The sequence below is a fragment of the Myotis lucifugus genome, unplaced genomic scaffold (genome assembly GCF_000147115.1).
Source record: "Myotis lucifugus unplaced genomic scaffold, Myoluc2.0 scaffold_387, whole genome shotgun sequence".
Taxonomy (NCBI): domain Eukaryota; kingdom Metazoa; phylum Chordata; class Mammalia; order Chiroptera; family Vespertilionidae; genus Myotis; species Myotis lucifugus.
Genome location: NW_005871435.1, coordinates 310,813 through 382,269, shown reverse-complemented (window position 1 = coordinate 382,269; position 71,457 = coordinate 310,813). Strand labels below are relative to the sequence as shown.

At 42.4% G+C, this 71,457-nt stretch overlaps 2 protein-coding genes and 1 pseudogene across 3 annotated transcripts; 1 reads left to right on the top strand and 2 right to left on the bottom strand.

Annotated features, from left to right (window-relative positions):
- Positions 1-20,012: 20,012 nt before the first annotated feature.
- On the top strand, positions 20,013-55,566 carry TAF15 (TATA-box binding protein associated factor 15). 2 transcript variants are annotated; one of them, XM_006101912.3, is made up of 16 exons: positions 20,013-20,135; positions 29,126-29,165; positions 30,594-30,645; positions 30,732-30,816; positions 30,901-31,003; positions 34,775-34,968; positions 36,395-36,515; positions 43,745-43,779; positions 44,377-44,409; positions 45,808-45,917; positions 48,113-48,242; positions 52,168-52,260; positions 53,171-53,252; positions 53,369-53,457; positions 53,576-54,116; positions 55,237-55,566. In XM_006101912.3, the coding sequence occupies exons 1-16, from the start codon at positions 20,129-20,131 to the stop codon at positions 55,274-55,276; spliced, it is 1,755 nt and encodes a 584-aa protein (XP_006101974.1). In that variant the 5' UTR covers positions 20,013-20,128; the 3' UTR covers positions 55,277-55,566. The 2 variants fall into 2 exon arrangements, with proteins under 2 accessions (XP_006101974.1, XP_023599156.1); XM_023743388.1 differs by lacking the exons at positions 30,732-30,816; positions 30,901-31,003 and having other exon boundaries at positions 20,035-20,135.
- LOC106699395 lies at positions 50,539-51,176 on the bottom strand (annotated as a pseudogene).
- Positions 55,567-59,776: 4,210 nt separating the features above from the next.
- HEATR9 (HEAT repeat containing 9) lies at positions 59,777-70,239 on the bottom strand. Its single transcript, XM_023743407.1, has 14 exons — positions 70,152-70,239; positions 68,533-68,582; positions 67,385-67,568; positions 66,750-66,811; positions 66,521-66,577; positions 65,819-65,876; positions 65,322-65,452; positions 63,859-64,041; positions 63,436-63,528; positions 63,210-63,329; positions 62,072-62,145; positions 61,558-61,609; positions 60,401-60,487; positions 59,777-60,160 (listed from the first exon to the last, which is right to left on the bottom strand). Exons 1-14 carry the CDS (start codon positions 70,237-70,239, stop codon positions 59,777-59,779), a joined length of 1,623 nt encoding a protein of 540 aa, XP_023599175.1.
- Positions 70,240-71,457: the final 1,218 nt, after the last annotated feature.

Sequence of the window (71,457 nt, the reverse complement as noted above, 5' to 3'; positions counted from 1 at the left end):
GTGGACGGAGACAGACAATAAAAAGCACAGATAACAAATAAAGGAGAAAGTTTGATGCTATAAAGAAAAGAAACCGGGTGATGTGATTGAGAACAACTTAGAAACTTTATATGAGGAGGTCAGGGAAGCCCGCTCTGAAGAGCTGATATTTCATGTGAGAGTCCTAAAGAATGAGACATGCCTGGCTGGTGTGGCTCAGCAGTTGAGAGTTGACCCAGGAACCAGGCATGTGCCCTGACCGGGAATCGAACCGTGGCCTCCTTGTTCATAGGTCATTGCTCAACCACTGAGCCACACCAGCCGGGCTATTTATTGATTTTGAGAAAGAGAGGGAGAGAGAGAGGGAGATGTGAGAGAGAAACATCAATCATTGCCTTCCGTATGTGCCCTGACAGGGATCAAACCTGCACCCCAGTAATGTGCCCTGACCCGGAATCAAACCCTCAACCTCTTGGTGTACGGGACGACGGCCAGGGCCTTTGCTGCATTTCTTAACTCAGATCAACTCCCATCATAGCTGCCTCAAGAAAAAGGCACATAATGGGAATGAAACTAGACACTGAGCCAGGGCCCCAAGCCCCTAAACCTTTGCAAGTATCCAGCCTCCTCTTTGTGGATTTCATTACACCCATCGTTAGCAACCTCCATGTCCTCTTCTCATTAAAGCCACTTTCCACAAGGAACCCTTATTCTAGACAACTGAACACTACCCAAGTCTGTTTTATTATTCTGCACTAATTTGTTAGGATTTCAGCCCTATTGTTTTTTATTCTCCCTTTGCACACGTGCACTATTTTGGGATGCATAATGGATTAAAGGAGTTCTTGTGGCTTAATCTGGAAGACTATTTACTGCTCAAAATAGTGTGGCATCATGGAATAGCCCCTGGGCTTTGAATCCAGACTCTGTTCCCAACCCTGACCCTGCTGGATGGCCAGGGACAAATTACGTCACCTCTCTGGGCCTCCATTTCCTCAGCCACAATGTGAGAACAAGAGTAACCCCCACAGGATTCTGAGAAGGATTAAATAAAGCAGTGGGCATCCAACATCGTGCCCAGTATAGTTCATGCTCAATAAACAGTTTATCTAGCTGATTTGACTTACAGGGAAAATTAACAACAGGCTTTTACTAGTAGAATGCAACCCATCTGTGAGATGGGAACTGCCCTGAAGAAGGCAGTTACACCTCTGCTCTCAGTTCAGGTGCTCCATCCCAGAATCGCCTCACCCAGCCAGGTGCCTGGCTCTCTTCCTTGCCTCTTCCCGTTCCCCTGGTGAGGATGGAGAGAGCGGCTTTTTAAGGGAAGCCAGGGAATGAATGTCTCCGCAGAAGCAGTTTTGCTGAGTGAGTGATTTGGAAGAGACTGGGTCACAGGCCAACAGGCTGGCACTCCCTGTGCCTCTTCCCCCAAACCCACCCAGCCCTTATCAGGGAGTTGGCTCCAGTTCTGGAACTATGAAACCTTGGACAGAGCGGGAGAAGGGAGGGGAAATTGACTAGCGGCGTCTCCTGTTTCCTGGCTGGGCCTGTGCCTGGTACTTTGGCAGGCAAGGTGGGGTGGAGGGCAGGATGGGGGTGGAGGTATTTTCCAAGGGTCCACAGGAGGGGAAGTCCTGAGAAGTCCTTTCTCCTGACTGTCTCTGGGACCCTGTGGGTTGCCAGGCATAGCTGAATTCCCGGGAAGCAGTGAGCCTGTGTTCACACCAGCCAAATGACACCAAAAGAATGAGAGAGAAATCTTAAGAATTTGACATTTTATATTTCCATAAAAGCCCTGAAGTATTATTATGGAGATTATCAGGACTTTAAAACTCCCTTATAGCCCTAGATGGTTTGGCTCAGTAGATAGAGCATGGGCCTGCAGACCGAAGGGTTTCGGGTTCGATTCCAGTCAAGGGTACTGTACCTCCGATGCGGCCTCAATCCTGGTCCCAGTTGGGGTACATGCAGGAGGCAACCAATTGTCTCTCTCACATCGATGTTTCTCTGTCTCTACTGCTCCCTTCTTCTCTCTCTTAAAAAAAAAAATCAATGGGAAAATATCCTTGAGTGAAGATTAACAACAACAACAACAAAGGACTCTCTTATACTTACTTCATGTTTAATATACCTCTAATTAAAATGTTTTTAATTACAAGAAAGGGTCTCCTGAATGCTGTCAGAGCTGGGTGCTCTGTAGTTCTGTCGAGGGGGGCAGACCTATGTCCCTGGTGAGGAGGAGGCAGGGTGGAGGCACCTCTGCTCCTGGAGCTGCCCCTAACCCATCTGCTGTGCCTCAGTTTCCCCCTGCGAAGGTGAGAGACACGTCCCTGTCTGCATCCGAGCAGGGTGTGGGGCAGAGGACACTGTGGCACAGGGACCCTGGGGAAGGGGGCAGGACTGGGAGGTGGAGCGCTCGTTTTCATCTCGGCTCAACACTAACCGCCTTGGAGGAGTCATTTCCCTTCCAGGCTGCAGTGTTCTTGGGGCCTGTGTCCTCTCGGGGACGCTCTGCGCTCCGCCCGTGGTCTCCTGCCCCGCTTCGTGGAGGTAGCACCTGGCCCGCTCCTCTCTGCCTGGCAATTCAAACACCAGGTTTTCTCTCTTCCCTGTTCTCCACCCATCCCGTCCGAGGAGCCCACGGTTGGAGCTGAGTGGAGAGAAAGCCACAGGGCTGTGCCCCTTGGTGATTCACCTGCTTGGGTTTAAAAGCTGGTGCCAACCTGCCTCACCCTCTTGGTGGTGGCTGGGGCCACTTTCCTGGGAGTCACCTCTGGAAAGCCCTGGGAGTGGCTGGGATGTTTGGGTAAAACAAAAATGCTTCCCCCTGGAACCCAGAGAGCACAGTGGAATCAGAGCTCTGGGGGTTCTAGTTCTGCATCCGTCCTGACTTGTCATGACAGGGTGTGTGGCTCCCAGCCCACTTGATGCCTGAGGGAAGGGGCGATTCTGGCCAGGGCAAGACTTGCACTAAGGTTTAGCAAAATGAATCCAGGGCTGAGTCAGGAACTCTGAGTCACTGGCCTGGCAGGACAAGAGTCCTGGGCTGAGTCTCATTTAAAAAAAATATATATATTTGTATTGATTTAAAAGAGGAAGAGGGAGAGAGAGATAGAAACATCAATGATGAGAGAGAATCATTGATCAGCTGCCTCCTGCATGCCCCACTCTGGGGATCTAGTCCACAACCCGGGCACATGCCTAACAGGGAATTGAACCATGACCTCCAGGTTCACAGGTCGAGGCTCACCCACTGAGCCACGTTGGTTGGGCTGAGTGTCTTGAGTTTTATTCCTGGGGCTGCTGCTAGCTATGTGTCCGCGGGTGGGCCCTGCACCTTTCTGGGCCTTAGTTTCCTCTTCTGTAAAATGAAAGAGTTGGATTAGAGCTAAAATATACTCCAGGTCTGTCTATTATTGTAGCTTTACTTCTGTGTGAACTATGACACGACTACTTAACCTCTCTGTGCCCCAAAGTCTAAAATGGGGGTAAGAATACTGCTTCTGCTTCTCATAGGAGCATCATGAAAATCCAGTAAGAAGATGCTTTGGGATAATTGTCCCATTAAAAACATTATTTTCCCCGCCTTAGCCAGTTTGGCTCAGTGGATAGACCGTCAGCCTGTGGACTTAAGGGTCCCGGGTTCGATTTTGATCAAGGGCACATGCCTGGGCTGCGGGCTCGATCCCCAGTAGGGGGCGTGCAAGAGGCAGCCGATCAGTGTTTCTCATCATTGATGTTTCTCTCTCTCTCCCTCTCCCTTCCTTTCTGAAATCAATAAAAATATATATTAAAAACAAAACATTATTTTTCCTTCTATAGTCACAGAGCTTTATTGCTGGAAGTCTAGGAGGGCTCAGCTCCCAGTCTCAAGTCCACATAGTGGCTGTGACACCCTCCATATCAAAGAATTGCAGCAGCAAAAATGAAACCATTTAAAAATTTAAAAATTGCAAAATGGCAAGTTCATACAGAAACCATGTTGCTTTACCATGTTGATTTATTCCAGCTCATTTCATGTTTCATTATGATTTTAGGCTTTTCAAAGTGACTCTACGTGACTGTGTTTTATCATTTAATATATCTTTTGCATGATTAGCCAAGTCAAGATTCGAGGGATGATTGTTGGTGTTCTGCCTTGTATGTCCTATAAATAAAACTGTTTTCTGGTAATCAAGAGCACCGTGAGTGCTTGACTATTTTAGGGCTTTTAAGGGGATTACACCTTTGAGCTTCACAATCACCTTGTAAGAACAGAGGCCAAGGGTTATTATTCCCATTTTATTTTATACTTATTTATTTAATTAATTTTATTGATTTCAGAGAGAAAGGGAGAGGGAGAGAGAGATAAACATCAATGATAAGAGAGAACCATCAATTAGCTGCCTCCTGCAAGCCCTCTTCTGGGGATCGAGCCCACAACCAACGCATGTGCCTTGACTGGGAATCGAACCATGACCTCCTGGTTCCTGGGTCGATGCTCCACTGCTGAGCCACACCTGCCGGGCTTACTCTTATTTTATTTTATTTCAGTTTATTTTAGTTAATCCTCACCCAAGGATTTTTTAAATTTCCATTCCTTTTAGAGAGTGGAAGAGAGGTGGAAGGGGGTGAGAGAGAGAGAGGGAGACATCAATGTGGGAGAGACACATCCATTGGTCACCTCCCACACACATCCTGACTGGGGCCAAAACCTGCACCCTTTGATGCACAGGCCAATGCTCTAACCACTGAGCACACTGACCAAGGCTGTTATTCCCATTTTGAAGATAAAGAAAGTAAGTCTCAGAGGAGTGCAGTACCTTGGTAAAAGGTCTTAGTGAGGGACAGAACCAGTGTGTGAGTCTGAACCCTCTGACACCTACCCAGGATGTTTTATTTCACATTTTAACAGGTGACTCAGAGGCTTTAAAAGTGAAGGAGCCGAAACCGGTTTGGCTCAGTGGATAGAGCATCGGCCTGCGGACTGAAAGGTCCCGGGTTCAATTCCGGTCAAGGGCATGTACCTGGGTTGCGGGCACATCCCCAGTGGGAGATGTGCAGGAGGCAGCTGATCGATGTTTCTCTCTCATCGATGTTTCTAACTCTCTATCTCTCTCCCTTCCTCTCTGTAAAAAATCAATAAAATATATTAAAAAAATAAAAAAAAAAATAAAAGTGAAGGAGCAAGAGCCAAGCTGTCGTCCCCACTGGGGAGACAGCCCTCAAAGAAGAAAAAGGCAAAACTGGGCCCTTTCTCACTGGCTCCCTTCTGTCTCCTCTGCAAGCAGGTCCAGCGGCAGAGCAGAGGGGAGAAGCTGCTCAGGCTGTGGACTTGGCTATCAATAGAGGCCGGGATCACATCTTCCGTCGCACCCCAAACCAGGCACTGACCAGCCAGAGGTATTGAACAGGACCGAAGCATGTTCCTTCACAGAGACAAACATCGGACTCCAGGGTGCATGCGCCCTGACCAGGGCCTGGGATGGGGAGGAGCCTGCAACTGAGGTACGTGCCCTTGACCGGAATCGAACCTGGGACCCTTTGGTCCGCAGGTCGACACTCTATCCACTGAGCCGAATCGGCTAGGGCCACCATGCAGTTTTTACTAAATTTCTTGGTTTTCAAGCTGGCTTGACAACTGCTTTCCCACCAACTCCTGCTCCCTGGGGACCCTCCAGAGCGTCTCCTGCACTTCTATTCACCCTGTCCCCATGAGTCACCGAGCTGAGCCCTTGGGAAAGGCTTCCACACCCGGGCTTCTGAGTTTCTGACTCACACAAAGTCAAATAAATGGCTCTGGGGTATGAGAAGCAGACACTGCATCTGGGGGTGGATACTTCACAGAAACTCCAATGTTTCCCTGGAGGAACAAACTCGCCAGCTCCTGAAGAACGGCACACCGGGAGTGGCTGTGCCGATCTGCATAGACCACCGAGTGCAAGGCAGGTCCTGCACATACTTGCCTTGTGGTTCCAAGGAAGGTCTGAGCAAAACATGGTAGATAGATCCCTTGGGATGATCTGTGTCACCCAAGAACAGAGTAGGGCCCAGCTGAGAATGAGAGTGGGGCCAGGATGATGATGTCATTCACTAACCCTCAGCCTTGCAACTGGGCAGTGGAGGCCCTTCCTACTCACTAGTGTTTGAGCAGCCCGAGTTTTGCTAAGTGGGCGACAATGACCTTGTTCATAATGCAGCTTTGTAAGCAGTGAGTCTCCTCCCAGGCAAAGCCCATTCCAGAAAGCCCTCAATTTTATTACTTTGTGTGCACACAGGAGGCACATGCATACAGGGTGCAGGGATGCACACAGAGACATGGGAACACAGACATGGAGACACAGGCAGATGAAATGTACACCCATGCACACGCACATGCGCACACACACATACACACACCAGAGCCAAAGAATGTTAGCACTAGAGAGAATCTTAAAAGTCACGTAAGCCATTTAAATGAAATTCACTCCCTTATTTTCCAGTGGAGGAAACTGCAGCCTGGAGAAGTGAAGGAAATGACTTAACACATGGCGGACCAGTAGTTTTATTGCTAGCTTTGCCCAGTGGCCAGGTAAGTGTCTATTGAACGAGTACAAAAAACGTTTTACATAAATGTTAAAGGCATGCTTTAAAATTAAATACCCATTGCATTTTGAAGTTATTTATTACATGTTCTTACAAGCTAATATCTTTTTAAAGTATGATACTTTGTAAAACATGATCCGTCCGCAATGTGTTAAGATCACACAGTCTTTCCGTCTATGTTCCGAAATCTGACCTCTGTCCATGAGCTCAGTAGGACGGCTATGCTCTCCTGGGGTCTAGCTGCCTGCACTGTGGTCAGGGAATTGTACTTGAGCAGAGAGCTGGAGTGACCATGGGGCTTACTTTGTGCGTTCCCTTCTGCAATGGTTGTATTTCCCTAAGTGACCATGACATTTCCCATTTCCATGCTCTTCTTACAATGTGACTTCAGCACTCCTCCCACCGATTGTGGGGACCATGTTCTCTCCCCTTGACCTGGGGTTTGTGACTGATCCAGCAGATGTGATGATACCTAACTTCCAAGTCTAGGTCATAAGGAGGGCACAGCTTCTTTTGCTTGGCGCTCTCTCTCTCTCTCTCTCTCTCTCTCTCTCTCTCTCTCTCTCTCTCTCTCTCCCTCTCTACTTCTCAGAACACTTATCTTGGAGACCCAGTCACCAGGTTTTGAGGCAGCCCAAACTAGCCCACATGGAGAGACACCGTGGATAGGCCAGATGGGGAAGAACGAGTCCCCCCGCTGACAGCCAGCATCAACTACCAGGTAGGTGAGTAAACAGCCTTCAGATGATTCCACCTCCAGATGCTGTACAGCAGACAAGCTGCCCTGATGTGCTCTGTGTGAAATTCTGAACCATGGTATCAATGGACTTAATAAATGGTTGTCTTACTTTACTAAGTTTTGGGGTAATGTGTCATGTAGCCATAGTAAAAGCAACACCATCTGAGAATTACAGCTCTGTGCTGTCTGTTGTCCAATGCTGAAAATAGTTTCCTTATATATTTGTCATTGTTTTAGGAGAGCTAATCACCAAGCCAGGGCTTTAATCTGAAGCTCTGTTCTCTAAAATAATGATAAAGATACTAACAACAACATTGAGAGCAACTTCCTTTTATAAACTACTTTCTAGGAACTAGGGATCTCAATAAAACCACACAATAATCTTGTGAAATAGGCATTATTAACCCCATTGCACAGAGAAGAAAACTGAGGTTCATAGAGGTTAAACCTATGGTTTGCACACAGGTCTGTCTGACACCAAAGACCATGCAATTGACCATACACAGAAACACATATAGACATACTGACACACACACATACACATCCCAATTTACATATATGCACATACATATGTACATGCATAGGCATATGGAGACACTATGCACCCATTACACATTTCCAGAGTTTTTATGCTTTAAAAATATTTCTCGTTTTCAGAGTTAAAGACCCCCTTTGCCCTAATTGTGTTAAATAGACTGAAAAAGACTCAATCTGTTAGATATTACATTCCCCAAGCATACCCCAAGATGAAATTCCCTCCATCTGAGGCCACCACAGGCATGAGCGGCCGAGCTATTGTCTCTATTCTCCTGCCAAGGATTGCCTGGGACCTGGACATGGGGGGAGTTGGGGTGGGACTCTTAACAGGACTTGGCTTGGTAGACAGAAGCTTTCTCCTGGGGCCACAAGGACTTTGCACTTGATGTTGTAAGAGTCTAAATTCAGAGAACAAAATGATTCTTAAATGTCCATAAGCAGAGAGCACAGAGCAAGAGACCAGTACTTGGAAGGGGGCAGGGAAGGGAGTTTGAGAAAGGACCTTCTTGTCGAAGCAGGGTCATTCCCAGATAATCCCGAGCAGTGATAGAAGCTGGCTGTGGGCCCTCCTCCAGTTTCCCAAATTCAGCCTGCCTCTTCCAGGAAAGGGTGTGAGGATACTGAGAAGCTCTAAACTGGCAGTTTTAGAGCAGGAATGATGCTCTTAGGTGAGCAAGTCTTAGAAGTTATTTGCATCTCTTTGCCTTAAAATAGTGGAGACCCCAGACATATTTCTGTGAAGAGCTAAGAACACAGATAGAGTCCTGGTGGGGTGCTCAGTGGTTAGAGCGTTGGCTCACGGACTGAAGGGTCTCGGGTTCGATTCCAGTCCAGGGCACATACCTGGGTTGCAGGTTCCATCCCTGGTCCCGGTTAGGGTACGTGCAGGAGGCAACCAATCGATGTGTGTCTCTTTCACATCGATGTTTCTCTCTCTCTCTGCCTTCCCTTTCCCTTTGATTCTGATAATCAATGGAAAATATCCTTGGGTGATGATTAAAAAAAAAAAAAGAACACAGAAGTGCTTCTTTGGGAAAGAAAGAAAAGACACTGGTGTGTTACTACAATCACCTTAATCTAGAAAATAGATGTCCCAAGTCCACCCCCACTCTCACCTCACAAAAAGTTCTCGCTTATGCAAAGTACAGCAAGCAGCTGAGTCCAAAGGAGGAAACTGAAAATGGAAATGTTTAAGGTTCATCGCCACCTTCCTGGCCCCTCTTCTTAAGTTCAGTCCAGTAGCACTGCTTACAGCTCCTCAGAGCAGCTCTCGATAGGAGTCTAACACTCGCATCCAGCTTACAAGCTGCTTAGCGGCAGCACGCGCCCAGGAAAGCCAGTTCTGTCACTGGTGTCCCAGCCCAGTGAGCAGTATCCTCTCCACCGCACCGATCTGGGGGCCTCCACAGTGTTTGGCACTCGGGGCATCGGATGAATGAACTGCCGTGTCTCCCTGGCTTCGGTGGTGAGGGGCGGGGGCTGCCTCTCTCTGAGCTCTGGCCTGTCTGTCCCATCTGGTCTCTCCCTCCTTCCCTCGTCCGGGAACATCCTGCAGATCCGCGTGCCTTTGTGGTCCCAGCCCCAACCGGGGAGAATGCTGCCCCGAGGTTCTTTGTGTGCAAGGGTGACGGGTGCGGAGGACAGGGAGGGGATAAAGCAGATTGTCAGCTCGGCGGGGACAGCTGGGTGGCCTGAATGCGGAGTTCCGGCGGCTCTCCCGCACGCGGACCCACTCCGCCCCGCACACACCCCTTACCTCTGCCTCCCCTGCGCAGCTCCCGGCCTGCGCGCTCCGGGGAGCCGGGCGTCCAGGCGGCCCCACAGCAGCAAGGGCAGGGCGCGCAGCAGGAGGCCCACCCCGCGCAGCCATCTGGCCGCGGAGCGCGAGGAATGCGGGGCTGCGGGGCGCTGGGAAGCCCGCCGGCCGTCAGCAGGGCTCGGGGCTCTTCGGATGCTGCGGATGTGCGCCGCCCCGCACCGAGGGGGAAGGTGCCCGGGGCTGGCCAGCGCCCCGGCTCCGCGCGCTGGGCCGCTCCTCGGGGACGCTTCGCCCAGAGACGGAGGCAGTCCAGCTCCGGCGGTGTCTGCTCAGCGGGTTGCGGGCCCCGAGACCTAAAAGGCAAGGGAGGGAGGGAGGGAGGGAGGAGGGGCGGGAGCCCGGCACTCCGGCCACACCCACCCCACTCCGCTGCTGGAACGCGGCGGTTCTGAAGTTTCCTCCGCAGGCTGTAGGGCCTCTCCCGGTGCCCGCTGTCGCCCCGCGGACCCATTCTCTCGCCCGCCCCCTCGAGTTGAGCCAGATCGCTCTGGGGAGGGCGGGGTGAGAGGGTCTTCTCCGGGCCGGTATAGCTACCTGACTTGTAGATGAGGCTCATTGATTGGTTCAGCCAGGCTGGCAGGGAGCAAGGACCCGGAGAGTGCAGGAAGGAGCCTTGGGCCGGGGTCAGAAGAATTTGAGTTCCAGATCTGCTTTTTTGCTAGCAGTGTGAACCCTGCCTCAGCCTACCTGCTGGCTGTGTGGTCTTGGGCAAGCCTTCTCTGAACCGATTTTTCTCATCACTAACCAGGGATAATAATACCAGGCAGAACCATGCCATTGTAGGGAGCAGTTAATGAGAGAATAACGCCTGCAAGTAACCCAGCACCGTGCTGGCAGTAAGTACGCATTTGATAAACGGTCGCTTGCAAGCACTGTGACTTTTCGCAAAGGATTTAACTACTTGGAGCGTCAGTTTCCTCACCAGTGAAATGAGAGCAAATGATATTTAGTTTCTGGAGTTGCAGGGAGGTTAAAAGAGAGAATGAGTGGAGAGTGCCTGGCTTTATGGATCCCACACAATGGTAGTAGAGGTGGAATGAAATGATTCACGTGGAAGCCTTAGCTAAACTCATGCTGAGCAACAGTAAACTGTCTTCATTATCTGCCTTAGTAACTGCAAGCAGGTTACTGTCTCCTAGTCTCAGTCTGTAAAATGCAAAGGACACAGTGATGCCCACCTCTCGGAACTGTGTGGATTAGATGAGTTGATAGATGTAAAAGTAATCTGGAATCTATAAAGTGCCAAACAAACGTAATGAAGTGTTCTTATCCTCAGGCTTAGGGCCTCAGAAAGTTTATTAATACATAGAATGGTTTTGTTATTTAGAAAAAGGTGCCACTCTGGTGGAGGAATTTTTAAAAGGCTCCTCTTTGATTGGATAACCTTCCTCGAAACTGGCGTTCCTGTGGGTGGAGTAATTAAAATAGGCCCCACCCACTTCCCAACCAACCAATGAAAAGGGGGCACGCCTCCTGGATGAACCAATTAGAAACAGATGCTCCTCTGGCAGACCAATGAGAAAAAGGCGCCTTTCACTGGCACATCTCCGTGCCAGGTCTCCGCCGGGCGTAGAGTTGAGAATGGATTTCTTTGCCCATCCCCTCTCCACAGATGCCCTGTGTGCATCTATATTTAATAGATAGATATAAGGACTCTCCTTATAGATTCTATAAGGAGAGTCCTTCCCTGGAAGGGAGCGCCAGAGGTTGTGGACAAGGCCGGGCCTTATCTTCCGAGAGCTTTCGGTGTAGCCGGTTAGACTAACGAAGATTCTCAGCTAAAGCCAACACAAGCCACAGGTTCCAGTGAAGTCCTGTGGTGAGCCTGGAGGAGGCAGATTCTGAAGGTGAGTTGGGTAAGGTTGCTAGATTTAGCAAATAAAAATACAGTTAAACTTGAGTATCGGATTAACGACGCATAATTTTTTTAGAATAAGCATGTGCCAATGCACTATTTGGGACATAAACTAGAAATTTAATCTGAAATTCAAGTTTAACTTGGTGTACTCTATTTTATCTGGCGACGTGTGTGTGTGTGTGTGTGTGTGTGTGTGTGTGTGTGTGTTGGGGAGGATGTCAGAAGGTTGCAGGTATGACATAATATATGGTGCCCTTGACCAATAAGGTGGATTTTAATAGGCCAGATCCAATTCTGCTTTGGGCCAGGGAGTTCTGGGGAGTACCAGTTGGTAAGGACATTGTGGGCCAAGCTGGAGCCAAACCCAGATTTGCCATTTTTTTCTTCAGGAAGAATGTCTCCATCCCTTCCTCTAGCACAGCGGTTCTCAACCTGTGGGTCGCGACCCCTTTGGGGGTCGAACAACCCTTTCACAGGGGTCACCTAAGACCATCGGAAAACACATATATAATTACATATTGTTTTTGTGATTAAGCACTATGCTTTAATTATGTTCAATTTGTAACAATGACATTGGGGGTCACCACAACATGAGGAACTGTATTAAAGGGTCTCGGCATTAGGAAGGTTGAGAACCACTGCTCTAGCACATCCCAGGAGTTCTCTATTTCAGCTGCACTCGGGAGAGTGGGAGGCAGGAAACCGTGGTCTCAGGAGGACTGAGTGACTGGGAGGAGACACTTCGGATAGCTGACCCTGCTTTTCTCTGCATCCCAGGTGAGACTTGGTCTCTGAACTTCAAAAACGAGCACAACTACTGTGTTTGAAGGTTGACTTCCTCTGCTTTCCCTTTGTGTCCTTGGTTGAATTATTTCATGCCATCTTTCCTTCCCCCATTCCCTTCCTGCTAATGGTCACTTGGAGATGCCATGCAGAGTTGGAAGTGCTTGCAAGAATTTGTACCGAACAGAGCTTCCTTTGCCCACACACTCCCCATGGCCTTCAACCATGCCTTTGCACAGGATGTCTGTTTCCCAGCATGTTTCCATGGTTAGAACCTGGGTAGCAGAAGCTTCTGTTCCCTTCTGCCTCTGAGGCTTACTCATAAGTCCCAGAGCAACAGATTCTGTGATCTTCTTCAGGAATCTAGAGGTCTCTGTGGCCCCTCAACTGACTTGCTGTTTGGTGTTACCTTAGGACACATGCTGAGCCAAATAACTTTCGAAGGGGCGGAGAAGGAAGGTGGCTTGCCATATGAGAGAAGGATCAAGGAGGACAGGAAGATAAAGTCAGGATAGGTTTACCGAAGAAGCTCAGTCCACAGCCAGGGTATCAGAAGAGTGATAGGAGGAGAATGGCTTTGGAGTAGGAATTCTCAAAGCACATTCCAAAGATCACCCACATCCCAAACAATACTGTGGTGACAAGTCGCTGTATCAACCCAATACTATTATTTCTTCCTCTGGTCGGGGAGGGGTGGGGATGGGAATGAGGAATTGGAGCAAATAATAATGGCAAATACTTGTTGAGAAATTAACATGAGCCATGTATGTGCTGTGCTGTGTGCTTGACACAGATTTTGTCATCGAATCTTTACAGCTACTAGTGTCAGCATCCTTATCTTAAAGATGTGGAAACTGAGGCACACAGAGATAACACCTGTCCAAGGTCACAAATCTAGAAATGGACTCAGGGTTCAAAACTGGAGAATAAGTCTAGATCTCACACCCTTAGACACTATACTATCTTTCCTCAAGTCAAATTTATAAAATGTGATTCTTGGATCACCTGCAGTGAATCACCTAGAGGCACACATTAAAAATTCAGATTCTAGAGCCCTACTCCAGACCTACTTAATCACTAAATACTAGATAGCAATGTTCTAGAGGAAGCTAGTACTAGGTTTTCCAAGGATCTGGCTCTCACCTTCCTTCTCACTCTAACTTGGCTGGGCAGGTTCCTGGCCCAGCAGGGCTGGCAGTCCTCTCATACTTCTCTTCAAAGAGAGCTGTTTCCCCTCCCTCCCTCGCCCTGCACTGGGCTTAGTTCAAATCCACAGTGCCTCCCAGCTTTCCCAGAGAGGACCAGACTTCTGTGGAACTCAAGCCAGGGCGTGGGCATGTTGCCTGCCCAGGCTGGCAGCTGCCTGGACCATTCCTTCTTCTGTGACAGAAGGCAACAGCTGGCCAATGAGTCGTCTTCCTGACCAGGACCTCTTGAATCAGGCAGGATGTGCGGACCTGGACAAGGCCCCTCTGGGCCTCAGTTTCTCTCTTCATAACATGAGAAACAATCCGCTTTGTCTCTGCCCCTTCCTCCTCCCCAGGAAGTGTGCAGAACACAAAGCAGATTTTATCAGAAGGAATTCTGGACTCCAGAGAAAGGCACTAACAGCATGATCAACCTCCCGAAACTACAATAATAGGAATAAGAAGAGGAATCGTGAGGACATGAGATTAGCTTGGGAGAGCTGAAAGGAGGCTTTTCCCGGAGTTTTGAGCATTTTAGCTGTGATGAATTGGATTCATTATTGACCATAACCTCTGTGCATTTTTAGCTGTGATTCAGTTCTTAAAGCCCTGATTTTCTAGCAATCACTTCTGCCTCTGAAACAGAAATTTCCTCTCTAGCACATGTGGGTGTGGTGTCATCAGTCTTGATCACATTCACAAGTATACCTTCCTCCCTCCCTCCTTCCCTGTACAGACACACACACACACACACACACACACACACACACGCACACGCTCATATGCGACTAGAAAAAGCAAGAAATGTAGAACAAGACAGAACTGGGTTTGAATTTTTGCCTTCTTAAAATGGGACAACAATAATTTCTGCCTTTTCTAGTACCCCGGTTTTCTGTGGGGAACAAGCTAGACAGTTAATAAATGTTAAATCCTATCACGTGCTGGGTATTGGGTGCCTAGAAACACACACACACGTATTCTTTTTTTATTGATTGATTTTAGAGAGAGAGAAGCATTGATTTGTTGTTCCACTTATTTATGCATTCATTGGTTGACTCTTGTATGTGCCCCGACTGGGGATCAAACCTGCAACCTTGGTGTATCAGGAGCGTGCTCTAACCAACTGAGCCACCTGCCAGGGCTCACACATATATTCTTTACACAGGTTCACACTCGAGTATTCACATGGACTATGTACACAAGCCTGCCCCAGGAGTCACATGAGCACCTCCTCACCAGGTGGTGAATAAAACTAAAAAAAAAAAAAAAAAAAAGACCATACCCTTTTATGTAATGATGTTTACTTTGAATTTATATTAGTTCACACAAACACTCCATCCATGCTTTTGTTCCAGCCCTCCGGTCCAGTTTAAGAACCCATTGTGGCCCTAACCAGTTTGGCTCAGTGGATAGAGCGTCGGCTTGCGGACTGAAGGGTCCCAGGTTCGATTCCGGTCAAGGGCATGTACCTTGGTTGCGGGCACATCCCCAGTAGGGAGTGTGCTGGAGGCAGCTGATCAATCTTTGGCTAACACCAGTCCCATCTCCCCTAACCCTCATCATAGTTTGCAGGGTATCAGCCTCCTCTGGTTTGTTTTTTACTCCCACCAGGACCCAGGGGACTTGCTAGGAGCATAATAAAAGCCTGGCCAAGCTGGCACTGTGCCCCACTTCCCTTCCACATAGAGGCTATCTATCCGCCAGGCATCTGGCCTGAAAGGCTGGGCCAGGCCCTGCTCAGACTCCCCTGCTTTGCTCAAAAGACCTGCTAACAGGAAATCGTCTGCTTCCTTTCCACCCCAAACAGGAAGTGCCTGCCACTGTCCAGAGGAGGAGTAGCCCAGTCATTTACAAGGAGCCTTCCCCTGCCAAAGTGGAGCCTCAGGGTAATGTTCGCGGGAGGCTTGCTCTCTAGGAAGGCTGGGGGAGCCGTGAGAGGCACCACGTGGAGGGTGGTGATGGCTACTACTGCCCGTGGCACCTGGCACAGAACAGCTGTCGGCTTTTCAACAGACACTCACCAAGCACTTGGGAGACTAGGAAAGTCCTAGATAAGGCCTTTGAGCTTGAGGAGTTTACAGACAAGTGAGAGAGACAAGTCATGCCATTTCCCCCCATTTATTTATTCATTAATTAAATACAAAGTTCTCCCCCCCCCTTCTTTTTGGTGCCTCCTGTTTCAGGCACTGTGTGAGGCACTGAGAGGTTCAAAGATGAATTAGGCGACCGGACTAGAGAACAAATTGGCCTCTAGTCAGGTAGGCAAGCCTGGGATTATGTGGTACAACTGTGAATTCCACAGGCTTTCCACAAGAGAGGCAAAAATCATTGCGTCTCTTTTTCACTCTGGTAAGAGCAATTACCGCTGCCTGCTTCCTCTCCTGTCCCCTACAGTCTATTCTCAAGACGGCAGCCAGAGTAATCCTGGTAACACAGGCCAGTTCCTGAAAGGCCTCTGCTAAATGGCTCCCTCTAATGGCTTCCCTTCTCGCGCTAAGTCAATTCACAGTTCTCAGAGGTCCTACAAGGCTCTACTGCAATGGTGGAAGGATTGGAAAGCCAACTAGGGAATGAAGGCAACGCAAAAATTATCAACAGTGTTAAAGAACAAAATTAAACAGTATATTTGAAGATCTAATTGGCTTTATTAAGCAATTGATGAATCGCCAGATGGGTGCTCAGATGAGTTATACAAAATAGTGGGTTTTTATAGGAAGAAAGAAGAGGGGACTAAATTAAGAGTGGATTATTTCAGACAAAGATGCCATACCCTAGAGCAGGGCTTTTCAACTTTTCCATCTCATGGCACACATAAACTAATTACTAAAATTCTGGGCACAATAAAAAATAAATATTTTTTTCTGATCTGACAAAAAGGTAAAATTTTGATTCATTCACATCAGATGGCTATTGTTGTGTTGGCTGTTGTTATTTTTTTATTTGACAATCTAAGGAAAAAGAGGTTAGTGTGCTGACTAAATAGTCAGGTATTGCATGTTTAAGAAATTCTTGTGGCACACCAGTTAAAAATCTTAAAAACTGCTGCCCTAGAGGAAGGCAGATTGCCTCACTAGTGTGGATCAGGAAATTCCAGACTGATTGGTTTAAAATTCCACCCCTGGGAGAGGCTGAAATTGCAATTAAGTTTGTTATAAAGCTTTGGTTTGGTGCTGTGGTTTAGCAAAAGTGACTCTATTTTGCCCTGTTGTTTGTTTGTTTCTTTTTAAAACAATAGCTAGAGGCCTCTACCAGCCATAGGCTGGGGGAATGAAGGGAGGAGTAAAGTTCCTGGAGTCCAGTAGCCAGAGTCTAAGATGGAAACTGGAGCCCTGGACAAGACAGCTGCTGCCTGAGACCCTATACCACACTCCTTCCCCCATGGCAGAGAGGGGTAGGGAGAAATAACCCTGGTTCCTCATTTTCTTCTACCAACTTCTTGCCCAATAGGACACCCATTGACTGATTCTAGTGGGAAGGTACTGCCTGAAGGAATCTCTGAAACTGAAATGGAGCTGCAGGGTCAGCTCTCCATGTGAGGACTTGAGGGCTAGACCAGGGGCAAACAGGCCCAGTACCGAAACCTTCACAAATACATTCTCCTAACGCTGATGTGTAAAATGTACCTGCTGTCTTCCCTAAATATGCAGACTAAGGCCAGCATGGTAGAGGGAGCAGGATCTTGTAGTGTGAAGAATGACTGGGTGGCCCGGCTGCATGGCTCTACCAAGAGGTCACGGTCTGATTCCTGGTCAGGGCACATGCCCAGGTTGCAGGTTTGATCCCCAATGGGGGAGGGAGGGTTGTAGCAGGCAGCTGATCGATGATTCTCTCTCATCATTGATGTTTCTATCTCTCTCTCCCTCTTCCTTCATCTCTGAAATTAATAAAAATATATTTTTTTAAAAAAGAGTGACTGGGTGAATTATGTTGCAGATAATCATCCCTAGGCAAAAGCTTGAAAGGCAGGAGGGCACGGGATTCAATCTGTGAGTCCCTTTGTGGTAGAGCAGGACCCTTGGAAAGAAGCGCCAAAGCAGTGCAGACCTGGGAGGAGTTCCCTGTTTCAAGTTTGGGAGACCAGGGATATTGTAAAAAGAACACTGCCCCTGGTTCAAAGGCCTAGATTCGAGCTCTGCTTCTGTCCTTAATTGGCTGTGTGAACTAAAGAATTCCACCGTCAGTGTTCTCGTCTACAGAATGCGGATAACAGCAATACTTACATTTCATGGGGCATCCAAATGATTAAAAGAGAGAATGGATATAGAAAACTAAATGCCACTCATTTGATTAGATTCCTCAGAGGTTCCCCCATTGTTTGAAATTTAATATCCGAAATCCTTCACAAGGCACATAAGGCTCTTCAAGCTGTGGCTTCTGCCTACTTCTTTCACTTCATTTATAATCACTCGCCATCCCTGCAACTCTGCAGAACAGCCAGACTAATCCACTTGCAATTCCCAGAACCTTGCTCCCTCTTAGTCTGTGCAAATACAGCCTTTTGCATGTGGAGCAAGCTGTTCCTGATATACACCCCCTGGTGAATTCCTGCTCTTTCTTCAAAGCTCAGTTTGGGAGGTATCTCCTGCAGGAAGTCTCCCTTAATACCGCCTGGACCCTTCCATCCTCCACCCTTCCGTCTCCTAGATGCCCTTCCTTTGTGTTTTCAGAGCACCCTTTGCATCCTCCAATTCGAGTATGTTTAGTAGTGGATTGAATAACAAGTTTATACTGTCCCTGTTAGGAGATTGCAATTCCTGAAGGGCAGGGGCTGCGGTGCTTCCTATTTTTCTATCTCCAGGGCCTTCCAGGACCTAACACCTAGCAGTCATCATGAGATGGCAATTGAATGAAGAATGCATGCATGAATAAATACATTGATGAATGGTGGCACAGACTTAAAGAATTGATGATGAGCAATACTTTCTATATTCTTATCCTTTAAAAAAGTACCAAGTCTCACCCTGGCTGGTTTGACTCAGTAGTTAGAGCATCGGACCTGCAGACCGAAGGGTCGTAGGTTCGATTCCCAGTCAAAGGCATGTACCTGGGCCCTAACTGGTTTGGCTCAGTGGCTAGAGCGTCGGCCTGTGGACTGAAGAGTCCCAGGTTCGATTCCGGTCAAGGGCATGTACCTTGGTTGCGGGCACATCCCCAGTAGGGGGTGTGCAGGAGGCAGCTGATGGATGTTTCTCTCTCATCGATGTTTCTAACTCTCTATCCCTCTCCCTTCCTCTCTGTAAAAAATCAATAAAATATTTTAAAAAAAAGGCATGTACCTGGGTTGCAGCCCTGGTAGGGGCACGTGTAGGAGGCAATTAATCCACCTGTCTCTCTCACCTTTATGTTTGTTTTTCTCTTTCTCTCCCCCTCCTCCCTCCCTTCCACTCCCTCTGGAAATCCCCAGGTGAGGGTTCCCACTGCCTTCAAGGTAAAGCACAGACTCTCATGTACTTTACAAGGTCTCAGATACTTTTCTGGCCTCATCTCCTACCATTCTACCCTCGTGGGCCAACTCTGAACATACTGACTTACTTGTTTTGCAACTATGCAGTCCAAAGCACTTTCCCCCATGTGGTCAACCTCTGCTCACCACCTATGGTTTGCCTCAGAAGTCACCTTGCCCTCGGGGAAAACATCCTTGCGTGTCCACTGGGCGTTCACAGTTTTGTCTCACACCCTGGAGTTCTAGTTCCCTTTAGGCAGCACAGCCTCAGGGCTGAACCCACAGACCGTGGTATCTGGTGACGAGGATTCAGATTTCACGTTGGCCATTTCCTTGCTGTGTGACCTAGAGCAAGTGAATTCTGCTCCATCTTCTGTTTCATGGAGATAACATTTCATCAGCCTGTTGCGAGAATTAAATGAGATAATGTAAGGTGCCTGACCATGAGAGTTAGGTATTACAATAGCACTGAAGACTAACGCTCTGCACCCCATCCCGCCTCATCCTCAGAGTCCAGTCTGTTCCTTTTTTTTTTTTCAGAGTCCAGTCTGTGTGTGATTTTTCGTTTTAATGCACACGCTTGTTTCAGTATTACCTTGTAGTCTGTTTTCACTTGACAAGCTAGCTAGGACAAACGGGGAGGCGATTAGGTACCTGAACTGGTCACGACTTTCCGTCTCCGAGCTCGTAGACTCCGAACGCCCCCAGGCGGCTCGAGCAGTCTGCAGCCCCAGCGGTGCGACTTAGGGCATACCATTCGAAAATTTAGGGGAAGAAAGTCCATTTCTAACCAAACAACCTGTGTTTAGGTCTCTCCTCTTTCGCTTCCTAACCTCAAATTCTATCAGACCCAATAGAGTAGGAAACAGGACTGTACTTATGACCGAGAGAGCAGGTTCAGCTTCCTTCCCCCCGCCTGATTGCGGCATTGGTACGTTCTCCTCAATTCCCTCTCAATAATGGTATGGTCCGAGGAGGGGAGAACAGATAGGGATTCCGAAGTCCTCAGGGTTTGGAGGCTAGTCCTAGTACAGAATCCCCCCTCCGGCCGCGACGCGGTGGTACCGCCCACCGTCTTCTGATTGGCTGCCGAGGCCCCGCAGTCGGGCTCACCCCGCCGCTCTGCCCTCAGTACCGCTTCGGCCGCTGTGCCGCCTGGCTTTCGTATTCCTTGTTCTCGGCGGGCTGTGGGGGCTCGGCGCCGCGGCCGTTAGTCATGTCGGGTAGGTGATTCTTTCAGCGAGCAGCGGCAGCGGCGAGAAGGGGTTTTGCAGGGTTGGGCCATCTTCCCGCCCACCGGAGGGCCCCGAGGAAAAGCCTCCGGCCCTGAGGGAGGCTGGGGGGTGGGGGCGCGGACGCGGCCGCCGCCGCCGCCATGTTGGACTGGAGGGACGCACGCTCCCAACGCTCCCGGTCTGCAGATCCCGGCGGGAGCGCTGCGGGCCCCTGTCTTTTGGCTCTGTCCTTGGAACCTGAGGCGACGTGCCGTTCCCGGGGGAGGGTGTGTGAGTCGGGGGGGCGGAGGCCGCTACGCCATCACAGGGGCGGGGGGAGCCCGTGAGTCAAGCATCAGCGTGAGAATCGGTGCTTCTGGTTCTCCGCGCCGCCTCGGATCTTTCTGCGAGGCCTCGGGCCAGCCGCCTCCCCGCCCCGTACCTCAGTTTACCCAATCACCAAGTGGAGCTGGGCCTCCTGACTCACCCATTCATCAGGTGGGGGCCTTGGCGCCCGGGGAGCCCTTTCAAAAGGACGTTGCATTCCACGAAATCCTATTTGTCGTCATTCCCTCTGTCGTCACGAGTCGAATTCCAGCTGAGGGTGTTTGTAAGAAATTCAGCTTCCTTTTCACCCTTGTCTTTCTTCTCCCCTGTTCATTTTTATTTTTTTAAAGTCTTTTGCAAGACTCGAAAGTGAGCCTTTCCTATTCTCGACAGGCAAACATAGATCGAAGAAAGACAGCCTTCCACGAAGCACTTAAATTGATAGCAGCCCCCCCTGTTGTGTAGAAGAGAAAAAAGAGGCCGTGGTCCCTTCAGGACAGCCAATCTAGGGCCTCCTAACCCAGAATATGAAGTCTGGAACATGGGTGTTCTCTTGAGGTAGCGGTCCCAGCTGACCCCGCAAGGCCTTCCTCCCTCGGTCATTGGGTGCCTCACAGGCTGCAGAGACCCAGCTACCCCCTTGCTAGAAACCATCGTGAGAGTAAGGTACCACCTTTCAGGTGCAGAAGCAGAACATTTTCTTAAAAGTCGAATAGCTGGGATGAAAATGACTGGTGACAGTCTTTTCCATTTTTTTTGTAAGGGAGAACCTGTTGGTATTCAAACCCGAAAACCACACCCCCAGTCATCCAGTGTTGCAGGAGGCTGGCAGTGTGGTAAAAAGGAAGCAGTAGGCTAAGAAGAAATGGTTGGAGAGGAAGATGACAAACATTCCTTAGGTTAACATTGATGTCAGGAAGCCGTACTATTTATCTTCTGGGGAAGGGGGCTTCTTTTTATCTCCTTTCAGTTTCCATGTAATCCTTGCTCAAACAAGAAATAAGTCCTTACCCTAAAGTGGACGCTGGTACGTCTTACCAGGTGCATAATTTGGGATGAAGTCTGGTAAAGCTCCACCGAAGTACATAGAAGCATACCCTCAGGAGGGTATGTGACCCATCCATCCACGGTTAAAAAGAAATAGTCTCCAGTCCTCATGGAGAAATTCACCAGCTTTCAATGGAAACAGTGCTCATTAAAAACTTGGCCTGTCTTGATTTTTAACATAATTGTTGGTATAAAATGACGGCTTAATTTTATAGCAGTAGATAGCTTTTATGGAAAATCAAATTTTAGAGGTTTACCATTTGTAAAATCCAGGATTTTCAGTGTGTCAAGTGTGTGAGCTGGTTTACATTAGTACTAATCTTCAAATTACCAAGACACCAGATTTTTGTCACTTTGTATTTTCAGTTTTTTTTTAACATCAAGATTGGTTTTCACATGTGAAAATGATTTTAAGATTGCTCACATCTAAATCAGTTAAGCTAGAATCTTTAAGTTCTACTTAGCATCACATAATTATAATGTGTATAAAATAATACTTTTGACTTTGTAAGAAATAGGGCTAATGCTTTTGACTTGTTCTTTGATGAATATTGTTAATAAACTTAATAGTAAACTCCCCTAAACAACTAATGGCATTAGGTTTAGTTAAGTCCTTTAAACATTCCAAACTACACGTATAAGTTTAATCTATCAAGTTGACTCAACCACACAGGATGCCTGACAGTGTAAACTTATAAAGCCTAACAAAATATAAACACTTGTGTAACCAGTAAATCAAAATTATAAATATTGTCAGGCTCTCAGACATTCAAATACTGTTTACAAATGTGAATTACCTAACATCTTTCAAGTTAAAATTACAAATCTAATATCAGTTATACATATATTAAAAATTAAAGGTCAAGTTCTCATTTTGGCAATATAGCAGACCAAAATAACTTGAAAATCCTCTATCTATAAACACCTAAAAGTGTAAGAACTGACAAAAAAGGGGCACAGTTCCCCCAGCTACCGGAAGCGAAGTAAAAACTATTATGCTAACTTGGTGGTTGCCCTGGAGAGGAGTGTATGGATCTCATCATTTAGAAATGATTTCATTGCCCAAGTAACTAAAACAATAGGAGATGAAGCCTTGAGACCATTAGAGCTAGGTAATGGGAACTAAGACCCTTACATAAGACTTGGCTGTTTGAAGGACCGTACCTTTGGTGAAAGAATGAACTGGAAAAAACTTGTACCTACCAGCATAAGAGATAACAAGAATGCCTGGACCCGAGTGAAAAAGTTCTGAGAATTCGTAAACTGGAACCTGTGCTGCATACAATTTGGATGTATATTTAGGCTAGTTATGGGGCCCAAGAACCATAAACAAGGAAATCAAGATAAAAAGTGGTTCTGGGTTGGTAATAACCTTGGGGCTCCTGGTACAGTGGAACCTCAGTTCTCAAACTTAATTCATTCTGGAAGGCTGTTCGAGAAGCGATTTGTTCGAGAACCAAATCATTTTTTTCCCTTTAGAAATATGTAATGCAAATTGAATTAATTAGTTCCAGGTGCTGAAATGATTCCCTGTTTTAACCTTTCTTATATATTAGTACATGTCTATTGTACTGTTACTATAAACAGTTTAAAAACAAAAAGGACATCAAATGTAAATGAAAATTTAACAAAAAGGAAAGAAATGTACAGTAAAATAATGAAAAATTGCCCGACCAGTGTGGCTCAGTTGTTGAGCATCAGTCGACCTATGAATCAGGAGGTCATGGTTTGATTCTGGGTCGGGGCACATGCCAGGGTTGTGGGCTCAATCCCCAGTGTGGGGTGTGCAGGAGGCAGCTGATCAAGGATTCTCTCTCATCATTGATGTTTCTTTCTCTCCCTCTCCCCTCCTCTCTGAAATCAATAAAGACATAAAAAATAAAAAGCTTATTATAAGCAGCAATAAAAGCAAAAAAACATGAAAATATTCACAGCAAGCCCTAACCGGTTTGGCTCAGTGGATAGAGCGTTGGCCTGTGGACTGAAAGGTCCCAGGTTCGATTCCGGCCAAGGGCATGTACCTTGGTTGCAGACATCCCAGGTGGAGGGTGTGCAGGAGGCAGCTGATTGATGTTTCTAGCTCTATCCTTCTCCCTTCCTCTCTGTGAAAAATCAATAAAATATTTAAAAAAATATTCACAGCAAAATATTCTGAGATTTCAGCAGTGGTAAACTGACTCATATTTCCGCATTCTCTCCTTTATCAGCTGAGAGATGCATGACTGACTGTACAGGTATCAGCATGAAAGAGTTGTCAGCTGAGGAGTGAATTGTTCAAGATGGGAGACATTTAAGAAACGAGGTTCCACTCTAATGTAAATTGAATTAATTCGTTTCAGACTCCCAAATGACTCCCTGTTTAGCTTTATATACTGTACATGTCTAATGAATGTACTGTTTAATCTATACATACTTTATTTTTTAATCCTCATCTGAGGATTTTTTCCATTGCTTTTTAGGGAGAGTAGAAGGAGAAAGGGAGGGGGTTGGGAGAGAAACATCCATGTGCCTTCTGGGAGCGGGGTGTGAACCTGCAGCCGAGGTATGCTCTAACAACTGAGCACAGTGGCCAAGCAACTCTTTTTTTTTTCCCCTTTTTTTTATTGATTTCAGAGAGGAAGGGATAGGGAGAGAGATAGAAACATCAGTGATGAGAGAGAATCCTTGATTGGCTGCCTCTCGCGTGCCCCACACTGGGGATCCAGCCTATAACCCGCCCTGGCTGGGAATCGAATGGTGACCTCTTGGTCCATAGGTAGATGCTCAACTATTGAACCACACTGGCTGGGCCTTTTTTCTTAAATTTACCGAATCACCCCCTACCAGCCTTAAAGGAATCACTTTTAATACTCATTCTAGGGGTGTCTCTCAGGTCAGCATGCAGCATCGTTGCTGTTCCACATATTGCTGCCTCTGAAATGCTGTCACTGGCTGGCTAACTGCTTTTCTTTTATCCAAGGCAACACAATAGTTTTTCTACCTTTTCAATTGCCTGTGGTCATTGTTTCTTTCACACCCTTAGTAACATTGGCACTCTTTTTTTAAAAAAAATAAATTTTTATTGATTTCAGAGAGGAAGAGAGAGAGAGAGAGAGAGAGAGAGATAGAAACATCAATGATGAGAATCACTGATAGTCTGCCTTCAGCATGTCCCCTACTGGGGACTGAGCCCTCAACCCTGGGCATATGCCTTAACTGGGAAATGAATTGTGAACTCCTGGTTTATAGATTGATGCTTAAGCACTGAGCCACACCAGCTGGGCAGCATTAGCGCTCTTGATGACTTCTTTGTTTTATGATTTTCCCAGCAACAAAAGCATTATCTCCTTTGTTGTCTGAGAGCTGCTTTTTGTCATGCTGAGGTATCAGTATGAAAGGGTTGACTAGTCGAGAAAACAAAATTTGGTTCCACATTTTTTCTGTGAACAATTTGGTTGAGAACTGAATTGTTTGAGATGGGAGATGTCCCAGAAATGAGGTTTGACTGTAGAAAAAATGAAAAACCTTTCCTGGAGGAAATTTCACACCCTAGGTCACAAGACATCTTATAGAAAAAACATGCCTTAGAAAAGATAAGTTCACAGTAAGAAAATTGCAGAACTCTAGGATAAACAATTCACCAAAATGAGTGTTAGTGACAAATGGGATTAGAACCCCTAATAGGTAATCTGAAAGTGAATATTATATGTTTAAAATTATTAAAAACCTAAAAGAAGGAATCAACCCTAAGACCGAGATACTATGAAAAACCAAATATAGATTTGAAAAAGAACCAAGTACAACTTCTAGAAATGGGAAAAAAGAATAAATTGAATTGTAGATAGACCTAGTAGAAGAAATAGTGAAGGGGAAGATGTGATATAATTTACCTAGAATTCAATTCAGGAAGGATATAGAGATGAAAAATGAAAGATTAAGAAACATGTCAAGTAGATTGAAGAGTCCTGTCATACATTGAATAGAAATTTGAGGAGAAAATGGAAGAATTAAAAGATGGTTGATAATTTTACAAAACTGATGATTTTTTAAAAATTAGGTAATGGTTTCAAACAAAAGTCATAGCTAGATACACATGTAAAACTGCAGATTGAAATACCAATAACAAACCTACTAGAGGGAATAGGAAACTGGTAAGATTGAGAGACTTAAAAGTTTAAGCTGGAAAATATTGAAATCCTTGGAATTTATAGGAAAAATAACCATTGATTTTGAAATTTTTACCAAAATAAGACTAAGACTGCCACTTTCATATCTTGGCTTAGAACTAATAAAATGTGTTAAGTCTGGAATGGAGGAGTAGAATGCAAAATAAGTAATGTGGTGGAAGCAAACAGTAAACAAAAAGCAAATTATTGAAGATGAAAATGATTACATTTAGAGATTTTAAGAACGTGGCAGCAAAAGGATGGGGAAAAAGTGGGGCAAAATAATAGTTGAAGGCTGATTGGCATGTTATTAAGATTCTTATATTCTAACGGAGATTGAAGGTCATTTTGAACTTTGCCAAGAATACATGTTAAAATTGAACATAATTATGAATGATGACTTATTAAAACAAATTGAATGTATCACTTATAAAGTAGTAAAAGGAAAATGTAAACATTCAATAGAAGGCAGGAAAGGAGTTTAAAAGGAATAAAAACACCAACCCTGGTAAGTAGAAAGTCCAATATTAGTGGGTAGAAATAAGAAAAGTAACAATAGTAAAAGTACAGAAACAATTTAAAGAAAGATTTTCACATTGGAATAAAATGATCTAAATGTGCTGTTCAGAAATATGCCTAAAATATAAGAAATATTGAAAGTATAGAGATTGAAAAAGATTCAGCAGGAAAAAAACAAAAGGGAGATTATGTTACCAGCAGAATAATGTGTGGACATTTTAAATGATAGTTTTTATGTAATGAATGTTAAAAGGAAATTCACCAGGAAGATATAAAACGATACTTTTATGTGCCTAACATTAATTATAGTCTCAAAATATGAAAGCCAAAAAAAAATGATAGTCAAATAGAGTTTTTAAACATGCCTCTCTGTAATTAATAGGTTGGGCAGACCAAACATTAGTAAGAATATGAATGATAGAATTAATAAGCATCATCTTATAGACTTGGGGAATTCATTTAACAGAAATACACAGTTCTTTTCAAGCACATAGGGATATTTATGCAAGTAAAGTATTTTTTTTTTCCCAAGGAGGAAAAGCAACAAAACAGCAAATCCTAACAAATACCAGGAATAATATAGAAAATACTTTTTCTTACTGCAATGGAATATAATTAGAAGACAAAAACAAAGAGAATCAAACCCTATACTCTTGGAAGTAAAAGCACTTATAAATAATTCATAGATCCAGACACAAGGCCCAGGTGTCTACTTGTAATGAGCAGTTGTTTGAAATGCCCTAAATAATTATAAACTGATTTTCTCTGATGAGTATAAACATCTGTATCAGACTCAAGTATTTATACTAAGGGTCAGACTTATTGGTCAATATGTTTATTTTTATATCTTCTGCAGTTTTAAAGTCAGCTAGCTGAAGACAATTTCACAGGGCTGAAGTGACTGGGTTACAGTTAAGGACTCAATACTAGATTTGAGCTAGGAACACATGACCTATGTGTTGTGCATTTCCATAATTTTGCCTGAATCAAAGGGATATACAGTGGGGCCTTGACTTAGGAGTTTAATTCGTTTCGTGACGGAGCTCATAACTTAAAGTGAACGAGTGAGACACTTGATGCTGGGCTGATGTTGTGGCGTTCACTGTGACGTTCACTGCGCCAACTAGCGGTGGGGTATCTGAAGCTGGCTCGTAACCCGAAAAAAATCGGCCGAGAGACAGCCGGTATCTCAAAAAATTCGTTAGTTGGGACACTCGTAAGTCAAGGCCCCACTGTATACTGAGATCCTAGACTCCACTCTTGTCACAGAGAAATCACATTCATACTTTTGGATATAGTTTGACCATCATGCATCCCTAAAGTATCTTAAATTTTATTCAGATTACACCCATCCTGCCCCCCAATAATTATTTTCCGTTTCTTATTTGATTAAAGCTAACTTTGCCCCTCATTTGATAGATGCATCTAATCGCTATGGTCCAGTTAGAGTCTTTATCCTTTTCATGTTTTTCTTACTTGCTTAGCTATAAATTTAGTCATTTACTACCATGGGCATGGCAGTGATGAAGTTTTTTCTTTTTTATCTCAAGTAGCTTTATGTCTTTCACATTCATAGGAGTAGTTTGTGTCAGGATTGCATTCAATATCCTTATAATTAAGGCTTAAAAAATAATTTCAGTCTGATTGGAGAACTTAGAAAAGAGCCAAATTTGATGTCACCCACTTAGTAACTATAGAGGCTCATGCATGAAATTTGTGCAAGAGTAGGCCTTCCTTCCCCCGGCTGCTGGCACCGCCTTCCCTCCGGCACCGGGGACCTGGGTTTCCCTCCAGCTGCCGGCAGGGACCTGGGCTTCCCCTGCAGCCCTGGCTTCGTCTGGAAGGTTGTCCGGAAGGACATCGGGAAGGATGTCTGGTCTAATTAGCATATTACACTTTTATTGTATAATAATGTTTTCATACTGTAACTTTATATGAGTTGAATGCAAAAGTCACTGATTTAATTTTTGGTTGGTTTTCAGAACGTTCCAACAACAAATGGTTGTGTTTCAAATTGGGTGAGGTTGGGTCTAATGGTCAGCAGTTTGACTATGAGTGTCATTTTTGCTTGAAAGTATTTCATACAATACTCTTAAAACATTTATATTTTAATTACAGTTTACATTCAGCATCCTTTCGTATTAGTTTCTGGTGTACAGTATAGTGGTTAGACATCATATAGTATATTGCTCTTATTCATCATTAATAAACTTAGGTCATTCATTTGACTCTAAGTAGGAGCCTGAAGGATAGAGCTTATTAAAAAGTTTTTGATAAAGCATACATTTTGAAGTATTGAGAAAATATTTTTCTTTTTTTGACATATATTACTCAATTCATGCCTTTCTTGGTAGATTTTATTGCCAAAAAGGAAGCTTAAAGTAGGTGTTGCTGAGTTGCTATATCAATTGGCTAAGACCTTGAAAGCTTGGTAAAGTTATATTTAAACAACTAATAGCTGCTTTTACCAAGTCTTCACAGATGTTTTTGTTGCTGCTGACAGCCAAGGCAATCCAGTACAAGGGAATGGTAAAGATGTTGGGCTGAGAAGGATATGGAAGTAAATGTAATCCTGGCATTTATCTTGTCAGAGTGTCTTCCCCTTTTTTGGTCCTGGTTAGTTTTAAGATGTCTTTTTGTATATAAAGGTAATATAGCTTGAGCTTTTGAGTTTTTGTTAAAAGGATGGGTTTTTCACTGATCATTTCACATTTGATCACTTGGTCCTTGTGACCATTGGGACACGTTTGTGTAGTAGTTGTTTTCAAAGATATAGGTACTATAAACAGCAAATACTATTTGTACAGATTTCTCCTTGCACAATATTTTTAACTTTGTTTTTTCTTTCTGTAGTTTCTTTATATGACATTTTCTTATCACATTATTCTATAAGGTCTAAAACCAGCCTTTGAGGGAAGCATAATTTAAAATCAGATTTAAAATTCTTTTTATGTGTTTTAGATTCTGGAAGTTACGGTCAGTCTGGGGGTGAGCAGCAAAGGTAAAGTATACATACATTTTAATACCATGAAAGAGTAGAACTGAAAAAAAGATGAATTTAGTCAGGCCTTCCCACTTGAGATTTGGTATTTGGATGTCTTAAGAGAGTTAAATATTAGCTCTGCAAGGGAAAAGAGTCAGCCTTTGTAAATAGGTGCTGTGAAACATTTCCTCCCTTTTTAAAAGACTTTGAATCAGTGAATATAGATGCCTCCTGGAGATTAAAACAAACCTTACAGGTATTGTAAAGATTGTTTTCTTTGGAAAATTTAAAAAAGAAACAATTATTAAAAGGATTTAAGCAATGAACTATAATAGGTTCTTAGAAAAAGCATTTCATATTTTTATTGTATGTAATATGTTCATTTGGAACAGATTTTCTAGAAGCACTATAATAGAAATGGTTAGCATTTTTTAAAGACTCATCATGCTCACAATAAAAAGTATATTTTTATGTGAATGTTTACATGTAGTAGAGTTCTCATGCTTACTAGAAATACAGCCTTCAACTTATACTATAAATGTTTTGCAGTTCACTGTGAGATACTCAAGATAGCATCTCAGATATGGGTTCATGAAAACTGATTTAATTTTTTATTCTCATAGGATAGTGCTAATCTCATAGTAGGCAGCTAGCACATGTTTATTCAATGAAATAGATTTCTCAAACTTAAATTTTGTTAGCACTTGAAAGCTCTAAAATGGTAAGATTTTTTGTAAATATTTTAGTTTTCTTTGGCATATAGTTAGAAAGTTTGTTTTTGACTTGTTAGAACTTGTTAGGCAAAATTAAAGACACTTCCTCAAATCTGAGGAAGTTACATTTATTCAGTCAAATTGTATTCCAGGCTGTTTTGACACGGGATACAAAATAATCTTATTTTATGATAATATTCTGAAGATACACATAATTCTAATTACCACGGCACGAAAATTAAACTTTTAGTGCCGCCCTGTGCCTTTTCTAGGAAATGAAAGGCAGATTTAAGGCAAATAGTAGGAAGAAATTAATCTGTCAAAACATAATAAATTGATTAAAGCACTGACAATCATCATTTTTCTCTGTCAGATATTTGTTATGGGTTTAGATGCCTTATTGTCCCTCCTTCCCCACCTTCCAAGCATAATTCTCTGGTGAAGAGATTTTCCAGCTCTGGTGAAGTTTTGTTTAATTGTGGGGGATTATCAAAGGAAAACTTTTGGTGTTTGTTTTGGCATCCAAAAGGTCTGGGAATGACTTCATTTATGTCTTTAGTAGTCTTTGATCATCACCTTTCAATTTACACTCAAGAGACGGGCAGATTGACAGTTTCTCAGAAAAGAAGCTTATTTTTGAAAATGAGGATAGGGTTCTTCAAGCTGTTAAATTTGCTAGTGCCAATGTTAGCAAATTTCTTTCAAGTAGTACATTCTTTTTTTTTTTTTACAGTTATTCTTCCTATGGAAATCAAAGCAATCAAGGTTATGGACAAGCACCACAAGTAGGTTAAAATACAAATTGTGTTCTTTATAAATAGTTATTTTTATCTTAAGTAGGTGATGAAACTTGTATTTACCTAAATTTCAGAGCTATTCTGGTTATGGGCAAACTACTGATTCCTCATACGGACAGAACTATGGCGGCTACTCCAATTATGGACAAAGCCAATCAGGTTGGACTGGTTTGTTAAATTTGCTACTTTACAAATTAAAAAAATCAGAACCTTTACTAAGTGGTATATCCATCCAATCTTTAGGTTACTCACAATCCTACGGTGGTTATGAGAATCAAAAACAGAGCTCATATGGCCAGCAATCTTATAATAACCAGGGACAGCAAAACACGGAATCATCAGGAGGGTAAGGAAACAGTAAAAGTACTGAGATTGTGTTGGGCAGTGGAAATAATACTTTGCGTATTAAACAGGTTTCAGCAATATACTCCTAACTAAACATTTTTTTCAGAAATGTTTTGATGGAGTATGAATTTCACAGTGTTATTGTTATGAAGAGTGTGGACATTGTCAGCATTGTCATTTAATACTTATGATGTGTTATTTGTAAAATGATTATTTAGCTGTAAATGAATGCACATGAAAGAAAAACTTGACCTCTCCTTTATGCCTGAGATTAAATAAAAACTTATCTATAAAAGACTTTTCGCCGAAACCGGTTTGGCTCAGTGGATAGAGCGTCAGCCTGCGGACTGAGAGGTCCCGGGTTCGATTCCAGTCAAGGGCATGTACCTGGGTTGCGGGCACATCCCCAGTGGGGGATGTGCAAGAGGCAGCTGATCGATGTTTCTCTCTCATCGATGTTTCTAACTCTCTCTATCTCTCTCCCTTCCTCTCTGTGAAAAATCAATAAAATATATATATATAAAAAAGACTTTTCAATGCTTACTTTTATTTCTATTTTACTTTTTAACTATTTTTAATGTATCATTTTTTGAGGGACAAAAATATTTTAAAAAGTGCCAAAACCTGTTTAGATACCCTAAAATATATTTTATTAATATAAGTATGTGAATATCTGCCAGCAAGTTTATTGGTTTTATAGTTGTGGTTTTTTAAAAATATGTTTTTATTGTTTTTTGGGGAGAGAGAGAGAGAAACATTGATTGGCTGTCTTCTGCATGCTCCCTACTGGGGATCAAGCTTGAAATCTGGGTATATACCCTGACTGGAAATTGAACCTGAGACCTCTCAGTACATGGGGTGATGATGCTCAACCAACTGAGCCATACCAGTCGGAGCTTATTGTTTTTTTTTAACTTTCAGATTTGAGGAGTCTATACTTATTATTAATTTTAATAATAGTGATTTGCTTTTTTTTATTGTTCTTTACATTTTGTGAAATGCTTTTGTATTCTCTAATTTGATCCTTGAACACCAGTATAAGATAGTACCAGTAATTATCTCCATTTTATAAAATTAAAAAAAAGCTGTTAAGATCACATAGTTTGTCAGGTTATACAGCTAAAAAAAATGAAGGAAAAACTGAAGTCACTAGTATTTTCTCTTGCAGCAAAGAAAATTATTCTAAGTGAAATTCAAATAGAAGCAATGGGGAAAGATTTGTGAGGTCAAACTATCAGTTTAATGAGAGTGCTTTGAAAAGTAGAGAGTGAGTACAAATGTAGGGGCTAATATCCAGAAAGCATGCTACATTGGAAGGAAGAACTCTTCAAGCCCTACTAGTAAGTTTTAAACTTAAGAAGAATCCTTTTATAAGGATACATTTTTGGAAGTGTCACATGTAAATGTAGACCAAAGAGAAATGTTAGATTTTGGTTCACAACCAATTAAAAATATTTTAAAAATTGATTTTAAAGGAAGGGAGAGAGAAACATTGATTTGTTGTTCCACTTATTTACTAGAGGCCCAATGCACAAAATGCATGCAAGGGGCTCGGCCCTCACAGCCGTGGCTTCCTCAGGAAGCTCGTCCTTCAGGATGGGTCGTTCTACTGTTCAGTCTAATTAGCATATTAGCTCTTTATTATATAGGATTAGTTGCTTCTTGTATGCGCACTGACTAGAGATCAAACGCAACTATTTAACAAGTGAAGTGCTAGGGTTCTGACCATTAATATGATGTGTTTTGAGTAGGAAGTTGGGAAACATACTGATTGTTCTGATCATCGGATGCAGAATAAGATGTGGCTATTAACTTATGAGACCTTTTAAAAAAGTGAATATTAGAACTCAAATCCAATTAAGTGTTCCTTTCAACATCCCCATCCTAAGGCAGGTAATTAATAGTCATATTGCAAAGAACATACTTAGAATTTCCTTTTTGAATTGCCAGAGATAATAGGAAAGCAATGTTATTATTTGGTAGTTAGACTTCTTTTCAGATAAAAAAAATGGCATCACAAAGCGAATTCTCTTTTTTCACTCAGCAGACTATACATATCTGAATGCATACCTGTTTTCTAAAATATATTATTGAAGATATTTAAAAGAATGTATTCTTAAGATGAAGAAGAATGTTATGATGAATAAGTTGGGTTTAGTGCAGTTTTTTTCTTGTCTATAAAACCATTTAACCCCCCCTGTACACAACTAATTCCTTTTAAAGAAAAAATTTGAAATGTAAGCTGTGTAAGATTTATTTTTAAGCTGTACAGTGTCTCTTTTTCTATAGTTAACACACTACCAAATGTCTTTAGATATCCCTGTCCTACGGATATTTTCAATAGCCACTAACTTTCCTGGTATAGTATGGGAATTGTATATTCGTATGGCAATTGAAAGCAGGTTCTTTTTTTTTTTTTTAAATATATTTTATTGATTTTTTTACAGAGAGGAAGGGAGAGGGATAGAGAGTTAGAAACATCGATGAGAGAGAAACATCGATCAGCTGCCTCCTGCACACCCCCTACTGGAGATGTGCCCGCAACCAAGGTACATGCCCTTGACCGGAATCGAACCTGGGACCCTTGAGTCCGCAGGCCGACGCTCTATCCACTGAGCCAAACCGGTCAGGGCTAAAGCAGGTTCTTGTTGGTGCACAGCACGTATATAGGGATGGTGGTTTTTTCATCTTCAGTTGTCTGATGCAGCTTATACGAAATAATTGTTCTGTTACTGACTATACCACTCTAATTGCAAAAAATGTTGCAGCTGTTTTATTGGCATTCTGAATGCTTCTAAGTAAATATACATTTTTAAAATAAAATAAAGAGAATGTACTGTAGGTTCTAAAGATAATTATAAAAAGTAGTCCTGCCCTGCCAGTGTGGCTCAGTGGTTGAGTGTCAACCTGTGAACCAGGAGGTCACTGTTCCATTCCCAATCAGGGCACATGCCCAGGTTGCTGGCTTGATCCCGAGTAGGAGGTGTGCAGGAAGCAGCTGATCAGTGGTTCTCTCTTATCATTAATGTGTCTCTGTCTCTCTCTCTCTCTCTCTCTCCCCTCCCTTCCTCTTTGAAATTTAAAAAAAAAACTAGTCCTCAAAACATTATGAGATATTGCCTAACTGATTTGGCTCAGTGGATAGAGCGTCGGCCTGCAGACTGAGGGGTCCTGGGTTCGATTCCAGTCAAGGGCATGTACCTTGGTTGTGGGCACATCCCCAGTGGGGGGTGTGCAGGAGGCAACTGATTGATGTTTCTCTCTCATCGATGTTTCTAACTCTCTATTCCTCTCCCTTCCTCTCTGTAAAAAATCAATAAAATATATTAAAAGAAAAAGATATTTTACATTAAAAAAAAACCATTATGAGATTAAAATTAGGTGATATAGAGCCTTTCAGTGTAATTATTAAAAGGACTCAGTACTTGTGGCATCTGTGTTAAAGAATTGACATTACTTTATGGCACCTTTAATTTTTTAATTTAAGGAGATGTAAAAATCATTGTTTTTTGCTTCACTATTTTCAAAGGTGCATATGGTTTTTCTCATAATGTGGCACCTCTTCAAGGATAGTTAAATTGTTGTTTGAAGGTCTTTCTATTGGTGATAAAGGAGACTTTATAGATAAAAGAACTAAATGATTTCCATCACAAAAAAGTAGTAAATATGGGTCAGGTCTAGCTAGTCAGGCCTTTTATGTCAGTCTCAGTCGACTTGCTACAGTAAGCATAATCCGTCTATAAAAACTCTCAAGTTCTTGATTTCTGTTTAGCCAAAGTGGAAGAGCGCCTTCATATGACCAGTCAAACTATGGTCAACAAGATTCGTATGGCCAGCAGTCAGGCTATGATCATCATCAAGGTTCATATGATGAGCAGTCAAATTATGACCAGCAACATGATTCCTATAATCAAAACCAGCAGTCCTACCATTCACAAAGGGAAAATTACAGCCACCACACACAAGGTAAGATATACTAACCTCTTATTTTTTTTCTTTACTTACAGAATTACTTAACATATTGAGTTTTGGATTAAAAGACCCAAATAGGAGCCCTAGCCAGTCTGGCTCAGTTGGTTGGAGCATCGTCCCATACACCAAATGGTTGTTGGGTTCAATTCCGGGTCAGGGCACATACCTGGGTTGTAGATTCATTCCCCAGTTGGGTTTCGTATGGAAGGCAACCAATCGATGTTTCTCTATCATGTTGATATCTCAATCTCTCTCTCTCTCTCTCTCTCTCTCTCTCTCTCTCTCTCTCTCTTTCTCTCTCATCAGTAAGCATGTCCTCAGGTGAGGATTTAAAAAAAAAACAACACCCACAAAACCCAAATAGGATTTCAGCTGTAAAAATTTGGAGTGACTGTGACCATATGTTCTCTCTCATGGCTATCAAAATTACTTTAGATTCCTATTTCTGAGCTTCTTGGAGATTCCCAAATGGTCACATGACTTTTGGATTGCTGATACATTAATTTCCTTTTTGTCGCAGACAACTTTGATCATTTGACAAATGCTGCTGCTATCAGTTCTTTTGGAAGTGGTAGTATACTTGATTTGGGGAAATTATGATTCTATATTAGCTTTCTCTGACCTCATATTAAAAGGACCAGTCATTCCTTCTTCTTGTTTTCTGATAGCACATTATATATACAACTGATAGCTAGGAATCTGTCCTTGCCAAGAAAAGGCAAAAGTTCAGTTTTAATTTATACGTGGAGAGTTAAACTTTTAAAATATTTTTAAAATTGATTTTTAGAGAGAGAGGAAGGGATAGGGAGAGAGAGATAGAAACATCCATTGGCTGCCTTCGCATGCTATGTACACACAGGATCCAGCCCGCAACCTGGACATGTGCCCTGACTGGGAATCGAACCAGCAGCCTCTTGGTGCATGGGTTGACGCTCAATCACTGAGCCACACTGGCTGGGCACACTGTGTATCTTTTTCAGTGAACATATGCATTTAATATCTTTTTCAGTGAATGTGTGCACTGAATATCCCTCATTTGAAAATCCAGTTATTTCTTGTCCATGCTTAATTTGCATTTAAGTATTTTTGAGGTGAAGAAAGTAATAACTTTTCAGATTTGGGTTATGCTTTTTATCTAATTTATTAGGGTTTTGTACCTAATGTTGTACTTTAACTCAAATTATTCTACATCACCATCACCATTTTGCTGTCTGACTTTAACTGTTTGACACAAATATAATTCCTGAACACATTTAATTCCAAGTGGTTTTATGATGACTTGCATTTGAGTTCTGTGCACATATGCCATTTTCCAAAGGACATATAGTGTGGCCTAAAGAGCCATTTAAGATTGTTGTGGGAAGTCTGTGTCAGAAATCAGAATAGTTATTGATTTATGTACATATTTTCTTTTTTATAGATGACCGTCGTGATGTGAGTAGGTATGGAGAAGATAATAGAGGATATGGCGGGTCACAGGGAGGAGGTAGAGGGCGTGGGGGATATGACAAGGATGGAAGAGGTCCTATGACAGGATCAAGGTAAGTTTTCAGGTATAAATGTCTACCTTTCTTTTCTCTTTCTTTTTTAATTTTAATTTTGGTTGTTACTTAGCTGGTTTAATTCCAACATCTAATGTAATTAAGAGGCTTTAAGGAGGTTATGTTGTAGAGAAGAGGGCAAAAATTCAAAATTTATTTTCAGTCTTAAGATGTTGCATAAATTACCTTAGGTTTATGTTAGCAGTTAGTTTATATGGTGTATATTAAACACCAGTGGATGAAAGTCCCCTACTATGGAGACTTAACTATGTTTTTCCTGCCAGAGCTTTAGAACTTAAATGTTAAAAGATGGCTCTGAGAAATCCAAGCATTTTGTTTGTAAAAAAAAATAAAAGGTAAGTTAATTGTAGATTGGAGGGCAGAGGGGCTTTTCCTTAATCTTGAATCCCCTTGGGAAGGGAAAATATTAGGAGGCAATAGCAGATTATAAAAATGAGGTTGGTAAGGAGAGATTTAATGTAACCAAACCATTTTGTTCCTCTTCTTTAGTAAATAAATATTGAAATAATAAGTGCAAAATCATATACCATTGTGTATTTTGTCTAGATTAAAACTGTGGAAAAGGAATGACTTTGTAAATCAGCTTTTCTATCTCCATTGCCAGTATTATCAAGCTTGATATTTACTATGGCATATGTTATGAAAGCTGGTTTTAAAATTGCATTTAAGTTATCTGTAAATTTAGCACTTTGACCATAAAAAACAATAATGAAAAAGTAGTTGTCGTTTATTGTCCGCAGATGAGGTGTGTAGGTTATAAATTTGTGTGTAAAATACACAGGCTTAAAAGATAATTTATATTCCTTGGGAATTGAAATTGTCAGTGGCTTGTTAACCGACAATAATAATGTATCATTACTAGTTTACTCTTGTCCTTGTGGGACTGAGCCGGTTGTCTGCCCTGCAGTGACCTGAGAAACACAGCCAGTTATACATAGCATTGTTACTTCTTCAAGTGAGCCAGGAATTTGATCTCACTGACAAAATAAGAATCTAAACATAATTGATAAACTTTTTATAAGACTTGAACATTAAAAGCCTTTTTATTGATAGCCAAGATCAAATTACTAAGGTAAAACAAGTATATTGTATGCCTCTTCATTGTCAAAGAGAGCAGTCAGCCATCATTTGTATATAAATGAACAATGTAAAGTGACACAGGTGCCTACCTAATAGCCTCCCTCCTACAACAGAATTAAAACAATTCCAAACAAGATAACCAACAGGCATATTTTCCAATTAATATGTTTTGGATAATTGTCTGCCTTGGAATGTATATTTTATAGTACATCACAGGTTTAATTTTCTTCATAAGGAAGCTATAATTATGTCTGAATGATAGAAGAAAAGTCTTTATATAATTTCATCTTGGACTCATTTAAGAATCAGAGCTGAAAGGACCTTGAATGATTCTCCTGATAAAGGAGTGAAGATCCATACCATAACCAACCCAGAAGCCCCGTTTTAAAACACTTTATAACCTATTTGGCAACGTATTTCAGTATAAGTTTTAGTCCATATGCTGAATCAGATATTATGTTCTTGATTTTCATATCTTTTTATTTAGTCTTAGAACCTCTTTAAATGAAATCTTATGCAGGAGCCTACTATATATTTATTAGGCCAAAATGCCAATCTGGTTCATGTCAGGGTAGGAATGGGGGAGTGATCTTGCCCAATATCTGTCTACTCGAGGCAACCCTTCAGCCAATAAATAGAAACCCATATGGAATGTGATAATTATTCTCTGTATTGGGTTGGCAAACTTTTTATGTGAAAGGCCACATAATAATTTAGATTTTGCAGGCCATACGGTTTCTCTTGCAGCTATTCAACTCTGCCTTTGTAGCATCAAAGCAGCCTTAGACAGTATATAAATGAATAAATATGATTGTGTTCCAATAAAACTTCATTTATGGGAAACTGAAATTTGAAGTTCATATACTTTCATTGTGTCACAGTATCTTGCTCAAAGATGTGCTAAAAACAAAGCTTATTTGTAGGAGTATTTTGAAATCAAATAAAAATGCTCAGTTTTAGGATTTTTTTTACACGTGGTTTTACATGTAAGTACCAAAATACCTAAACATTTGTTGTTAGTCTTCATTAATGCTTGCATTTGTGTTTCTATTCATCTTACTTAAAAATATCAAAGTTGAAAATATGATCCTTTTGGGACTGCGTGAAGGATATCTTGCATTAGTTGGGTTTATATTTGAAGAACCGGGTGAGGGTGGGATGTGGTAAAGGATGGGATGCTCGTAGACTCAGGTTGTATGATTGCTTGACTGGAGGAAGAATTCAGACAAAAAAGGAAACTGTCAGTTTCCCATATATGCAAGAGAAATTGTGAAAGTTATAGAGATTATAGGAAACAGTATTTTGCTTTGAAAAAGCAGTTTGCAGCAAAAAGGATTGAATTTCTAATTGTCATCTAAAATTGATCACTGACATCTTAGTGGATTCGAAGTTTAAGGCCATAAATTCTCTGTTTTTAACTTCAGGGTTGTGATGAATGCATTACAAAAATGCCAGAACTTTATAGATAACAGTTTTTCATTAGTATGTCATCAAGTTAAAATAACCATTTCAGGCTTTAATATCTGAGACCTAAAATAAGTTGTTTTGAATTTTCAGTGTCTTCTTACAAAAGTTTGTGGCGAGCTCTTAAAAATGTGCATATGTTCTGGTGATTGTCTAGAACAATGTTGCTCAATAGAAATATAATGTGTGTCACAAATGTAAGCCACATATGTAATTTTAAATTTCCTAGTAGTCAAAAAAAGGTGAAATTAATAATAAGTTTTATTTAATGTATCCAAAATATTTAATCAGTATAAAAAATAGTGTATATTCTTTTTTTGCATACTAAGACTTTGAAATCCATTTTGTGTTTTACATTTAGACTACCTTTCAATTTAGACTATCCCACGTTTCAAATGGTCAACAGTTACATATGACTAGGGAATAATGTATTGGACAGTACAACTCTACAATATAGATTCTTGATAAATGCTGAATCTAGAAAGCTTTTTTAAAAAAATATATTTTATTGATTTTTTTACAGAGAGGAAGGGAAAGGGATAGAGAGTTAGAAACATCGATGAGAGAGAAACATCGATCAGCTGCCTCCTGCACACTCCCCACTGGGGATGTGCCCACAACCAAGGTACATGTCCTTGACGGGAATCGAACCCAGGATCCTTGAGTCCGAAGGCCAATGCTCTATCCACTGAGCCAAACGGTTAGGGCTAGAAAGCTTTTTTAAACACACATATAAGACTTGGGAGGAGATGAAACAAATATGGCTACTGTTGAGAATGCTATTTACATCTGTTGAGTCATTTATATTTGGAATTAATGTTTGAGATCTTTGTAGCTCAGATATTATATTTTGGCTTTACTAGTATGAAAACTCAAGCACAATATAGTTTGTTTTTAAATTGATCTTTTTCCAGTCTTAGCCAAATCCCTTTTTCTCTCTTGATACTGAATTTTCTGGGAATAAAGATTCCTGCATTGTTCTTTTACTCTTGGCAGTTTGGGCCCTTGAATAGATATATTTAAATATTTTTAAATTAAAGATTGGGAATAAAGATTCTGTCAGAGAACTTTTTTCTTCTTGATAAGTACCTGAAATTAAATCTGTCTTTTCTAAGCTCTACCCTAAGGTAGGCTGCTCATTGTGATTTAAACTTGGGACAGCAATTCCTGCATTTGAGTCAAGTGTATTCAGTTGGCCTGGTTGTCTTGGCTCAGTGGTTGAGCATCGACCTATGAATCCTGAGGTCATGGTTTGATTCCCGGTCAGGGCACATGCCCGGGTTGCAGGCTCATTCCCATCATCATTGATGTTTCTATCTCTCTCCCTCTCCCTTCCTCTATGAGATCAATACAAATATATATATATTTTTAAAAAAGTATTCAGTTGGTTTCCTCATGCAGGGGACATTCAGCTGTAACTTTGAGTACAAATACCTCTACTGCTTAACCTTAAAATGTTCTTTCTTTAAGAATTTTTTATGTGCACAAATTTGCTTCCTTTTCAGGGAGGAAAACAAATTTGTTGTGGCAAAGTCTTGATTCATAGCTGTTTACATATGTTCATGTCTTAGTTTGCTGGCGAGGCCTTAACTTATATAGAAAAGGGACTTGTAACTTTACTGCAGGTTTGAAAGAAAGATTCTTAACCATAAGCCGATCTTCTGTTAAATATTTAATAGTGAGTACTGCTTGACGTTTTACTGTACTTAATATAAGAAATTTCTTATGAGAGATTATAATATAACTAGCAAATATTGAATTTTCGAATAAGAGAAAAATCATTGAAACATTTGAAGTTGAAAGAAAACTTTTTTAGATTATCTAGACCAGTGTTTCTCAAACTTTAATATATATATTAATTTATTGGGGGTCTTATTAAAATGCAGATTCTGATCATTAGGTCTAGGGTGAGGCCCAAGATATGCTCTTCCGAGACTTAGGCAGGCTCAGTTTATGCTGTTGTTCTATGGATGGCCCTTTGAGTAGCAAGGATAGAGACCCTTATTTGTAAAGGAAGATTCTGAAGCCGAGGGAAAATTAGTGTTGTCCAAATTTTCAAGATTGATTAGTGATAGTTAAGACTATCCCCTGGCCGGTGTGGCTCAGTTGGTTGAGTGTCGTCCCATGCAGTAAGAGGTAGCAGGTTTGATGCCCTGTCAGGGCACATGTCCCGGTTTGATCCCAGTAGGGAGTGTGCAGGAGGCAGCTGATTGATGTTTCTCTCCCATTATTGATGTTTCTATCTCTTTCCCTCCCCCTTTTTCTCTCTAAAATCAATAAAAACATTAAAAAAAAAAAGACTGTACCCTGAATCTTAGTTTGAAGACTAGTACTTTTGCAAATGCGCTAATTGTTTCCGTATTTATGGATATTATGTTGAAATCTTCAGCTGCTATATTTTCTAAGGAAATGCTCAGTAAAGATGACTTACATTAAAATGCCACTCACTATATGAGGGAATAGGAAATTGTAAACCTATTCAAATGTCATTTGTTTTATATCCCTTTTATTTTGCAGTGGTATGTCCTTTTAAAAAGTTGTTGAAAGTTATATTGCTGGCCATAATATAAATTGTAGGAATTAGCTGATGTATGAAATTACATGTAATCTTTTGGCCACATAAACAATTTGGTACTCAGTTAAGATGACAGCAAAATAATTAAGGGTATTTCTTTCAGTATTTACTTGTGAAAATTGCCTATTTAAAAAAAATCTACTTTATCCTGGAACTTTAACTCCCTCACATAGGAATATGAACTAAAATAAACATTTTCATTGGTTCTTTTCTCTTCATTTTTTGGAATGCTAATGATCATCTTTGAAGAAACCTGAGATATTTTGGTTTCTAATAAGATTTTTAGCAGTTTAAAACTTTTTTGGCTTCCCTTTCTTAAAGTGTTAAGCAGTGGCCCTGACTGGTATGGCTCAGTTGGTTGAGTGCCTTCCCGTTCACTGAATGGTCACCAGTTTAATTCCCAGTCAGGGCACATGCCCAGGTTGTGTGTGGGCTCAGTCCCCAGTGTGTATAGGAGGCAATCGATCGCCTCCTGACTGGGAATCGAGCCGGCACCTTCAAGTGCAAGGGACTACGCTCAATCAATTGAGCCACTCTGACTAGGCAATTACAAAAAAAGTTAAGCAGTGATATACAGGTTATTTAGAAGTGTAGCGAGGGCTTAGGTACTGTTCTGAAAGAGAGGTCTTGGAGACTCAATAGGAAACTATGTATATGAAGGACCTGAGCTTCATAATTCTACATAGCCTTGACATAGCCTTATTTTCCTTTTAGGCTTCCTGAAAATCAAATAGAATAAATAGCATATTAATATGTATCTATCTAAGCTGATTGCAAGAGGTAATTTTTTTATATCAAGTTAGAATAAATTAATGATAAAGGAAGAATACCTTTCTCATAATTTAGTCAGAGTGGTTTTTCTCTGGATGGCATAGAAAAGCCATCTAGAGGGCATGGTTATCCCCAGAGAGGCTTTTTTAGCAGTGAAGAGACATTAGTATATTGGATTAGTTTCTTGAGTTACAGTGGAAGATTAGTAGTAGTAGTAGAAGTTAGGTATCACCATCTGAAAACTTTGTTGTAATTTCCATTTCAGCACTTGAATCTTAGAGGATTACTTAATTTAGTCAAGAGAAACAAGCTTTCAGTGTATGGGTGTTTAGGGTTTCTTGATAAAATAGATCTTAGATTCTTACATAAAGCTGTGCACACAAGGACCATTGACTTATCTGACAGTGGAAATTTGCCATATAAGTCCTTTTCTTGTGGGAAGTTGCAGTATTAGAGTGTATTGCATTCTGTCTGATACAGTCTACCAAATAGTGTACAGAACATTTAACATGAACCTCAGTAGCTCTGATGTGAAGAGATGCTAGAACATTATAGTGGGTATGGAGTAAGTGGGCAATTTTAAGTTAAGCCTTTTTTAGTGCTCATTTTATCACCTTTTAGAATGATTTGCAATGTTAAGACTGCTTTCATTCAGGCTTACTTTCATGTATATTTGTACCTCACATTTCTTAAATCATTTTTTATTTTTCAATTAACTTGATATACAGTATTAATTTCAGGTGTATAACTCAGTGATTAGACATTATATAACTTACTAAACGCTTATTCTGATAAATCTCATATTCATCTTACACCATCCATAGTTTTCAGAATATTACTACCTTCCCCTTTTTCTTCATCTCATAAAACCTACTATTTTGCATCACAATAAAATATACTATACTAAAGTTTTTATCTCCTATTTTGTCAAAATCTTAACCTTGCTTTATGTTGTTCTTCTATTTTGTATCTCCTTGGAAAGATTGTTTCTCTGGCATTCTTCATGCTGTGCCTCCAGCTTTAAGTTATGATTTGAATAGTATCCCTTTGGCTTGGGGTTGGGAAGACTTTAAATCAGTATTTTATAGATATGTTCTGTAATACACTTGAAAAGACACGCTTGTGGAAATAGATCATTGGGAAAACACTTAGGTAAAAACAACATTTTGAAGTTTATGAAGTGGAATTTACTGGAAAGTTAGAGGTGCTACTGTTTTCCTAGGTGCTCTACTTGTGACAGTTAAGTGTAGATTGAGCCCAGGGCTCAGCACATTAGAGACTTAAGGAAGAAATCATTTCTTCAATTTTTCCTCTGCAGTGGTGGTGACCGCGGTGGCTTCAAAAATTTTGGTGGTAAGTGCTGAGTATCCCAAAATGTTTCAGTGGAAATGCTATATAAATCTAAAAGCCACCAATATCTCACAGATGCAGTCTAAGCCCTTTCTTACTCGGTTGAGGCTGGTGTGTGTTGTGTGCTTTAAAAAAATAGATTCTCTATATATACATGTATATATATCAAAGAAAACATTAAAAAGCCAAAGTTGATCTCAGTCCAATGGATTTCTACACAGTGAATTTGCATGAAAGAGTCTGTGGTGACCAATGAATAAGACCTTCACTGGATTTTGAACTTACATTTTTTAAATAAAGGTAGCTGACATGGTGTTTTTAAATTACTAGGGTTTTCTAATCAGCCTTCACAACCAGAGCTTAATAAAAGTGATATTAGCATAATGCAAAAGTTGCAGGTATTGTTTGGGACATATTGACATTCATCTTGATTGCTTAAACTTTTAATAAAACTTATATATTTACTTTGTAAATCTGTGATGGTTGACTTGTTTCAAGGATTTTGGAAGTATTTACTTTTCTTATTATTTCTGTTTTATAATAGTTTCTAATGAGTTGTCTTAAATAGCTTTTCTTTTCTTTTTCTCTTCTTTTTCTTAGGTCACAGGGATTATGGACCCAGGCCAGATGCTGGTAAGGTTTATGGGAGTTTATAACTTTGCCTTTAAAAGAATGTTAATTTTCCACTTTATTCAAGGGAAAGGTGTGTTTGGAGGACTTAGTGCAGGAGAAAGATTTAATTTGATAGTGCTGCCAGAACTGGGGAGCTTTACTTCTAAAGACATACCAGAAAGAAAAATTTAGGGAGATTGATTGGAAAGTTTGCTGCAAAAAATTGTGTTTATGCTTTCCCATGTTTTGCTTTTTCTTTTGTGAAAAAATATTTGATTTTGTACTGCTAAATGTTCCCCCATTCTTTTTTTAATCACTACAAATCAGATTTGAGAGAATTGGTATCATTAGAAGTAGAAAAGCTTTGCTTATGAAACTATAACATTGGATTGGTAGTCTCCTTAGTGGGCCTAAGAAACCTGAATTCATACATGAGAGAATTATCTTACTCTGGGCATGAGTCACTAATTTCATGTGGCTTTTTATTTTTAAATGAAATTCAAGGCTACATGGAGCCTTTTGAAAGTTATGATTTAAATTATATTTATTGATTGATTTTTAGAGAGAGAGAGAGAAACATTGATTTGTTGTTCCACTTATTTATGCATTCATTTGTTGTTTCTGTATGTGCCCCGACCAGGGATTAAACCTATACCCTGGCATATTGGGATGATGCTCTAACCAACTGAGCTACCTGGCCAGGGCTGAAAGTTATGATTTAGAGATTTAAAATCTTTGAGACAAAAATTTTTAATATATATTGAAATCAGAACTTTTGTTTTTATTAAGATGCCAAAGTATTCTATATGGATTGCAATTTCTGAATTATCCCTTGATGGACTGAATTTTTTACATCTTTCTTACTTTGTTGTACTAATCCAAAAGTGTGCGTGTAAGGTAAGGTGTGTGTCCAGGTGCCCCTACCCTCTGGTATATACAAAGCTTTTTGCAGTGGATGGGGAAACCACCAATTCTGCCTAGCTTGCTTAGAAGTCCAAAGTGCTAGATTTGGGGACTTTTCTACTAGAGATCCTTAAAAGTATTGATTAGCCGTAACGAAGTAAAGCTCTTCAAAGAAAGGAGTGCAAATTTATAAATTTTCTTCATCTCTTCATGAGCTTTAGTCCTGTATCCAAACCTAAAGAGTCAGATTTGTAAGATCTCTCTTAATTGGTGTTATGTATTTTACATAGTGTGGACTTGATCCACTTTACCTTAAGTTTAGTTGTAAGATTTGGCCAAATAATGATTGTGACCACTTTGCATGTTTTACATAAGATTTTTCTTACATTGATCCTTTTTCCTTTTGGTCATAGACACAGTTGAATATTGGACAATAAATTATTGTTCTTGACTACTAAGCAGGACGTAGTAAAACCAAGGACTATGTAAAATTAACCATAATTTTTTTTCTCTTAGATTCAGAATCTGATAATTCAGATAACAACACAATCTTTGTGCAAGGACTTGGGGAGGGTGTGTCTACAGATCAAGTGGGGGAGTTCTTTAAACAGATAGGAATTATCAAGGTGAGTGAGAAATATGGCTTATGTTAAAAATCTCACAGTCATTAACATATTCTGGTTAAGATACATAGATTACATAATAAGCCTATACTCTGGTAAGGCTTGGCTCTTTTTTTTTAATAAAATTTTTATTTATTGATTTTAGAGAGAGAGGAAGAGAGATAGAGGGAGAGAAACATCGCTTTGTTGTTCCATTTATTTATGATAATACTGGTTGATTCTTGTATGTGCTCCAACTAGCGATTGAACCTGAAACCTTGGTGTATCGGACGACGCTCTACCAGCCGTGGGCAAACTATGGCCCGCGGGCCGGATTCGGCCCGTTTGAAATGAATAAAACTAAAAAAAAAAAAAAAAAGACCGTACCCTTTTATGTAATGATGTTTACTTTGAATTTATATTAGTTCACACAAACACTCCATCCATGCTTTTGTTCCGGCCCTCCGGTCCAGTTTAAGAACCCATTGTGGCCCTCGAGTCAAAAAGTTTGCCCACCCCTGCAACCAATTGAGCTACCCACTCAGGGCCAGGGCCAGGGCTAGGGCTAGCCTTTTCTCTTAAAATTCATTGCTGTACGTGCTCACCGTTGTATGTAGGCATTTGCTAAATACATGAAGATTTTATTTCTTGCTTGTGTTTACTTTTTCACAGCCTTTCACAGCTTTAGCTTTTAATAATAGGGCTCTAAAAATAGTATCTGGCCGTAACCGGTTTGGCTCAGTGGATAGAGCGTCGGCCTGCGGACTGAAAGGTCCCAGGTTCGATTCCGGTCAAGGGCATGTACATTGGTTGCGGGCACATCCCCAGTGGGGGGTGTGCAGGAGGCGGCTGATCGATGTTTCTCTCTCATCGATGTTTCTAACTATCTCTCTCCCTTCCTCTCTGTAAATCAGTAAAATATATATTAAAAAAAAAAAAGTCTCTGGCCCAGAAGGTGTGCCTGAGTGGTGAGCATCGACCCACCCATCAAGAGATCACTGGTGTGATTCCCTGTCAGAGCACATGCCCAGGTTGTGGGCTTGATCCCAATAGGGGGCATTCAGGAGGCAGCAGATTGATGATGTTCCTCTCTCATCATTGTTTCTATCTCTCTATTCTTCTCCCTCCCTTTCTCTCTAAAATCAATAAAAGCATATTTTAAAAAAGTAAAATAAAAAAATAAAATAGAAAGTCTGACTAGCACCAAAAATTGTGAGAACCAAATGAGATTGTGAGAACATTTTATAGATTCTGAAATACAAATAAATGCAAACTCAAGTTGTTATAAAACATTTTTACTTTGATATTTTATGTCTGTGATATATAGTAGCCCAATATATAATGCTTTATTTTATAACTTTATTGTTTATTGTTTACTTCAGTTGTATGCTATTTGTTTCATGCAAATATTTTCATCTCTTAGCTAGAAAGCATCTGTTAGAGCAGTGTTAGTAAATTGTAGCATTTGCTTGAAATCAGTTGGTAATTTAGTTGTCTAGTTTTGCTGTCTGTGGGATATCTTATTATTTTTCCCTCTTTGGAAGTTAAAACTTCTGAAGGAATTAATTACACATGAAATATGTAAGAAATTCACAATTCTGGTTAAGTGAAAATTCTCCTTTGTCTTCCACTCCCATCCTAGCTAAATCTGGTTGAAATTCATATAATTTCAACATGCTGTTTGGATAAATGTTTCCTAGTGTTGAAGTCAAAACCGGCCAGGGCTTTCTGTTTACTTTTATAGCTAATTTTATTTATTAAGAATACAGGCCAGATATTTTATATATCCTTAGAAATGAGATGAGCTTTCTCCTTGTTTTTGTCTAGATTCTATATTCTAGAAATATATCCATTAGTGGTAATGTATTGATTTGCTTAGTGAACATTATTCCTGGTCTTTCTAATTTGTTTTACAAGGTATACATTTACATGAAGCAATAATTACTTTTTTAGGGGTGGGGGTGTTAAAGAAATTGTACATAGATAAAACAATACTATGTATTATTTTTAGTTTGGTTTTCACTTAATGTGTGTTAGAGTATTATCTTTTTTACAACTAGAGATAACTTCATTTTTATAAAAGATACATAGTATTTTGTGAGCTTTAGTCTTTATCTGAATCTAAAGAGTGAGGTGTATGAATTCCTTAAAAATAATAAGTTATATGGTTCCTGATCACTTTTTCTTAAAATACTAACACCAACTTGTTTGTTCCTTAGACCAATAAGAAGACTGGAAAACCAATGATAAATCTGTATACAGACAAGGACACAGGGAAGCCAAAAGGGGAGGCGACAGTGTCATTTGATGACCCTCCTTCAGCTAAGGCAGCCATTGACTGGTTTGATGGTATACCTCATTCATATAATTTCAACATGCTGTTTGGATAAATGTTTCCTAGTGTTGAAGTCAAAATATGTTCTGGTAGACAGTGGTTACTTTCCTGTTTACTTTTTTTTTAATATATATATATTTTTCTAAAAATATATTTTAATTGATTTTTTACAGAGAGAAAGGGAGAGGGGGATAGAGAATTAGAACCATCAATGAGAAACATCCATCAGCTGCCTCCTGCACACCCCCTACTGGGGATGTGCCCGCAACCAAGGTACATGCCCTTGACCAGAATCGAACCTGGGACCCTTCAGTCCACAGGCCGATGCTCTATCCACTGAGCCAAACCGGTCAGGGCTTTTAATATATTTTTACTGATTTCAGAGAGGAAGGGAGAGGGAGAGAGAGATAGACACATCCATGATGAGTGAATCATTGATCGGCTGCCTCCTGCACGCTCCCTACTGGGAATCAAGCCTGCAACCTGGGCATATGCCATTGACCAGAATCGAACCTGGGACGCTTCAATCGACAGACCGATGATCTATCCACTGAGCCAAACCGGCCAGGGCTTTCTGTTTACTTTTATAGCTAATTTTATTTATTAAGAATACAGGCCAGATATTTTATATATCCTTAGAAATGAGATGAGCTTTCTCCTTGTTTTTGTCTAGATTCTATATTCTAGAAATATATCCATGATATATTTCCTTATATCATGCCTTAAGCTTTGAGGCCACCCTGTTATAGCTGTAGAGGGTTGTCCTGGTTGACCTTATATTCTTTTAAAATTTAGATTCATTTTCTTTCAAATACAAGGTTAATTAATGCATACTTAGAAGGAATAATAAGACTTTTCCCACTGAAAATAAACTGTGGAAAATAGAAGAAAGCAACCACAGTTCTGATAACTGCTAATAGTATTTCTTACTAACTTTCCAGTTTTTTAAAATGTATTTTAAAAATAGTTTATCATTATATTACACATGTAATTTTGCGGTGGAGGGGGCATGTAAAGTTTTGTAATTGGAAAACAAATATACAAATTGGAATGGATTAGAGGCAAATTGTGCCATAAACAGATTTTAATCTAATCTTCACTATCTGTGTCTGTGGCTAAACAAAGTTTACAAAGCAAGTAACAATGAAAGAAAATGTTTCTGGCCCTAACCGGTTTGGCTCAGTGGATAGAGCGTCGGCCTGCGGACTGAAAGGTCCCAGGTTTGATTCTGGTCAAGGGCATGTACCTTGGTTGCGGGCACATCTCCAGTGGGGGGTGTGCAGGAGGCGGCTGATTGATGCTTCTCTTTCATCGATGTTTCTAACTCTCTATTCCTTTCCTTTCCTCTCTATAAAAAAATCAATAAAATATATTAAAAAAAAGAAAATGTTTCTGGTACAGGATTAGCAGTGCAAAAAAATAGTGTCTGAGTACCTGGATAATACACCTGTTTTTCAATTGTGCAACTTGTAGGTACATATTGTTGACTGTCCATAGTCCACATAGAGTTGTAACTCCATGCTTCAACAACGTGCTGACAGTTCCTAAAGAAAACTACTTTAAAAAAGGCATAACGCCCTGACCGGTTTGGCTCAGTGGATAGAGCATCGGCCTGCGGACTCAAGGGTCCCGGGTTCGATTCCTGTCAAGGGCATGTACCTTAGTTGCGGGCACATACCCAGTGGGGAGTGTGCAGGAGGCAGCTGATCGATGTTTCTCTCTCATCGATGTTTCTAACTATCCCTGTCCCTTCTTCTCTGTAAAAAATCAATAAAATATATATATTTTTAAAAAGGGCATAACACCCTAGTTGGTTTGGCTCAGTGGATAGAGTGTTGGCCTGGGGACTGTAGGGTCCTGGGTTCGATTCCAGTCAAGGGCACGTGCCCGGGTTGCAGGCTCGGTCCTCCCTCCTCCCCCAATAGGGGGTTTGCAGGAGGCAGCCAATCAATGATTCTCTCTCATCATTGATGTTTCTATGTCCCTCTCCCTTTCCCTTCCTCTCTGAAATCAATTAAAATACATTAAAAAAAAGGCATAACCCAGATCCCCTCATTTGATCAACTCCATTTAAGTTTAGATGTGCAGAAGGACTTAGATATATCCAGAGTAAGCCCTTAATCAGTTTTCTAAACTAAGGTTTCAGGACAATGATAGTAAAATAAGGGAAGAAAACATGGAGGAATGAAGTCCTAATTACTATACATGCATATTTTTTTGACAGTAGGGGAAACCTTTTACAGATAAGTTACAAGAAAAGGCAAATAAATAGTTTTGTACAAGAAATTCAACACGTTCTGTATAATGCCTTCACTTTGCTGTCATCATTTGTACAAACTTCATAGTTTACTTGACCATCACTATCAATCGCTGCTCCCCTGATCAATTCATCAACTTTAACTGCTAACTTCTCTCCAGGGTTTGTCATCACATGACAAAGCTCTGCTGCACTAATACAGCCATTGTCATCTTTATCAAACACATGGAATTCTTCTCTAATCTTCACTGTCTGTGTCTTTCATTTTTCTTGCCATCATTGTCAGAAATTCTGGGAAGTCAGTTGTGCAGTTACCATCCACTTCATTAATCATGTCCTGTAACTCTGCTTTTGTGAGATTCGGCCCAAGAGGCCTCATTACAGTTCCCAATTTCTTTATTATAGTTCCATCACATTGTGTCAAATAGCGAAAAAGCTTCTTTGAATTCTGCAATCTGCTCCTTAGTCAGTTGGTCAGCCATGCTGCAAGCTCTCTGATCTCCAAGATGCCACCACACAACCACTCAGTGCGCCTGCTCTACTCGGACTTCATGTTTTTTTCACTTAACATTTTAACATAGTCATTTCCTCATGTTGTTATAGATTCACCTGTGTTTTTCAAAACATAATTTTACTTCTTTCAAGATGAGATTGTGATACCCTATGTCTTCTTACCTCCATATTCTTTATGTTTCTGTACTAATTCATCAGGCCCCCAACACCTTGCTCTTGAAGGCTGGGTCCATTTTACCTCACTTCTGCTTTTTTATAGTTTCTGTGAATCATAAAGCAATTTCTTTTGCTCAAGGTATGTTTAAAAATTATTGTGCCATTTCCCAAGGGTCTGTGAGCCTCTTAAATTGTACCTCTATAGTTCATCTCTTACCAGGTCTTTTTACAGCTTTAAAAATACTGATCCTTGAATTGCTTCCTATGTCAAAGTGCATGTCATGCCATCTGACATTGTGGAAAATTGAATAGGGCTTTGTTCAGGGAGCCAAGGCTCTTGGATTTAAAGCTATTTTATGAATCCTTGGGCATCTTTTCTTTACATGTCAGTTCTCTTATTTAGTATAAAGTAAAAATATTAATCTCTGTCTTTACGGCCTAGGGCAGCAGAATTTGTGTATAGTGCATGTATGTAAGTAATCACATATGCACACATTATTTTTAAAGATATTACTTGCATATGGTAAAAAAAAGTCACAGTACCAAGAGTATATAGTAAAAAATGAGTTTCCTTTCTACCTTTGACTACCCCTTCCCCCATCAGTGGTCTCTTGTCCCCTATTGAAACTGAAGTAAAATAGGCAGTGTATGTACAAGCATATGTGTACATATATAAGTACATGTGCACACTTACGCATGTGTGGGTATGCACACACACATTCCCTTTAAAAAACAAATAGCAAACTACACAATGCTCATGTAAAAATAGATTTTTATTTTATTTTTTTGCTTAGTAATAAATGACTCTCCCAGTGACAGATCTGCTCTATTCAATAGATATGTCACGTCTTAGCACTGTTACCTTGATTGTTTGGGAATACTAGTGTATTTGAATTTCTGTGCGGTCATGTCACTTATTCCTCTGAAATTGAACTTACCCAAGATAGTTTATAGTTGTTGAGAAATGCAGATGTAGAATAGCATTTTTTCAAAACCATTTTCTTTCTTCTTAGGGAAAGAATTTCATGGCAACATCATTAAAGTGTCCTTTGCTACCAGAAGACCTGAATTTATGAGGGGAGGTGGAAGTGGAGGTGGGCGGCGAGGTAAGATACTTGTTGCTTACTGGCCTGGATATTGTACAAAGGATTTGAATTTGAGTGTATGTTCTGTCCCTATTGTGAGAACTTGCTACACCTCTTTCTCTCCCTTGGTCTTTTTCCTTCTGTTTTAAGGTGAGAGTGGATACTAAATAGGAGATTAGGTAAATAAGACGTCATATAGTACCTAAGAGAATAGTGGGAGAAGATTGTAAATATCCCTTTGTAAAGTTGTATAGCAGTTTGTTATTCACCCTGAAATCAGAAGGCAATCATTTAAATGACACTAATTAGGTACTTAATTTGACCAGTTTGTAAGTCCCTGATACAGTTACTGCCAGCTTGTTATTTCTGCTGGGTCTAATTCCTTAAATTTGGAATATGTCTTTTCACTTAACCTTTCTCACTGAGATTCTCAAACTAAGGAGGGTATTATAGAAAAGTTTTTAAGTGCATTATTGACACTATAAAGCAGTGATGGCGAACCTTTTGAGCTCGGTGTGTCAGCATTTTGAAAAACCCTAACTTAACTCTGGTGCCGTGTCACATATAGAAATTTTTTTATATTTGCAACCATAGTAAAACAAAGACTTATATTTTTGATATTTATTTTATATATTTAAATGCCATTTAACAAAAAAAAATCAACCAAAAAAATGAGTTCGCGTGTCACTTCTGACACACGTGTCATAGGTTCACCCTCACTGCTATAAAGTGTGCCTGGGGTCTTTCTCACGTTTCCTGCACTTACTACATAAAGCCCCAATTTAAAGAATCATGGAGGCCTCCCACAAAGGTGTGGGGGCTGTCCAGTTCATGGTAGGCACTTGCTATTAGTTCTTCCATCTGGTGCTTTTTCTCTGTTTAGTTAAGGTCTGCTGCTGATTTTTCTCTTTTCCTCCCCTATATTCCTCAGGCCGTGGAGGATATAGAGGCCGTGGAGGCTTTCAGGGGAGAGGTGGAGACCCCAAAAGTGGGGACTGGGTTTGCCCTAATCCGTAAGTATTCTATTTACTTTGGTAGGAGTAGAAGTTGGGATTGAGGTTGGAAGCTGCAAGTGGGGGTTCTGAATCCATTGGAAGCTATTGAGCCTTTTATTTTCCTTCCGCCTCAGGTCATGTGGAAATATGAACTTTGCTCGAAGGAACTCCTGCAATCAGTGCAATGAGCCCAGACCAGAGGACTCTCGTCCCTCAGGAGGAGGTAGGTTAGCTCTTTGGTCAGCCTTATTAGCATCTACATGGTGTTTGTCTTCTGACTAGCACTAAGGAAGCTTTACATTATTTTGCTGACCTCACTGGTTTTTATTTCTACCTTACAGATTTCCGGGGAAGAGGCTACGGTGGAGAGAGGGGCTATAGAGGTCGTGGGGGCAGAGGTGGAGACCGTGGTGGCTATGGTGGAGACAGAAGTGGGGGTGGCTATGGTGGAGACAGAAGTGGGGGTGGCTATGGAGGAGACAGAAGTGGGGGTGGCTATGGAGGAGATAGAAGTGGGGGTAGTTATGGTGGGGACAGAGGAGGTGGCTATGATCGAGGCGGCTATGGAGGAGACCGAGGCGGCTATGGAGGAGACCGAGGCGGCTACGGAGGAGATCGAGGCGGCTACGGTGGGGACCGAGGCGGCTACGGTGGGGACCGAGGCGGCTACGGTGGGGACCGTGGAGGCTACGGTGGGGACCGAGGAGGCTACGGTGGGGACCGAGGAGGCTATGGTGGAGACCGAAGTGGGGGGGGCTACGGAGGAGACCGTGGTTGTGGCGGTGGCTATGGTGGAGACCGAAGTGGAGGCTATGGAGGAGATCGGAGTGGTGGCAGCTATGGAGGAGACCGAGGTGGCTATGGAGGCAAAATGGGAGGAAGGTGAGTATTAGAACATAGTTTTTATCTCACTGCTCCTAGATTTTAAGGTTTTTTATTGTTCAGTGTTTTGGAACTTGAATTTCATTGTTTTGGAAGTTCTTACTCATAATTCCTTATATTTGTATGTGTATGTGTGTATTATTCATTCCCATAGCTAAAAGTAATTGAGATTGAGTGGTATTTTGAAACTGTGTAAATCAGGAATTCTTAATCTCAGTGGTGGGGGTGTGCTTTTTCAAATCATGTGTGCTATATATACCCTGCAGTTGTTTTTCTGGCATTTCTGGTAATACCTTTTCCAGATGAAAATCACTGATGGCACTGCTGGGTGTGTGTTGCATACTGCACAATGAATGGTGTAGAGGCAGAAAAAATGGAATGACCAGTGATATTAAATGACTTCAGTTATTATAAGCATTTGTATGCCAGAGGGAGTATAGGTAGTGAGATTTAGTATAGCATGTGGTTAAGAGCACAAATTTTAGAGACAGACTGCTTGGGTTCAAGTCTTGTCTCCACCACTTTCTAGCTATGTGACCTTAGGCAAGTTACTTAACCCTGTGGAGCATTAGTACTCTGATGTGTACAGTGGGGCTAATAATACTTCCTTCATGGATTTAGATTAACTGTTGTAACAGTTGCTGGCCCATAGTAAGTACTGTGTAATTGTTTGCTGTTAGTAATTATCATCTATTGAATACTTCTCACTGTGTGGCAAATCCTATAAAAGTGTCTGTATATACAGGGTGGGCAAAGGTAGATTTACAGTTGTGAAACAGTTTATTCTTTTTTAAAACAGATATGTTTTTTAAAATTTGTTTGTTTTAATCCTTACCAGAGGATATGTTTCCACTGGCCTCCTGAAAATACCACAGTGGTTTGGAGTCCTTATTCTAGGTGGAAAATTTTAGTAAGTTGGTGATAGTAAAGGTGCTTTTAGGATCTTAAAGCTGATAAGATATTTATTAAACACCCTCTAGGAGTAGAGAAATCAGGCATGGTGTTATCCTTGCAGAAATTGTCAAGCTGATACCAGTCACCAGCACCCTGAAGAGGTATTTGATGTGCCCCTTTGGTAGAAAATTAGAATTTAATCTGGTTCTTTATTTTTCATTCCTAGAAACGACTACAGAAATGATCAGCGCAACCGACCATACTGATGACTGTTTTGAATGTTCCTTTGTCTCTGACATGATCCATAGTGAAATTGCCAGAGTTTTGCCTGCTGCTTTCCTGGTGGCCTCTTCTTGGGTAGTGAAATTAAGTGACATTTAGAATATTATTTGGGTGGTAGGGCTGGGACAGTTTTTCTTTAGTAATGTCTGTTGGAATTTTCCCCTTTAGTTTCCAACTTTCCCCTTCCCAACCCTTGAAGCTAAGTGCGTTGTAAAATATTGCCAAAATGGAAAGTGTTTTATAATACTGCAATAAAGGCTTCTTGTTTTGTGGATTTTTGTATATTAGTGCATTGTTCTGTCACACTCAGGATTCAGTTACAGCAGACTCTAACCCTGAAGAATGAGGAAATGGAGCCTACTTTATTAAATTAAAATGTTACTTTCAACAGTATTGATTGAGCTTCTACTCTGTTTAGAATAGCAGTTTCTAAAGAATGGCTGCACATCAGAATCACCTGAAGGAGTTGTCAAAATTAGATTTCCTAAGCCTCATCTCAAGTGTGTTGGATCAGAACTTGGTGGCGGTATGGGGAAGGAGTTAAGGAACCTTTGTGTTAAGCTCACCAGGTGATTTTGAGAGTTCCAGTTTATAATTTAGAACCATTTATTTAGGGCAGTGTTCTAGATGCTGGGAGTAGGGAGGTCTAAGGGCTAGGTAAGAAGAGTGAGGATTCAATAAGTTAGGGTTAAGATACCAGTGTACATGGTATGTTATTTGGTATTCATTAAAAACTATTTCTTCTACCCTTACCAAGAGCCTGGGACAGACACTATACCAGATGCTGGCTATGTTGCTCAACAAGCAAACACAATATACAGATAAGTGCTCCAATAACAATAAATGCAAGGTGCTTTTGAGGGCTGATTTGAAGGACACTTAACTCATGGCATCAGGAAGGTTTGGTGAGTCTTGAGGGAAGAGTAGGAATTGGCCAAGTAATGAGGCTGGGTTGAGGAAATGGTGTTCCCAGCAGAAAATTAATGACATCAACAAATAAATCAGAGGAATAGAGAGATTGAGGAATAGACACTGGCTTGAGAAGGGTAAGTAGTGCATTGTGAGGGAGGAGTTAAAGATAGGCTTGCAAAAGATAAGACAGGAGAGGTAAACAAGTTTTACCATAAGGTCCTTGCATTTCAGTTTTCCCTCTGCCTCCAAATAGGGAGTCAAAAATTTTAACCAGGGGAGTGTCCTGACCTGAGTGGTATCTACTGAAAGACGATAATGGCTGAAAGTGAAGAAGCTGAATAGGAGACAATGGTAAGCCAGTGAGAAATACTGGTCTGAGCTCAGATATTGACTGGATGAGGAGGACATAACTAAATAGATTTGAGAAATGAGGGAAATTTGACAGGATTTGGCTAGATGTCAGAAATAGTTGGGAGGGAAGAGTTAGGTTACTGGCCTTGGCAATGTGATAGGTATTTATTGAAATAGGAAACACTGAATAAGGAACAGATGTGGGAACAAGATGGAAATGAATCATTTTAGGTATGTTGAGCTTGGGGCACTCATTTATAAGTAGAGACATCCAGTAGACGATGTGTAAATCTGCAAGCTTAGAAAACTACACTTCCCTGATTTCCATACTGACTTGTTTTTGCTAACTTCTCCACTTGGTCTTTGCAGGTTGAAAGTTCCTTGGCATGTTCTGATCTCCGTTCTCTTTTAGTTATACTCACTTTTATTCTGGGCACACTCATTCAGGTTATTGCTTTAAATACCACCTAATACAGTGATGACTACCAAATTTATGTCTTCAGTCCTGACCTCTCCCCTTAACTCTGGTTTATACCCAGCTGCCTATTTGATCTCTACTAGGATGTACTAAATAAATTTGATTTTTCTTGGCAACTCCTCCAAGATTGAACAAAACTTTGGATCTCCCTCTCCAAGTCAGTTTCTCTCTTCCTAGTCATTTCCATCTCAGTAAATGCCTTCACTGTCCACCTAGATCAATCAGATCAGGTAAAAAAAAACTTTAGAGCTTATACTTGCTTTCTGTCATTCGTTCTGTACCTGCAGTTCCTTTTAATTCTACCTCCAAAATATATCCTGAAACCATCTTTATAGTCTTGGTTACAATCGTATGAGCTACAGTCATCTCTTTTATGGACAATTGCAATTGCCCATTATTAGGTCCTCCCAGTCTTGCCTCTCTAAAATCAGTTTTTCATACAGCAGCCAAGTGATACTGTAATGATGTAAATCAGACCATATGTCATGCCTCTTTAAAACCCTTTCAATGACTTTCTGTTGCAAGTAGGCAACAAATTCCTTACCCTGGCTTACAAAGCCCTATAGGATCTGGCCTGCCTACCTCTCCAACTTCATTATATAACATCCAGACTTACCTTGCTTTGAGCACATTGGTCATAATTCTTTTTTCTTTTTTTTTAATATATTTTATTGATTTTTTACAGAGAGGAAGGGAGAGGGATAGAGAGTTAGAAACATCGATGAGAGAGAAACATCGATCAGCTGCCTCCTGCACACTCCCCACTGGGGATGTGCCCGCAACCAAGGTACATGCCCTTGACCGGAATCGAACCTGGGACCCTTGAATTCGCAGGCCGATGCTCTATCCACTGAGCCAAACCGTTCAGGGCGGTCATAATTCTTGATGGTATCAGATATGATTCTGCTTCAGTATTTTGTATATATTTTATCTAGAATTCTTGTTCCTCAGATAGTCATATGGCTGACTCCTTTTCACTACAACTAGGGTAAATCCTTCCTTTGAGGTCTTTCTTGGCTTTTATCTAAAAAACGGCCTCTCTCTCTGCCTGACCGGCGTGGCTTAGTGGTTGAGTGTCAACCTATGAACTAGGAGGTAGGTCATGGTTTGATTCCCAGTCAGGGCACATGCCCAGGTTGAGGGCTTGATCCCCAGTGTGTGGCGTGCAGGAGGCAGCCGATCTCTTCATTGGTGTTTCTATCCCTTTCTCCCTCTGAAATAAAAACATCTTTATATAAAATACTGCCTCTCCTAGTTACTTTCACATCACCTCTTAAGTCTTTTTTTTTTTAATTGATTTTTTTACAGAGAAGAAGGGAGAGGAATAGAGAGAAACATCGATGAGAGGTCGATCAGCTGCCTCCTGCACGCTTCCCAGTAGGGATATGCCCGCAACCAAGGTACATGCCCTTGACCGGAATCGAACCTGGGACCCTTCAGTCCGCAGGCCGACACTCTGTTGAGCCAAACTGGTTCAGCACCTCTTAAGTCTTTACAGTACTTCTCAGTATTTGAAATTATCTTTTTGTGGGTATAAACTTCTCTCTCGATTAGAATATGATCTCCAGGAGAGTAGGAAACCTTGTCTGTTGTCCACTGTTCTAGGTTCCATTGCACATTCACCTAGAACAGTCTGAGGCACAGGTTAGGGACTTAGTGAATATTGACTAAATGAATCTATTACAGATGCAGATTTGAGAGTCATTAAGATGAAAGTGGATAGGATTAAAATAAGGCTGTTTATAATAGTGGTTCTTTATCCCAGCTGTATACTGGAATTAGCAAGTTTTTTAAAACAAGGATGTCTGAGCTTCACTCCAAAATGATGAAGTCTGTGATCAAGTAAATGGTCCCTGGATTTCAGATGATCTGATTCCAAAGTATAGACTTTTTTTTTTTCCTTGAAGATGGACATAGTTTGTAGGGATTGGTGTGGCAGATTCTACTGGCAAAGAGAAACTGAAGCCTTCAGTAAACAAGGAGGAACTAAAGTAGTTTGGGAGAATAAATAGGGCCTGTCAAAGAAATGGCCCGAGGTAGGTAGAAAGTAGACATAGGAGAAGAGAGAGCAGAGAGTGTGGTTGGTCTTGACTACAGCCTAATTATTTCCACTGAGAGAATGGTGGGGGGCTGGGCAAGTTAGTAAGAGGAAATGGTCCGCCCTGACCGGTTTGGCTCAGTGGATAGAGCGTTGGCCTGCAGACTGAAAGGTCCCAGGTTCGATTCCAGTCAAGGGCATGTACCTTGGTTGCGGGCACATCCCCGGTAGGGGGAGTGCAGGAGGCAGCTGATCGATGTTTCTCTCTCGTCGATGTTTCTAACTCTCTATCCCTCTCCCTTCCTCTCTGTAAAAAAATCAATAAAATATATTTTTTTTAAAAAAAGAGGAAATGGTCCAAGACTCATGCTTATAGGATTTTCTCCTATTTTCCCTTCAGCAGTCCTTCCCCCCACCCCCCACTGGGGGCAGAAGCTCAGTTCTCTAGCTTTGTTATTAAGTTCTGGTTATAGACAAGGGCTTGGTTTAGGGAGGCAGGCCGGTCATCCAGAATAGCTTTGGTTCTGTCCTCCATGTCCCTTCAACCCAGAGTGAGGAGACCTGTGTTTCAGTGAAGCCTCTGATGAAGGGAACAACATAGGTAGAAGTGACATTCATTTATTCATCGAGGGTAAGTATAGACATTTTCTCAGGGGAGCCTGAGAAGCATCCTCAGGAAGTGAGGGCTAGGCCCAAAGAACTGACCTATTTGGAGGTTTTGGCAAAGATCTGAAGCTGTTTCCTGATTGCTGGTGTCCAAGGCCCTGTGGCCTGTGACTTGTGGTTTAGTGGTTTAGGGAAATAGGGAGGGAAGGCAGAGGTGAGGTAACAGGGAGACCTTTTCTGGGCCCTCAACTTTTCCTGTTGGTCTGATGAGGCACTGGCCTTTGCAATAAACAAGGGGCTAAGCTGTGCAAGTCGAAAGTCTTGGATATTTAACTCTTCTAGGTTCTCATTCTCTTCTCTGAACCTTGTAGGCTCTTCCTTCTCCTTGGTCAGAGGTGACTCAGATACAAAGAAAACCTTGTTTTTCAGCTTGTTTTTGATCCAGGGATCAATTGAGGCCAAAACAGTGAGTGTTTCTTGTAGCTGCATTGAAATAAAGGCTCTGTGGCTGGCTGGCTTCAGGCTAAGGCTGGGAGTGGAAGGGGTTACCCATGGGAGGGGGAGCTCTAACCACAGGGCACTATGGCCCCAAGGAATGAGGTCAAGGGACTGTGTGAGGACTTACTCTCCTCTCCTCCCTCCTGACAAAGCAAGTAGTGAGGCTAGATGGGAAGGGCTTGGAGGAGGGGTTAGAAGAGGAAGAGGAAGGTAGGAATGCCTTACACTCTTCTTTATAGACAGGCTTTTTTCTGTATCTAGCATGTCCAGGAGCAAGTGGAACACTGGTGGGCTGCGGATCCCCAGGACGCCCTGGTAGAGGCAGAAGGAGAGCGCCTAAGTAATCAGTCCAGGAAGATACCCTTGTCAATTCTAATCCCCTTGTGATGGCCCTCTGGCCTGGAGAGTGGGAGATGATGGCTTTTCAGCTAAGGTATCCCTTTCCTTGCCTTTTGGGGCCACTGCATTAGGTTCCATTGCACATTCACCAGGAAGAGTTCAGACAGTCTCTCTAATGTGTAAGAAATGCCTCTTAACACCCATCTCCTGTCCCTTACCCCTTAACCCACTGTTCTCTAATCCTGAAGAAAAGGTTACTCCGAACTCCTGGTAGGACTGGAATCTATATATATAGAACCCTGATATGCAAATAGACTGAACAGGGAACAACCAACAGTCAACAATCAGTTGCTATGACGTGTGCTGACCACCAGGGGCAGCAGGAGGCAGAGCTTGGAACATGGCGGGCGTCAGCCGTGGTGGGATAGTGGACCAGGTGAGTGGGGGCATCAGACCTAGGCAGGGTGCTGGTTGCTATCATTGGTGTGAGTCTCTGGTGGTTACTGAAAATTCTTTGCTCCCGTGCTCTGTGGTCCCGCCTGCTCTGTGGTCCCACCCGTGCTTGCACCTGCTGCTGGCGCCAGTCTTGATGGCTTGGGGCCGTCAGAGGTGTGAGCAGCTGCTGCCTGCCCCTATCGCCCCTTAGGGCTTCTCCACCTCCCCCTGCTCCTGAAGGGTGATTGGGGCAGCAGCCACTGCTCACAGCTGCTGCTGGCACCGGCCCCAATTGCTCCACGCTGTGAGTGGGTCCAAGCAGGGCTGGTCCTGTCAGCGCGTGGGAGCCACGGCGGTGGGAGTGGGGCTGCAGGCGGGGCCAGGCAGGAGCGTGGAGGATTGGCCGGGACCTGCCCTTATGCCCACCTCAGCCTCACAGCCACAGTTCCTTTCAAGGTGCACAAATTCATGCACTGGGCCCCTAGTTGTAAAATAAACAAGCAAACAACCCCAAACTTCACAGCCTTTTTTTCCCTTTCAGTAGCTGCTCAGTTGCCTATTGCCCTTGCCATCAACACATCTGATCAAAGAAGCAAAACTGGCCTTACCAAAGAGATGACTGCTTCCTGGCGTGAAGCAGCTTGTGGGTTCATTAGTTGCCTGTGTAGAAGGGAGTAAGTGTGTTGTGGTTCAGTTAAGGGGGAGGGGGAGGAAGGCTGATTGTTTTTTGGTATAGCCCAGAGTGAGTTGGGCATAAGGCATCATGATGAGTGCTGCTGATTTCATACATTTTTTCCCTCTTGTTTCTTAGGTCAGAAGGGGCCAGGAGGGGAAAAGGAGATACTGAGGAGGTGCTGACAAATATATCTGTTCAGAACTTTACCTTTTACAAGTCCCATTCAAGTCCTCGTCTTAATTTGAGCTTTATAGCAAGCCTGAGTGGTAGGTATAATCAGCCTCTTTGTACAGTAGAAGGAAAGTCCAGGGGTCAAAAAGTGACTTGGCCAGGGGCAAAGGCAAGTGACAGCTGAGAACTGGCAAGTTCTTAGCTCTCTCTGCTCCTCTGCCCCATTCCGACCACCTAGGATTTGGCCCTGCCAGCTCCCAGTCTAAGCCACTCACCCCTCCACCAAGTTCATCATCATGGGCTTCATCTTGAACTCGTCCACAATTTCAGCCACAACCTGCCTCATAGCCTGAAGAGGGATTAAGATGGTACAAGAGAGAGAAGGAACGCAGGGGTGTACCCTTAAGTGCTTCACAAACCTTTGTTGAATGCTTAGTTCCTTGCATATACCTTCCTTGAGGGAAGGTCTGGTGGGGGAAGCAGACTGGTGACTAGGCAATTACATTACTGTGTAAATGTTACAACTGAACTAAGGGTAGGGTGCACATAGGAAGGTCTCCTAATTTAGTCTGGGCACCAGGAAGATTTCCTGGAGGAGGTGATGCCTCAACTGAAACCTGAAGGGTGAATGGGAGTTAACCAGGCAGTGGGTTGGGGGAGGGTGATTTTTTAGGTGTGGATGCGGGGAGGACATGTATAAAAGCCTGGAGGCAAGAGAGGGAGAGCACAGAGTGTTTAGAGAACAGAAACTAGTTCAGTTTATCAAGGTGACCACACTGGGACTCTTCAACATGGGGCACTCTGAGGAGTTACACTGGGATCACAGGTATCAATCAGGATAGGGTCATCCTAAGCATAGTTGGTGTGTGGTTCTGAGGGGTTGAGTGGTTGAGATGATGCTGGAGGCGTAAGCAAGCTGGGCGGTGAAGGACAGGGTAAACCATTCTGAGGGCAGTGGGAAGCTATTGAAAAGTTTTATGCACAACCTGATTTACATTTTAGGAAAATGTCTTTAGATAAAAGTTGTGTGACTAGTTTTGTAGTAAGCTGTTATAAAGGTAAAAGCAATGGGACATAAGAGGGCAGAGCTGATGCTCTTTGTGGTGATTTGGGAAAACTTCCCATAGGAGGTGGTGCTTAGCCTGGTCTTGAAGGAGCTGTCATATTTGAGTAGGCAGAAGGAGACAAGAGTGAGTTACCAGTGTGACCTTGCAGAGGGGAGAGGGATGACAGGGGCATTTTGTCTGAGCAAAGGCAAGGTGGCTTGAAAACAGGCTGCATTAGGGAAACGGAGTAGGTTAGAGTGAATGTGATTCTTTAGGGGACTGTGGTGGGAACCAAGACAGGGGAGGTCTGAGAAGGGAGAGAGACAGCTTTGGGCTGCCTGGGCTTTGGAGCTTTGGTCTCACTTACGAGGAAGGGTTCATTAGATATCTTCCTCCTGAGTAGGTCAAATGTGAGTCCCTCCAGTCCCTGTGCCTGGATCTGTTCCAGCCCAATGGTCTTGAGCATCTGGGTCGCCTCAAAGCGGTGCTGAGGACAGGGGTGGGGAACCATGAAGGATAGACTCCCTCTCATCCATCCCCCAACTCTGTCTTAGTGCTGGAGAAAGAAGGGTATTAGGCAGCCCAAGACTCACCTCAAGGACACAAGAATAGCACAGCTGGTCTAGGACGGCCCTGATGACCTCGGCTGAGTGTACACGCATCATCTTGACCAGCATCCTAAGTATCTATGGGGGCAGGCAGGGTGGGTGGGGTCCAAGAAGCATCTGGATGGCCAGGCCGACTTGACGGCTGAGTCTAGAACTTGTGGGGACTAGGTGGGGTCCTGCCTCTTGAGTGTGCACATACATAAATGAATACATATCAAATGTGCACAGACACATGTATATGTAGGTCCACATGACCCCTTACCCGTGCATACACACATTCACACACAGGACCTGCTGAAGCTACCTTGCCCTGGGATGAGGATGACAGGGTCCAGACCCCCATGGAAGTCAGCACTAGCCTCTCTTTCCCCCGTCCTTCCCAGGGATCCAGCCTCCTGCCCTGCACACCTTCATCCTCTGGGACATAAGCCCGTGGCATAGGCACTGCAGCAAGAAGTCTCGGGCTGTGTTGCTGCAGGGTCTCAGGAAACCCAAACACAGGGCTGCCTCCATGGCTGCTTCATTCTTTGACTTCTGTATCAGCATCTGCAGCACAGATGCCAGCATCCCTTCATTCCCGATTTGAGTCCTCTGAGAGGAAGACAGGAGGGGACTATGTTCTCAGCCAGGCTTTGTTAAGAGGGCAATTCTTTGCTGCTTCCAGACCATTCTCCCTAAAATGAATCTCATGTTATCAGATTATTTTATCCACTTCTTGTTTTTGTTGTCATCTACTTGGTCCTAGGTCATATCCTCTCATTTCTCTATGACTTTATCTTCTGAATGAATCAATGTTACTCTCTTAATACTTCTGCTGTCTAATTCCCAGCATTTAAAAATATGTACATTTCATTGATCCAGCTCCTCCCCTCCAATAACCTTGTACTCCACACTATGTCAGCTACTAATTCCCACAGAGATTTTATCATTACTTATTAACTACAATTTCTCCATTTCACGGATCACACTCTGACCATCACTTCCTATCTTTCCAGATCACCTCTTGATGTTAACAATTGTTGGACTCCACAAGGACTAATCATCATTAAGCACCATTTCATGCTCCTCACCTTCATCCCTCTTTACCCAGCTTAAATTCCATGGTCCTGCTATAATTACTTCCTGCTTCAACTCCTTTACCTTACCTTGGTTCATTGTATTCAACTCTCTACTTGCTCTGTGCCTGTACTTCCTGGAGAAAAACACAGTCACAATGATTGATCTTGCTTTAGATGGATGAACACAAACTTCATGTAGATCCCTAATGCTGCCTACTGATCATACTGCTTTTCTCCAGGCAATTCTCTTTTCCACCCTCTACATCACACCCTTTCCTCTGGTACCTCTAGCACTTTCTTCCTCCATTCCCACTCAGCTTGTTTCCTACTTTACTGAGCAAGTACAAGTTCCAGAGATACCACCACTTTTATCCAACTTTCAACCTGCACCCATATGTTCTTCCTTTCCACTCGTACTGTAGACTGTTAGAGCTCATTTCTTCTCACCTACTCGAGAACATTGCTGCACAACTCTTCCCACTCTCTTCAAAATGACCAGTTTTCTAACTACTGAATTATTATCCCTCAGACTAGAAACATGTTATTTTTCTTTTTCTAGAATCTACCCCTGGTGCCAACTACAACCCTTTCTAGCAAAACTTGGAAAGTGGTCTGTTCTTGCTGTACACAGGGGGGCAAAAGTAGGTTGTGAGTGGTAAATTGCTACGCCAGTGCTTCCATTCAGGAAACTCCACAGGACAATGCCTTCCCATCAAAATCAGGAGCTAGGTTACCTTCTCCCTGACCTAACCCCCAGCCAACACCATCAATTACCTTGCCCTACCTTGCCCCAATTACTGATCTCCCAATCACCTTGTCTTTGGGGATAGCAGCCCAGGAATTTAGAGCTACTCGTAGTCCCCTCAGAGTATCCATCCTTTGCTCCTCATTTGGCTCCTTCAACTGCTTGATGAGAGCCTGGATCACATCCTTATTCAGGCAACCTAGACAGGGAGGGTCCTGAGGTCAGGGCAGAGCCTTGGGCTGCTCCTCTCTGCCAGGATCCATTGGACTCCACTGTGCCCTCAAGACATAAGTTCCAAGTACTAGGTCCCAAGATATTGCTCATCTTCCCAGGACACCAGAGCAGCTGGCTGAGCGCAACCTTAATTCCAATCTCCCTTTTCACTTCACCTCCCTCTCTCTCTCTCTGCCCAACAGTACCTGGGAGAGTTCCCAGACACTGCCCAGTGCTAGGTTGTGCAGGCATATACTGCACTATCCTTCTGTCTTCACCAGAGGGGAGAGTGGCTGCGCTACCTCCTGTCTCACCTCTCCCAACTCCCCAGCCAGGGAGAGGATATACTTACCCAGGATGGCCAGGGTTCTATAAGCCTCATACTTCACTCTCTCTGGACCAGTTTCAACCTGATTTAAGAGGCAGGTGGTGGAAACATGCTATAAGGTGATGGAATGTCAGAGCTTTAAGAATCTCAGCTTAATCTCATGTTATAAATGAGGAAACAGGCCTAGAGAGTGACCTGTCTACTCAAACACAGTACAGCCAGGAAGGTGTAATGGGAGGCACAAAACTTGGGAGTAAGACTTGTTCAAATACCTATCTGGGATCTAGTTGCCATGTGGCCTTGGGCAAGTCGCTTGGCTTCTCAGAGTTTCCATTTTCTCATTAGGAAAATGCAGATACTACCACCTATTCCTAGTATTGTAAGATTTAAATGAGATTATGTAGAAGGATGCACGCTCTCCATTATAACTGGGCATATAAATATGAGGCATTGATTCAGTTAAGGGAGAGAATGAACTCAGTCCCAGTTCTCTCCTAGTTTTTCAGTTAAGTGTCTTTTCTTAGACAAAAGGGCTCTTCGGATTCCACCTCCCCCATCCTTTTAGATCAAGCTGTCCTTTAAAGGGCATGAGCTGGCATATGCTGCACCCTGGTGACTCTCTTCGCTGGATCTAACCCACCATCCTTGTGAGCCTTGTCTGTGCCCATGTTCTATACACCTTATGCCCTGCTCCCTCTCCTGAATTTGGTGCAGCCCCAGACTTACCACCTGCAGTAGTGCCTCTATGACAGACTCATCACTGATGCCCAGGCATCCCAGAGCCTGCATGAAGAAGGGTAGAGGGAAGGGAAGAGACCTTGGATACCACCCCAGGAGTTACCATTCTCTGTACACAGCTGGATTTGGTTCTTGGAACACCACCCAACCCCCACCTCAAGGATCTTTCTCCTCTTCAACTCAGCCATCTCCTACCTCCACCCTTGCAACTTCTCACCTGTGTTGCATAGAACTGCTCATCCTCTCTGGGAGATTTCAGGCTTTTTGTGAGTTCCTGCCCTTCCAAAGGAGCCAGTGGAGAGGAGGAAAGGAATAAATATAGTTGTAAAACTTCAAACTGAAAGGAGCTCATCCAATCCAATCCCTTTTCCTCGATGTCCTCCATTATGGGATTGAGGGCTGAAGGATGGTGAGAGTTCAAGATAAGGGCATTCACAGGAAGGGAGTCTCTCTATCCTCCCACCATGGTCCCTGACCTTTAATCTTTGCCACTTCAAGGAGTCCTCAGTAGGGTGTAAAGTCTTGGGTTCTTTTCGATATTTTGTAGTCAACTTGATCAAGGGGAGATGGACTTTTTGGATGTCAGTACCCTCTTTGAAGTGGTATCTGTGTGAGAGATTGCACATGCAGCCTTGGTCCCCTTGTTCCCTTCCTCCCCCCTTCACAAATTCTCCTCTGCCCCCGGTTCTCAGCCCAGCTTAGAGATAGGACCAGCGGAAGACAGATGAGCCTCCTTCTACCTTGAGGTCTTCTCTGGGATCTATAGGCTGACTTGCTCCACTCCCTGCCCCACCACACCCTTTCCTTCTCTTTCCTAGAAGGTGCAGAAGGTATGGAGAATAACTAAATCACACTTAAGTTGAGCGCTCATTTTCTGCAACGTCTTCTGGGCCTCCCGTTTCTGTTGATGATCATACAGGATGTGCCAGTGCGTGTACATCTCAGGCGTGTCAAAGTAGCAGTATGGTGCTGAGTCTGGCTTGGCTGGGTGCTGCCTCCAGCACTCTGGACTTGGGGGGAACTCTTCCTTTGGTGTCTGGGAAAACAAGGTGGATGGCAGAGCAGTTGCAGATTTAGTAAACACCAAGCAAATAACAGGATGTTAAACTTGGATTTCAGGTAATGAATGCTATGTGTGTGTGCGTGCTCACACTAGAGGGCTGGTGCATGACATTTGTGCACTGAGGGTGGGTGGGTCCCTCAGCCTGGACTGCAAGAGGGCACAGGTCAGGCAGAGGAACCCCACCAGTGCACAGTCGGGGCTGGGGAGGGATGCGGGAGGTTGGCCAGCCGGGGAGGGACTGCGGGAGGGCTCCAGGGTGTGTCCGGCCCATCTCACTCAGTCCCAATTGGCCGGACCCCAGCAGCAAGCTAACCTACTGGTCAGAGCATCCCCCCCTGGTGGTCAGTGCATGTCATAGCGAGCAGTTGATGGCCTTAGCGTTCATTAGCATATTAGCTTTGATTGGTTGAACGGCTGACTGGTTGGCCGGGCACTTAGCATTTTAGGCTTTTATTATATAGGACACACACACACACATACATACATACATATATATATTTCATTGTTTATATGAAATTCAAATTTAATTGGGTGCTCTGTGTTTTATGAGAATCTCTGTATTAATTAATAAAAATGACTCATCATCCAGCACTGATTGCATTGCCTAGGCCTTGCAGTTGGTACCTCACAACAGTTCCACAAAGGGTTCTGGGCAAGGGTTGGCCTGTGACAGAGGAGGCTTCTGAGGCTTATGGAAGGAAAGTGACTTGTCCAAAAATTAGTGACAAATTCTCTGCCCTCAGTTCTCAGCCCAGCTCAGAGATGGGACCAGAGGAAGTTCTCAACCTTGGCTGCTTATTGGAATTATTCAAGGGAACTTTTAACATGCCCAAGGGTGAGTGTTGGGGTTCTGTGAACTGACCTTAATGGGAAGGGACAGTTTGCTGCCCCTCCTATTCAACAAATCTCCCAAGGTGGCAAAAGTTAGGGGTCTTACCTGGTGGCAGGACAAGGGGAGGTAAACAGGTACCGAGGCCTTTTTGAGTTCTGTGGTACAAATGAGACAGCAGTCATGAAGGCGGGTTAAGGAATCATCCATTCAGGCATTCATTTATTCAGCATTTAGTGAACAGGAGTACTAGGCACCAGGGAGGTAAATAAGGTGTTATTCCTGTCCTTAAGGGGCTTATGGTTTCCTGATACCTTGCTGCTCAAAATGTGGTCTGTGAAACAGCAGGATTGCCATAGCCTGGAAGTTTCTCAGAAATGCAGACTCTCAGGCTCCACCCCAGGCTTCGCAAATCAGGATCTTTATTTCAACAAGATTTGTATGTACTTTGATGTTTGAGAAGTTCTGGTCCAGCAGAGTGGTTCTCAACCGTGGCTGTGAATTGGAATTATCTGAGGGGACTTTTAACATGCCTTGGCCCTACATAAGACTAATAGAATCAGAACAGATTCTCTGAGGAAGGGGCCTCGGTATTAGAGAAAACTCCCCAGAGGATTCTAATGTGCAGCTAATGGTGAAAACCATTGGTCCTGGTCAGAATTTTTTAAACTTGAGTGTGCATTAGAATCACCTGGAGAGTTTGTTAGAGCAATTCCCTAGCAGTGGTTCTCAACCTTCCTAGTGCCGTGACCCTTTAATACAGTTCCTCATGTTGTGGTGACCCCCAACCATAAAATTATTTTCATTGCTACTTCATAACTGTAATTTTGCTACTGTTATGAATCATAATATAAATATCTGATATGCAGGATGTATTTAGGCGATCCCTGTGAAAGGGTCGTTCGACCCCAAAAGAGGTCGCGACCCACAGGTTGAGAACTGCTGCGCTAGAACCGTGGTCGGAAAACTGCGACTCATGAGCCACATGTGGCTCTTTGGCCCCTTGAGTGTGGCTCTTCCTAAGCCGTAGGAGTACCCTAATTAAGTTAATAACAATGTACTGTACCTGTCTATATAGTTTAAGTTTAAAAAATTTGGCTCTCAAAAGAAATTTCAGTCGTTGTACTGTTGATATTTGGCTCTGTTGACTAATGAGTTTGCTGACCACTGCTCTGGAGGATTGATTCTGCCTGAGAATTTGCATTTCTAATGAGATGCTGATGCTACTGGTCCTGGGACCACACTTTTGAGGGCCACTGGATCAGCTGGTGAGACAGACTGTTATTAGTGATTAACAAAGGGAAACATGTGAAGACAGATGAAAGCACAGGTGGTACAGATGAGGGACCCTTAACCTGGCTCAGTACTTGTTTACCCAGAGACTCTGCACAAGCTCTGAGTTTTCAGTCCAAGTAGGAGATAGATAAGGGGAGGAGCATTAGGCACCGGGAACAACTTATGCAAAGACTTGCAGGTGTGAGTGTTAGATAGAGAGCCAGGGTGCAGGTGTGGGAGCAGACCCTGGGAAACACAAGATGTCTCACTTTAGAAGACCCTGGAGACTTACCTTGCCGGCTGTGGGGAGCCATCCAAGTGTTCATGGGCTTTCCATGACCCATCCCATAGATTTGCTGAACTCACCCAGACCCCTGCCAGGAAGGGGACCCAGGGGGCTTTCCTTTTCAGGCCCTTGCCCCTGATTCTGTTCCTCTCCATTGCAGCCTCACCTTTGGTCCTGTATGGATATTCCAGCCATGGGTACTTGAACATTGACCTGGCGATTTCAAAGATATCGATTGATTTTTCGTAGGCCATCTTTTTATTCTCCTGGTGGGGCCAGAGGGCAGGGTGGTGGTGGTGGAGAATACAGGGCCTTCGGGGATGTGGAGAGAGAGCTCAGGATAACCTGTCTTCTGTACAAGAGGAACTAGTGAGATGTCTGGGCTTCTGGAAATGGAAGCTTCCAAGTGCTGAGCAACCAGGTCTCCTAGGTTACTAGAATGCTCCAGTTCCATTCTTTAAAAGGAAAATGTATTGATTGATTTTGAGAGAAAGAGAGAGAGAGAAAGAGAAACATCGATTTGTTGTTCCACTTACTAGTATTTACGCATTCATTGGTTGACTCTGGTATGTGCCCTCTGACTGGAGATTGAACCTGCAGCCCTTGCACATTGGGACAATGCTCCAACCATGTGAGCTACCCCGCCAGGGCTCTAGTTCCATTCTTTAGCCCCAGCCCTGGCATCTACTGGCTTATGGATTGAGCTAGTCATTTTACCTCTAGGAACTTCAGTGTCCTCATCTAAAATGTGGGAAAGTCATGTCTGTCTAGCTAACTAGAGGGGCTATGGTGAGGCATAAATTCAAAGAGATAGTCTAAGGGTTTGGTGAAGTGTCAAGCTCACATAAACCCGTGTTAGGAGCAGGGGTGATTCTTAGGATTAGTCATCAGGAAAAGGGCAGGGATGGGAAAGCCCCTCTTAAACTCACACCTCTTTCCTTGGTAGCAAGAGACTGAACTAACTCTGGGCTAAGACCATTCATACCCCTACTTTAGCCTATGCTGTTTCCTCTAGCTGTCAGGTCTTTCATTTTCCACCTGTTAAACAGTTTTCAAATCTTTCAAACTCTACTTAAATGTTATCTCTGAAGTCTCTTTTCTCCCTGAGGCACCCTGCCTCACCCCATTTAGGTGTAATCCCCCCTACCCCACAATATGACCACAACCTTTTGTAGTAGTGCTTCCCTTTAAGAGTTTGTCTTATGTTTCATCTGTTCATGGGTCTTTCCATCTTCCTCACTAGACTGTGAACTGCCCAAAAGTACAGATTGTGGCTGGTAGCTCTTTCACCCCTCTATTCCGCTCCTGACCCCCACCCCCAATGCCTAGTACAGTGCTTGGCACACAGCAGGCAGCTCACTGTAGCAAGAGAACAGGGGCCACCAAGCCATCAGACTTGACATCACTAGTAAACTGACATTGTGTGCCCTGATGTACTGCACTGAGAAAGACAGCATCACTCTGGTATTCTG

Coding starts and splice junctions, on each gene's coding strand:
- TAF15 (XM_006101912.3), top strand. Junction 30,646..30,731: donor GTTATGGACAAGCACCACAA/GTAGGTTAAAAT, acceptor CCTAAATTTCAG/AGCTATTCTGGTTATGGGCA. Junction 43,780..44,376: donor TGGCTTCAAAAATTTTGGTG/GTAAGTGCTGAG, acceptor TCTTTTTCTTAG/GTCACAGGGATTATGGACCC.
- HEATR9 (XM_023743407.1), bottom strand. CDS start 70,239: ATGGCCTACGAAAAATCAATCGATATCTTTGAAATCGCCAGGTCAATG. Junction 65,453..65,818: donor TAGAACCCTGGCCATCCTGG/GTAAGTATATCC, acceptor CTCCCTGTCTAG/GTTGCCTGAATAAGGATGTG. Junction 62,146..63,209: donor TATCTAATGAACCCTTCCTC/GTAAGTGAGACC, acceptor ATCCCTCTTCAG/GCTATGAGGCAGGTTGTGGC.